The 72,089-nt window shown below is 39.3% G+C and overlaps 1 protein-coding gene across 1 annotated transcript; it reads left to right on the top strand.

Moving 5' to 3' along the window:
* The first annotated feature begins 15,644 nt into the window (after positions 1 to 15,644).
* Positions 15,645 to 55,758, top strand: LOC135220968 (aspartate--tRNA ligase, cytoplasmic-like). The gene is made up of 6 exons (XM_064258640.1): positions 15,645 to 15,924; positions 34,204 to 34,306; positions 36,965 to 37,139; positions 49,076 to 49,215; positions 49,642 to 49,749; positions 52,685 to 55,758. The coding sequence occupies exons 1-6, from the start codon at positions 15,905 to 15,907 to the stop codon at positions 53,723 to 53,725; spliced, it is 1,587 nt and encodes a 528-aa protein (XP_064114710.1). The 5' UTR covers positions 15,645 to 15,904; the 3' UTR covers positions 53,726 to 55,758.
* The last annotated feature ends 16,331 nt before the right edge of the window (positions 55,759 to 72,089 follow it).

The raw sequence follows: 72,089 nt of genomic DNA, 5'->3' as shown, positions 1-72,089 counted from the left end.
AGCACATGCTGACTTGGTCTAACCTAGCTGCTATATAGAGCCAGCCACTTTCATCCCTAGAAACTAATTCGAGCTAGCAAGTTTTCCTTTATCGCAACAATTTTCTTGAAGAAGAGAGAGCTGGATTTATTATGTATGTAGCTGTAGAGTTAGAATTTATGGTCGAGAGGGTACGCATGAATTTCTCTAAATTATTCCACGCGAACCGATTTTTTTTTAAATAGCATTCCAATTTTTACTGTCGTTCCCAAGTTTTCAAATATTTTATGACTCATGTTGCTGGATTTTGCTATGTGTTAAAACAAACGTACTACTTAACATGAATGAATTTGATGAGATGCTAAAATGACTGGGCGCGCTTCTAATTCTTGAACTGTGCTGCTGAAGCCGAATAATAAAATCCTTTTTAAAAGTTTAATTACTCGGTGTTTCCCCTTTTAATCCGCAAGCATTATCACCAAACGTGCGCATCCAGGATAACTTCCATTCTATCATGCGAAATCCGGAGTTGTTTCGTTGTTATCAAAACACCCTAAACTCATTAGCAATGTCGTTATTGCATTTTAGGACTGCTGTAGTAGTTAACAGTTAAAGAGCAATTACTCCTAAATGATGATTCTTCGGTGATGTGTCCATTAGTTTGAAATATTTCCATATCTCGCTTCGTACTCATTGGTCATTACAGCAAATCGTTTTCATTTCTTACATACGTATGAATGATAATTATTTATCATCCCTAACCTGCATTTCGCCTTGCTCTGAGCTTTGCTCCATGATGGATCTAAGAAAAAATGAAATAAAGAGAGATATAAACCAAAGTATTGTCTACTGCCGTGGTCAAGTTAATAATAACCTGCTTGGGATTTATAGATATAAAATAATATACCGGTAACTGAATTCATTGAAAGCGTTCTTGTTCAATCTTTAAGAAAAATAATGAGTTGGGCTTATGACAATAAAACAAAATCTAGAGGTTTAGATTAAAATTTCAGTTTTAATGAGCAAATAATCAATCAGTTGAATATACTTTTAAGAAACAAAATACTCTGAAGAAATGCTGGTAACAGTTCTAATGAACCATTGCTCCACTGAGAAATTGCAACAAAATGTTGCTCAATGACCAATGATTTTTCCACAATGTCTGTACAAGAGTAGCCGACGCTATGTTTCTAGACTTAGGGTAGACAGCTGTTCACTTAGCAAGTCTGTTACGGCATGGAGCCATCTTCATAGAACAGTGTTTTTTACTGGACGGGAGACGACGAAAAGCGTATGAGGAATTTCCTGAGTTTGAATCAAGGACGAGAGTAAATATAAGTATGGTCAATCTCAGCGCCTTATGCTAAGTCCACACATTCACGTATCAAGGGCATGTATGCGCACGTACGTGAAACGTGGCCATACGCGCGGTGAAATAGCCGATCAGCTGGATACGTGACACGGGACGATATGCGTAAAGCAAGCGTATTATAGTGCGTCGCAGATGTACGCGCTGTGCAAAAATGACGTGACGTTTACCGGCACTGGCCCGACAAGCGACGGTACACCTAAAAGTATTGTATGACAGAGCACGTAACACTGACGTACATATACAGTATGTGTAACGTGGTGCGTTACGGCCGTACGACAACCGCACGATGTCCTTACGTACTGGAGCTGTTAAACCTCAGCTATAAAAGGCCGAACTGCACACGTGATTGCAGTCGCTGTCATTTACTGCAACCGTGAATGCCAAGGAGCAACGCAACATGCTGAAAGAATACTTTTCATCGTCTGAAGGCTCCGTTCATTGGCAGAAGAACATGATTTAGCTTTTTCATCGTCTGAAGGCTCCGTTCATTGGCAGAAGAACATGATTTAGGTACTTTCCTGTATAGTTTGTTCATGTATTCAGTTCAAATTACAATATTATTTGTGCACTATCTTCCAGTTTTTTAGACCCTTCGTAATTTTGACTTAACATTGATTTTCTGACGTGCTAATTCTATATTTGAAAGTTTTTTCCTTCATTATTTGTTTCATTGTATTCGAATTGCTAATTTTTTTGGCAAGAGAACCAGATTTAGTTACTTTCCAGTGTTCTCCATTGTTTGCCTCACTGTATTTACTTAAATATTTGTACATGTATTACTTCGAATTGCAATATTATTTTTTAACTATTTTCCAGTTTATTTAGAACCTTCGTATATATTTACTTAACATTGATTTTCTGATATGCTAATCTAAGTTTTTAAAGTTTTCTTCTCCCCGATATTTGTTACGTTGTATTCGAATTGCTTATTTTTGTCTTCACTATTTATGCTTCTTTCCCTATATCCTACATTAAGTAGTATATACTGTGTATTTATTTATAATTCAGTAATCTGTATTGAGATAGTCTTTTTTGTTTTATTTGTCTTAGTTCATTTATGTACTTTTATGTTGCGTTAATTAAGTAAAAGAAAGTTTTCAATTATATGATATTCTTTTTTCATCAATACTTAGTAATTGGAAGAAGTAGAGAGCCCGATATGGTATTGTAAATATGTTTATTTATTCTAAAGACTTACATTCATACATGACACAAACATACAAACACAGTAAACATAAGAAATATATACATGCACACATACATGAAATATAACGTCTAAACGCAACTGACCCGCAAGGCCGCGGCTCGCCCCTTTATCCCAGAGGGGTTGCGGCTTATGCTGGGGTCACACATTCACGTATCACGACGGCGTATGCCCACGTATGTGGATCGTGGGCATCATCGCGGTGAAATGACCTTGAACAGCTGGTAAACAGGACACGGGCTGACGGACGTAAGGCCAGCACCGTAAATTGCGCCGCAAATGTACGCGCAACGCAGGCAAAGTCGGACGCCTACCTGGAACTTACGCCGATATTGTAACGTTCTATGTACGTCAACTTCACGTCGTTACCACGCCCACCGTTGTGGGGCTGTAGGGCACAGAAGGGCCGGCCTGTAAACAGAGCAGACTATAAAGTGATGGAACATGTATGAGAGAATGTAAAAACATTGCATTCTGAAAATCAAGGTTGTAAATTCACTTTGGTAGAATTCTGCATGTGCTGTAAAATATTGTATATTTTCAACAGATAAAAAAAAAAAATTAAGTCAGACATTATAATATACATACCACAGGTAGTCCCAACATCTTGGGCTTCTTCTGACGGACGATGTGGGGCTTGAGGAAGTGGAATATGTTCAATATCCACTTCTCCCGGTACGTCAGTCGTCTGCTCGCCCCTTGTCATCAAAGGCCTTCCACACCTCGGCTTTGTCCTTGTAGGCAGCCATCCCCTTGTTGTATATGAATTGGGCGTCGTGCTCGAGCCACTCACCCACCAGCCTCTCATTTTCTTCCGACGTCTTGGCTGTCCTCCGTCTCTATCAAGGGAACGTTCTGTCCGTCGTCAATGGGGGTAGCTTCATGGGAGTTTCCGTGTTGCTGTCATCACTCTATATGTCATCCAACTCCGACTCCTGTAGGTGGAAGATGACATTTCCCTCGTCCTGAGTGTCTGCAGGAGTGGCTGTAGGAGTCTTCTCCGGGCCGAAAGGTCCTGCAAGAAGATGTTTGACGTTGATGGTCCCTTCCTTGTTCGTTTTGTGAGGTTCGGCATCTTGAAGGGCGTTGTGGAGAGTACTTGGAGGGGACTGCTGGTCTCGGAGACGGAAACAACAGCTGACCTGAGGGCGCCGACCTGACATTTTATACCACGCTACAGCGTTGCCACGTCGTACAGGGCTGTAAATGTGCGAATCGGTTTCACCGTAGGCAACAGCGCAATTAGGAGGCCCACGTGCTTCGCGGCGGGAAGAAAACAGCTGCGGCGAACAATGCTGGTGACCCCAGAGCCTACCCCGCAAAAGTCACCGTGGGTCCCACGTGCAATGCCTGGAGCTACGTCAGGTGACATTTGGGGTGACCACCCACGACTTGTTTTGAACATTTCAAAACTGGAGTGGGCTACGGCGCTTCAGTGGGCGGAGCTTAGCGCCCGGACGACCCATCACCGTACGTCCACGATTTTACGTATGTTTTACGGAACATTTACGGTTTACTGACGTAAGCTGTTGCCAACTACCAATTTCCGCTCATGCGTAGACGTGCGTGCGTTGATACGTGAATGTGTGATCTTAGCATTATCCCCACCAAGAGCCGCACCTCCTGCAGGACAGGTCAGGGCGAGAAGACACTCAGCTACCGTTTCATTCAAATGTAGATCACAGGTCACTGCAGTCATCTATGCAGTGATTTAGTTTGTTTTAAATTATTCGAATACAGCCATAGTTTTGATTTTTTTTATATAATCGAAATTATTTAGATAATGCCAAATAGAAAAAGGGAGGTATCCTTTTTCCGATTCCCTCGTGATGAGGAAAACAAGACGGAAATGGGTTCATCGTTGTAAGAGAAAGTACAACTTTAACCCTACTACTCATCGCATATGATGCAGTAAGCATTTTGAAGAAAATGCATATGAAAGAGACCTGCAGCATAAATGTAACACATAAATGTAACAGGTACGCAACGTATGAATGTAAGGAAAGCAGTGCAGCTTCTTTCGGAAAAACATCTAAAGCTTTAGATTTCATGGAAGTCAGGGACTTTTGAAGAGTATGTTCTGGGAAAGTACAAGGGACTTTATAGAGCTTGCTCACTCCTGGTTTGATGTGTTCAATTCAAGGGTATCTTATGACAGATAAAAACTCTAGGCATGCTTATTGGATAAAACATGCAATGGAGAAAATGCACTCAAACCAGGCAATGGAGTATCATACGACTTGGCACGCCATATTGAAAATTGTGTATCCTTGCCTTTTAAAGTGATATTGTTTTTTTTCAGGTTTCGGATGTTTTTTAAGATGAGTGTTCTGATAGCCAAATTTTATCAAGTAGGCAAAAAAAAAAAAAAAAGGCAAAAAAAAAAAAAAGTGTTAATTAACTAAATTATGCCGTGACAATTCTACAAGATTTTTGTTTTAATTTTTGCTAAGTATCATTTCTATTATGAAGCCAGTAACTGTTTTCTGTTATCTACGTATATTTATGTTAGTTTATTAAATAATGTATTATAAATAAGCCTTTGTAAATAACTGTCAGGTCAAATACTAATCGATTTTTAAGTCCTATCAAGCATATTAATTTAAGGCTGCTATTATATATTAGAAAGCCAAACATTTTGTGTGTACATTGATCTATATGAATTCAAAAGAACACCAAACGTATACAAGATAACAGAGTGAAAAGGACATGACACTTACAGGCCTAATCTTCAGGCATATCACGGAAATACCCCACACTACCCCCGCGACCAAAGTGACTGTACCTCTCTCCCTTATTCTATATATCTTGGGCACAGCGTTGCCCCGTCGTCCTGGGTACCTGCGGAGCGGGAATGCCGCGTCTGCTTCTGCACCAAGCGGAGACACGCGGTGCGAGGCGGAAACCTTAGAGCGGCCGCGGAAAATGCATATGCTCGCCACCACTACACGACCGCCGCGCCGCCGCCGTGTTGGCACCACGCAATGCGGGTCGAGTCGAGCCAAGCTATGTGGCAGTTGGCGTGGCCACCCATGTATAGTTTTTAACACAGGCCCTGGCTATAGGTCCCGTAGGAATTTTGAGGTGGAATAGGTTTTTCTTCTGATCCCATTAGGGCACCCTTAAAGGAAAGTAAAAATCTTGGGTAGACATCTGGCAAACCGGTCATGAACTTTTTATGATCCCTTTTTTTTTTAAGTTATGTGTATTAACTCTCATTGAATTTTTGTAATATTTTATTTTCACCACATATGCAAACTGGACATGAAATTTCTTTCAATTATCAATTATTTAATTATCTGAAACCATTTTGTTTATCTATTAATGATCATAATCTTCAAAATTTTACAGTAGTAGTCATGTATACAATATAGTCTTAACTTTATAGTAGCATAGTATTGTCTAATAAGATTTGCTGATTTACATAAAAGCCAAGTTTTTACTGTAATATGAATTGTAAGCAATTCAAAACTCATATATACATTCAAATGATCATACTCTTAGTGAAAATTAAATATTCCACTTTTGCAAAAGGTGATAAGAACTTGGTTTTCCTTTGTAGTAACAACATGCTGAAATTAACAGAAATTAATCAAATTATATATTTTTTATTAGATTTGGGTATGAATATATATTCATAATGGTGTGACCATTGAATTTTTGAATTTTGATTATTTATAAAAGATAGAATGGTTTACAATGCATGTGCTGTAATATAACATTTACAAAATTTACAAGTGATCATGATTGTCACAATATATTTTGCATTTACAATATGTCGCACAAAAAGCATTATTTTTTTGGCAACTGCATCGTTGAGTATGACAGAACATGCAAGAGCAGGTAAAAATCATATCTTCAGGCATCTCACTGATGCAAGAATCAGGAATAAGAGATGAATCGGGGTCACTGACTTTCCATCCAAATTCCAATGGAGCTAATGGTTCGACTGCGTTAAGCACTGTTATACATGTGTATACGCATCACGTCAAAATTAATGATCGTCTCAGGTGACCTTGCAAAGAAGGGCTTATACAAGGCAGATTTTGTATATTTAGAACTTTGGATTGGACCATCTTTCCATGTCGGAGATCATCCAAAGCTTTGCACTTTGACCTCGGTTGCCTCAAGCTTGCCGAGGTATTCCTCGGCAAGCTTGAGGGATTGGGTAGTGGGAGGAAGATGACAAAATTTAGGCGGAAAGCTTAGTGCCTATCCTGCTTTTCACGTCTGATCCCGTAATAAATAAAATGAGCAGCCAAAAAAAAACATCTTTAGTATTACCTAACTTACCAACAATAGTATGAACTGGTATGATATCTGATGCAGATTTTCTCATCCAAAGTTCAGAGAGTCCATTATTATTAAAATGATCATAGAAATGAAAAAGAATAGCAAAAACATCTTTGTCGTTAGAAAGCCCAATAACACATTGCATCCTTTGACCATGAAAAACAAGAGGAATAATGCGCAAGTCCGCTTCGTCTACATTTACTGCAAGTGGATCATGGAGCTCCGTGATGGACCCATCCTTTATTACTGAAGCTGCTATTAGTCCACTTTCCAAATCCCTACCACTTGGGATACTTGCCCATTTTCGATTGATTCCTTCGGTTTTCATATAGACAATAAAGGCTTCTTAAATCAAACCTTTGTTGTTATGCCCAAAACCGCTTCTTCTGCACAAGAAGATTTGTAGTAATACTGATGGAAGTCAATGGTATTGGTTCCACAGATTTTGATAGGGTATTTAAGGTAACTGTCAAAAACATAATCAACACGACTAAATTTGCACACGTCATTAATATTGCTGTCAAGGTTCTTAAAAAGCTCTTCAAATGTGTTCTTACTTTTAAGTGGCAATTTACGAAACTGATTCATGGCATCTATAATTATGGTGGCATCAAAATATCTTTTATTTTCGCAATTTCTGTCTTTACGTTCGAGTTTCTTTGTCAGTTCGGACATGAGTGCAGATTTCGTAGTCTTGGTAGTTGCACCATTCTCATTAAATAGGGATGACGGTAAAATATCACGAGTAAGAATTTGTGCCATGTTAATTCCTCTCTCTTTTGCAATGCCAACTTTCCTATGAGCCAACAAATGATCTCTTGTAGTATTTTTCAGTTTGTTTTTTCTCCAATATCCTTGACTAGGGTCGAGATATAATTGAAAGTGGGAAGTTTTGCTGATGCATAGTTCCTGAAACTGGTATATTCTTGCTTAAAAGCCTTTCCTCTCGATACATGTCGAATGTCTTTTCTGCTATCGTAAAATAATTTTGTATTTTCTGCACATTTATGTCTGAATCACACTCGTTAGTTATAAAGTTGTGCAGCATTTTTTCGCCTGTTTCAACATACAAGAGTATCTGTTGGATATTGGATTCCATTTTACATCTGAGAGTCGTTATTAATTCATGATGCATTATGAGTTCATACTCTAACGGTGTAACATTGAGGAGCTCTTGAAACTTTTTCTTATGAGGAGGATCTCGTGACAAGAGAGTTCCCATTCAGCAATATATTTTTTCCTTTTTGTTTGGCCAATGATTCCTCCACTTGATTTCTGGGATCGGTTTATTGTTTGTTTAAGGGCCATGTCAGTACCTACAGCACTGAACTTTTCTTGCGCTCTTCGAACAACAAAGTGGCCTCTACTTGAATTGTTCAGGAACTTCAGGGTGATATGCCTCCAAATTAAGCATTTGTTCAAAGAACATACGCTAGAACCCCATCTCAAATAATTAACTCTGTCAAAAATTAGAAATAGTGGAAGGAAATTCTTGAAAGTTTGCAGATAAAGATCCTAGTTTCCTTCTCTGTCTGCTCGAATTAGGTTTTTCAAAAGACTTATCAGGTACAAGAATCCTTCAAGATATTTACACTGACCTAAAGTTTGAACCCGCTCTTCTATGAAAATATGTAATGATTTCAATGTTTCTTCTGATGCTATTATCATTTTATTGGAATCTGCATTGAGCATCTTCTGTGTTTGAGTTTATGCCTTTCTATCACCTCTATAAATATGAACATTCCCTTTACAGACCTCACATAGTTACTGCCTTTCAAAATACTCTCTGTTACCTTTACACCAAACACATGACGTTTTCTAGCCCACTACCAATTAGATATTGCCAAATACATGAAAGTAGTATTTTGGTCATGTGGAAGGATCCCAGTAACAGTACAAGATCAGAGAATTCATTTGTAGACAGCTGAATTTCTGCTGCTATGTGGAAAACACCCTCATCTTGTTGATTGAGATGTAAAAGGAAGCCTTGAAAGTTCTTCATGCACGAATAAACACTATCATATGCTGTCACTGGGTAAGGCAATATTAGAAGAAAACCTGCTTGCTTCATTAGAACATTTACCTTAGATATAATAGCATGAATGCCAGACCAAGTGAAAGTAGTTTGGCATGTCAAACCACCAATTGCCTACAACATGCTTACTACTGTCTCTTAGTAAACCTTTTAGTTTCTACTTTTCATATTTTTTTGCTAGGAAGTTATCTCATTTTAAAAGAAAAATTGTAAGAAATCTAAAGTCAATAGAAAATGGTGCACCTGGATTAAAAACACAAATAATACTTGGAAATTCTACGCTAACGCCTATGCATAATTTTTAGGAACAAAATATAGCCTAGAAAGCTTATGACAGGGTTGCCAGATGTCTACCCAAGATTTTTTCCTTTCTTTAAGTGTGCCCTAACATGATTTGAAGAAAAACTTAGTCCACCCAAAAAATTCCTACGGGTCCTATTGCCAGGGCCTGAACTATTTGAGCAGGTTGAAAGATCCGTGGCTCCCCACGCGCACCCTGGTGATCCGCACGTGCATGGACATGCGCGCCTTAATACGTGAATGTGTGAAGTTAGTATTACTGTCATTTATGTCTCTTAAGAAAAGTAGTGAAATTTTAACTAAACACTGCCCACTTATTATGATGCACTAAGGTAAATTAATTCTTTGAATGAATTTTTGGAGTAACTGTAGGAAGGTTGAACATATTTAATGTCTGTTACCAAGAGGGCAGTGAGATTGGAGCCAATGTAGCCCGCGTGTCTGCAACTTACTTGCAGTTACACTTCTATATGGACTGGACGTGTAATAAAGCACTGGAGGGGTACACAGGTTTCCTTCTGTTTCCCACATGGCGCAGTGAGTAGGGTACATAAAGAATAATCATGTCTACACCAGGGAGACCGTCTTCCACGGTAAGGAGGACACGACGATCCTCCAGAGGTGCCCACAGTACTCCCGTCGGAGTGGCGTCAAGATCACCAGCTCTTCAACATGTAGCTGCCAAGGGTCTCGATGCATTGCAAGCCCTTAACGACCGTTTGGCTACAATGAAGAGTGGCTTGCATCTACAGAGCGGCACCAGGCCTCCTACAGGACTTGGAAACGGTCCATGACACATTGGCTTAGGCTACATAAGCTTCAACCAGCAGACGCAGCTCAACACATTAGGTTTCATTGCACCCGAGTTGCAACGTACGCTGGATGCCAGGTATAGTGATTTACAGTGGGCTAATTTGTCTCCAGAAGGGGCTTTGGATGCTATAGGGGCCATGGTTCTGCGTGCATCAAACCAGGCTGTGCATTGGGCTGAGTTTTTTGCGTATATGCAATGGCGTGAGGAGTCTATCAGCAAATATTTTGCAAAGTGCTCTCAAAAGGCCATGGATTGTGGCTTCCAGTGCCCTAGCTGTTATATATGCTTATTAGAAAGCTTATGGTAGATCAAAGCATTGGGAATCAAAAGTGAAGATGCAGTTGAGGAGGTACCGACTGGTGAAGCAACAGAATAGTGTGCGAGGATGGTCATTGCATTGCATTGTTGCCAAGAAGTCAGGTCAGCCCAGCCGCACTGTGGAATTTCAACGCCTCAATGCCTCCTGCAGGAGAGAGACACATCACACCCCTGCTCCTTTCGACATGATCTCAGGGGTACCTTTACATTCCTTTAAGACAGTGGCAGATGCACATTGGGGCTTCCACCAGGTGGTGTTACATGAAGAAAGCCGCAGACTCACAACCTTTATTACTCCCTGGGGGTGTTATCGGTACAGAAGAACACGCATGGGACACTATTCAGCTTCAGATGCCTACACCAAGAGGTTTGATGATGCCACCAAGGACATTCCCTGAAAACACAAGTGTGTGGATGATACTCCTCTGTATGACAATAGCGTCGAAGAGGCCTTCTGTCACACATATTATTTCTTGGACACATGTGCCAAAAAGGGAATAACCCTCAAACCAGAGAAATTCAGCTTCTGCTGAAGAGAAGTGAGCTTCGTCGGATTCCAGCTGGGATGGGATTCCTATAGGCCCACAGAGGAGAGTCTAGCTGCCATACGGAGATTCCCTATGCCTGACAACCCCTCTGTCACTGACATCAGGTCATGGTTTGGCTTTGTCAACCAGTTGGCACCCTTCCTCGCCTCCGTCCCACTGATGGAGCCCTTCAGAGACCTCCCGAAAAAGTCTGCAAACATATCGACCTACGGAAGCCCTAACAGACTGGAGCAGAGATGGGATCGGGTTTGTTATCCTGCAGCAGTACTGTGCTTGTACCTCAGCTGATGTCCCATTCTGCTGCAAGGGTGGGTGGTGTATTGCCCTATGTGGGAGCCGTCACTTGTCACAAGCTGAAGCTGGGCATGCTGCTGTTGAGGGAGAGGCCTTAGCTGTCACATGGTGTCTCAAGAAGGCCACGCTACTCCTTTTGGGCTGCCCCAACTTATTGACCGTGACTGACCACCACCCACCGGTCAAGCTCCTGGGTGATGGAGAGCTGAAGGATATACTGAACCCAAGACTCTTACATCTCAAGGAGAAAACCCTGCAATATAGGTTCCCGGTTAGATACCTACCAGGGAAGAGGAATTGCGCTGCTCACTCCTTATCACGCTTCCCTGCTCTCATTGTGAACCAGATGACAAGGACTCTGAACTTGAAGAGGATATGACTGCCACCCTTATCGCTGCTTCAGCCACTGCCCTTGAGCAAGAGTTCCTCATACTTGATGAGGACAGGGTCAAAGTAGCAGCCTCTAAAGACCCTGCATACCAGTTGTTGGTAGCTAAAGTGGCAGCAAATGACTGGCGCCCACAGAAGGCACAGGTAGTTGGCCTGCCTACGTCAGTTCTACTCAGTTAGGGACAGGTTATCTATGGTAGAAGACCTGATAGTCTACACTTATGAGCAAGGATGGCCACGTCTGCTCATCCCAGAGGAACTTCGCCTTCAAGTCGTGACAGGCCTTCACGCAGGACATCAGGGGGTGGACTCCATGCTCCGCAGGGCTAGGCAATCAGTTTACTGGCCAGGCATGGAAGGTGACCTAGAGAGCCACAGGGATGGATGTGCCTCTTGTGATATACATGCTCCATCACAACCTGCTGAACCATTAGTACTCACAGCACCCCGAGAATACCCATTCCAGTCAACGGTGGTGAACATGCTACAGTTGGAGGGCCATATGTACATGGCCTATGAAGACAGGCTCATCGGGTAGCTGGAAGTCGCACACTTTCCACATGGTACAACATCATCAAGAATCATATCAATGCTGAGGACGTACTTCACAAGATGGGGAGCACCAGAGTTAATCTCGACAGATGGGGGCACAAACCTCATTACCGAAGAGACCACGTCATTCTTCAGAAAATTACCCCAGTCCAATGGAAGGGCTGAAACAGTAGTCAAAACCGCCAAGAGGATCATCAGGTCTAATATAGGCAAAGGAGGTAGTCTCGATTGCAACAAAACATCTCTGGCAATTCTTTAGTACCTCAACACCCCTCCTAAGGGGTTTGACAAGTCCCCAGCACAGCTTGCCATCGGTGGGCAGCTCAGAGATGGAGTACCAACGCCCAGACAGCATTACAAGGTGGAGAGACACTGGGACGAGATAATCCAGAAGAGGGAACTACAAATGGCAGAGTTCCAAAAGGAGACCCAACCACTTGCTGGGACCAGGGAGCTTCTGCCCCTTGTTGTAGGCTGCAAGGTAAGAGTGCAGGATCCTGTAACCAAAACCTGGGACCGATCTGGGTTGGTAGCAGAGTCCAAGGGTCACCGACAGTATCTCATTAGGCTGGATGGAAGCGGTCGAGTGTCACTCAGAAACAGGAAGCACCTGAAAGTGCTAAAACGTCAGCCTCCAATGTCGTCAGCCACTTCCCCACGCCCGGACCCCGCTCCACCTCGTCCAAAAAGGCGGACAGCACAACCCTCATGGATGGGCGTGTATGTCATGGGTGATGTTGAGTGTTAACCCATGCTCATGCTTGTGCCACTGTAAAATTATGTCTTATATTGTCCCTCATGCTTGTCTTGTCTTCTGTTTTTGATAAGACGAACTGGATACAATTAATTTTTGTAGACATTTCTTTGGGCATATTCATGTTGCTGCCATGCCTGTCCCTTTATGCTGTGATACCTGTGCATTAACCATTGCTTTTTTCCTATAAGGATTTATTTTTCTTTCTTGCATATTTTCTTTGTGTGCGTATATGTATTTAATACATATTTGCTTATTGCCATCAGTAATTATTTCCATTTAATATTATGCCATTCTGCCATGCCATGATCTTAGGGGGTTGGGATGTAGGTATGGCTGAACATATGTAATATGGGCAACGCGATTGGCGCCAATGTAGCCTGCGTGTCTGCAACTCACTTCCAGTCACACCTCTGTATGGACTGTATGTGTAATGAAGCACTGGAGTGGTACACGGGTTTCTTTCTGAATCTTACAGTAACCTGTATTGACTGCTTTATGTTTTTCATACAAGGAAGTTGCTATATATATATATATATATATATATATATATATATATATATATATATATATATATGCAACTTCCTTGTATGAAAAACATAAAGCAGTTTATAGTAAAGATTTATTGTTTAAATCAATATCCAACTAGCACACACGAAACACTGACAGGTGAAAAGAACACACACACACACACACACACACACCATATATATATATATATATATATATATATATATATATATATTATATATATATATATATATATATATATATATATATATCTATGTGTGTGTGTTCTTTTCACCTGTCAGTGTTTCCGTGTGTGCTAGTTGGATATTGATTTAAACAACAAATCTTTACTATAAACTCTGCACATCCGTTTATTAGATCATCTTCTTTAGATGATTACTTTAGAGAGATTTCGGGATTAATTTGAAGAAATGATGCCATGGAAACCAACCTCACTCCCTTTTAAGTTAAGATTTTTGCTGGTTTTAACGTTTCATTACTAATGATATATTTGAATATATATCAGTTACTCATATACAAGCAGAACGAATTGGAATGATTGGGCCTACATTAAAATATTAAATTTCATATTTCAGAGCACTCGTAGCGAACTAAAAATCAATGGTCAAGTTCTAACTTACAATCTGTACACTTGGTAAAAACCACATTTATCACGCTAATAAGTAATGATGAATAATTATCAATATTAAGTAAAAACACAGCGGAGTTCCCAGATGTTTGCTTAGATCTAACCGTGGTGTGTAGCCAACCGTAGTATATTACCAGCTTAATATGACTATAACAATATCAACCAAGAATACAGTATGAATATATGGAAACACCAAGGGCGAAATCCAACACATTACTAAACGAAGGCGGCATATATAGAAACAAAGAATATGATTTTATTTAGATAAAAACAAGAATAATTATAGTGACATAAAATAGCCTAGAAGAGTATCTCAATAAAAATACTGTTGTTTTTAAGACAGCGGTGTTGCCATGGTATGTGAGAAAGCAAGATCCAGTGGTAGCACAAATCACTCCCAACATGCTTACGCCACGAGTACTAACAACAAAGTCTGCATTGGCTGAATTATAATATCTGCACTGTCTTAGAAGTGGCCAAACTATGTACGTATTGTCATTATGTGAGTCGCATGTTTAAAAGCTAAGCAGCATGTAGCAAACACAGTACCAAATTAATGTTCTGGTCAACAGAAATATGAGAAAACGGAACACACAGTTCATCTATGACAGTAAAGCACGTACCTTTTCTCCTACACATAATTTTATCCATAAATTTATATATCACCCAATAACATTTTGCTTTGCTTCTAGGAGATAATTGTGTTTTGAATTTTGATCAACACGAAGGGTCGTGTGGAGCTTTATTCCCTTTGTCAACAGTCAACAACTCGAGAAAGCCACAGTGTAGGGCCTACCATTCACATTTTTTTTCCAAATCTCTCTTTCAAGATAAGATTCCATAATTTTTCGCAGCAGTTCTATAAACTGTCATAGATATCACTTGGCAAAGGAAAACTTTAACCCACGACAGAAAACTCTCCATAAGCTTTTTATGTATTCTCCAGGAACAAGAACCTGTGGCGAAATGTCTTTTTTAATCTATAACAACAATTACAGCATAGAGAACTATTGAAAAGAAAACAAAAAATGAGAAATGACCAAAAGAAAGTTTTTCACGAGTTCTCGTAATGCAGACAGGGCATCTAAATATGTCACAGCTTAATGGAGCAATGTTATAATATTGTATTCTGCATAGACATTTGCACGATTGTGACCTATTTGACCTATATTTTCTACAACAGAGTTTTATTCTGCAGGAATTAGAGGTGTACTGATCAAACCTGTTATTGAATATATACTGTTGTAATAAAAATGTCTAAAAACTAAAGCAAAATAACAGGCCTGTTGAAATAGCACAAACAAATTGTTATCTAATAAAAATATACATTCAATATTTTAATTTTCATTGGTTATTGATAATAATGACATTTCTATGTAACCAAGGCATCAGTGGAAAGATTTGATTTCGTTCATGAACTTATATTACAGAAGGTAAATGTGCCCTATATTTCGCTAGCTAATGGCATTATTACACGTTACCACGCAGCTGTTAAGTGATAATAATGATGAAACGTGCAAGATAGATTACACTAGATTAACCTGCTCAGGAATCTGAAAGGAAATATGAAGATGAAGTCAGTCGTGTATTATATCCAGGTTGCTCTACAGATTTGATCATGATACTGTAATCCCTATTATTAACTATAGTTGGTTTATTAAATAATTAAAGGCTGTCTGAGCTTAGAATAAAAGGCATTATGAATTAAATTTGTGTAATCTTGCACCATTATGTAATACGCTATCGCCGATAAAGCGAGAATTCAGACTGCAGGTAACCGGCAAGGCGAGGAATGTAAACATATCGCTCCCTTCAGCTGCCTTCTTGTCCTGTCAAGAATAGACGTCGCAGACACCACATTTTAAAGCAAATCGAGACCATTTCAAGGCACCATGACAGACGATAATGAAAAGTGAGAATTGCATTGAGGTTGTGTTTCGTTTAGGTGATTTTTTTTATAGATTTAGGCTAACTGCATATGTTGGTTAATCATATCGTAGAACTAGCTACTAGAGTAGGTAGTTGCTACAGGCTATACCCAGACAGTAGTATTTGGGCGACGGGGTTAGCTACTACTAGGCTACTACTATCTACTAGGTAGCTACTAGTACCTAGGTATGGGCTAGGTTACTTACCGGTCTAGGGGGTCTAGGTAATGCTGCATGCCTGGCTACCTATTTACAAGCTTAAGTTCCTGCTCTGTGGGTTTAGCTAAGGTAGCTACTGTGGCCAAAAGTTGAAACTGGTAAATCCCTATCTGCATTAGGCTATCCTAATGAACAGTTAAACCTCCTTAAACCACCATAGACAGAATTCTTGGGGATTTCTATAGTATACAGGTCAGTATGCTACACAGCAGTGGTTGGGTAGAATGCAGGGGTGAAACCCCTCCCTGGCATGGTTAGGACATGGGGTCCAAGGTTAGGTCAGGTAAAGGTTAGTCTGGTTAGGTCTTATCCCCTCTGAAATGCCTAGGCATTAAGCCGACAGTAGCCCAAACCCCTTACTGTGTATTTGCGCCCTCACTGTTCCTGTAGTAGTATTTAGTATATAGGGCAAATGATTGAATGGCCTCCTGGCAACTACCTTCCCAATAAATAACTTTAACACTATCTGTAACCCAGGATAGACATCAGCCACAAGCCAGCGCCCATGGAAGAAACACCTTGAGATCTAGCTACTTTCTTCTCGAAGCAAGTGTTAGTTATTTTTTGGGAAGGTGGTCGCCAGGAGGCCATTCCACATTTACTCTAGTTACATTTACTCCAATTGCCTTCTTTCCCAAAAGTAAGAAAAGAATTCTGGGGAGGAAAAGTACCATATTTGCCAGTGTATAACACGCACCCTCGCATAAAAAGGATATTTTATGGAAAAAAAATGTTAGTATGTTTCATCATACATTCATTGAATTATATTTAAAGTGATTTTGTAGGAAAATTATATGATTCTGTGCATGAATACAATATTGTGAGAGTAGCTTTACAGGAATAAAGTGTGGGCTCTGTATGAAATTTACTATAATTAAACAACTGGTGGCGCTGTGATTTTGTTTACGTCCACTCATTGTAAATGGTGGACAGGCTAACTGCTGATGTATTGTGAGCAATTTTTCATAAGTTTGTGATAACAGATGGATAATTTTGTTTGTTTTCAATATTTTATTATTAGTAAATATTTATTGTAATAATTAGGCTTATTTTTCAGTGATTTTTATTAGCAACAGGTTTTGTGCCAACCCAGTGTCCTTGCTGTAGGAAAGGCCTAGCCGAGTCTACAGCGCTCAATCTCCCATCTGTAATATAGCTGCATTGGGCTTAGGGCACTTTTTGGATACAATTTAAAATAAAAAAGTGTCTAATATGCTGGCAAGTACGGTAATTTTCCGAGTCAGGTGGTATCAATAATAAAGGACTGCAAGGATAAAATCTCATTGACAAGGTCAGTTGAGCTCAATTTGAAATATACAAAGGTGCAATTTCTAATTCTTTGACTGGAATTGTGCCTTTGTATATATCAGAGGTAACCAAACCCTTTATTTTAGTCTACATGCCAAACAAATGCCATTCTCACTTTGGCATAAAGTCTGGAGTCTTTGTGAGGTATACAGTTACCTTGACTGCCTCTCTAAGACACCAGTCTTTGATCCTTAAGTGAGAATGGTGCTTGGCATGTATGCTCTAAGGTAAGGGTTTTTTCCTTTTCATCCAATGATATTCTCTAAGGTTTAAAAATTAAAGGACTTCTCTAACCATTCAGTCATGTACAGACAGACATAGGAAAAGAAAGAATTTGAACTTTGCCTATGTTAAAGAACATCAAGACCTCTGTAAGAAGGAATGTGCATATGTTAGAGAATATATAGCCCTCTGTAAGAAGGGCCATTCAAAAGGTATAATTCTTCAAAATTGTCAACTCGTATGGAACTTCTTGGAGAATTGTTTTTTGATAACAAGAAACAGTGGTATTTGACTCATATAATAAATTACATTAGACCTGTGTAAGAGGACTAGCTCCAAAGAATACTGTACAGTATTTGATTATTCTTGGATGCCAGCCATAATATCCCTAATTCCTCAAGATTGTAAATGCACTGTACTAAACTTCTTGGTAGGTTAGCTAGCAGGGGCTCAAGAACGCAAGGTTTATTGTTTTGTACATGAACTTCCCCCTGACAGATATATACTTAGCTATAGTCTCCGACGTTCCCGACAGAATTTCAAATCTCGCGGCACACGCGACAGGTAGGTCAGGTGGTCTACCTTACCCGCCGCTGGGTGGCGGATGTACGAACCACTCCCGTAAGCTTGTCAGATTTTTCTCTGTCGCGGGAACGATAACAACTGTTGTCGGTTCCTCTCGATAGTTTTTCGATTTCTCGCTTGCCTGGAGTTAATTTGGACTTCTTTTGGTGACGTATTCGCTTTGTTTGGCTTGGCATACGCTGATTGTGGACCGGCTTTGATTTTGAGTTTGATTTTCTTTAACGATGTCTGATCTAGAATCGGTAAGTTAAAACTTCGGTTTTGTTTAGGGTTTGCGTGAATGAAGGATGTAAGGTGAGGTTGCCGTAAGCTTCGGTAGACCCCCCCCACACGGTTTGCATGAAATGCAGGGGAATGAATGTGCTTTTGCTAACCCTTGTAATGAATGTAAGGGATTGAATGAAGAAGAATATAAGGCCTCTCTCTTCTTATGTTAGGAAGTTGGAACGTGATAGAGTGCGTAAGGCTTCCTCTAGAAGTTCTAGCAGGATCTAGAATGAGTGAGTTGGATGTGGATCCTAATAGTACTAACGTAGAATTAGAACCTTCTTCCCAAGTTGCAGCCCCGGCTCCCCGCACCGAAGCCGAAGATTTCGCCTTCGGAGGCGGCAGCTCTGAAAGCCAAAGAATCGTTCTATGGATCAGAAGATTCGTCAGTTGGAAGGTAAGGAGAGTGTTAGTGATCAGTGCAGTGGTACCCCAGTGTGTTGGAGGGTGCGTCTGACCGGCTCCTTAGTGCCTCTAGGCCTAGATCCTCTTTCCAGACTCCCAGTTCCAGTGGAGTAGGAAAGTCGAAAAGCCGCAGGAGGGCTAGGGAGAGCCCCCACCGGTCAGGCGTCCCCTCGGCAGATCCTGAAGTACGCTCCAGGCTGCCTCGGATCGCTACAAGAAGGAGCTCCTACGCCAATGCTTCTCCTCTTCGTCGTCTCCCTCTCCGAAGAGAGGTTGGAACTCCCCGGGATGCGTCGCGCCCGCCGTTGAAGAGGGCTTGGAAGGCTCCCTGCAGTCCTTTGGCTTCTAGTCCGGAGGTGGTTTTCCCGGAAGAATCGTCGGTGGAGGCGAAGAAACCCAAGAAATCCTGTGATCGTTCTTTCTTTCTCGCGCTTCCGCGCTCGGCGCCTGCTTCCGAGGAAGAACAAGAAGATTCTCCTACGAGAGTACTCGCGGGACTTCAAGCTCAGATCACGGCGCTAGCAGACTCTCTAGCTTAGATCACGTAGGAAGAAGGACGTTTCTCTTCCGATCAAGAGATCTAGGCGCCGCTCTTCAGAGGATCGTTCTCCTTCATATGGGGAGGTTTCGTATGAAGGTGGGGGCTCGCGTGAGCGCCCTCGCTCGAGTGAGCGCCCTCCGCTCGCGTGAGCGCCCTCGCTCGCGCCTGGCTCTCTCTCGATTTCAAGACGCCAAACATCGGTAGGACGCTCTATGGAGAAAGAAGTTTTTTCTTCAGATTGGATTCCCGCTTCCGGTAACGCACTGCACCTGCTCATCACGCGATTTCTTCAACTCCCTCGCGTGAAACTTCTCCTAGCAGCCTCAAGATTCTAGAAGGCGCCCTTATACAAGTAGGCGTTCTTCTTCCAGATGTCACTCTCCTCGAGTCGGATCGTGACTTCTCTCCTGACAGGCATCTAGAGTCTGGTAGGAGTCGTGTGCATGATAGACTGGCCTACTGTTAGCCGCTCCCGCAAGGTAGGCGCCAAGAGCCTACTGCACATAGATCTCCTAGTAGCGCTCGTCTCTTTTAAGGCGTCATACTCCTGATTATTCTCCTAGGGGCAGACAACAAGAGTCTTTCAAGCGCCCTTCTCCGTGTAGGCGCTCTCGCCGCTTCTAGGCGCACTTCTCCTGACCGTTTGTCTCTTGGTAGGCACCAGGAATCCCGGAAGCCGCCCTTCTCCAGTAGGCGCTCGTTAGTTTTGAAGCGCCTTCTCCTGAAATGTTACCCCTCTTGTTAGACGTCAGAGTCTCGCAAGCAGCCTTCTCCTAGTAGGCGCATTTCGCCTTCCAGTCGGACTTTCCGTTGATCGTACGCAACTGGACAGGTATGGAGAGCTGCGCGCGCTCTGCTCTCGATAGGCGCTCTTCTCCTGGCAGCCGCTCGCCTCAGGTAGGCGCATAGAGTATAGTAGGGCGCTCGCCTCCTCGTAAGCGCCCTGTGGATGTTTTTCCGAGGATTCTCGGAGTAGGAGCCCTACCTCTCCTTCGGCTGAGATTCCGTATACCTCGAAGAGGGAGTCTCATCGTAGACTTCCAGATCTTCTCATCGTTCTCCAGTGGATGTGAACTCTTCTAAGAGAGGGCGTTCTCCAACCTCTCGCTCAACTCCTGCTAGGATCCCTTCGTCACATAAGGATCTTCCGCGCGTCACGCAGCCTCGAGAAGACGTCCTAGAAGGTTCGGATGAGGAACCCCGAACACTTCTGCTGCTGTCTCTTCTTACAAGAAGCTTACAGAGCTACTTTTACAAGTTTTTTTGGGGATTCCCTTACGCCTACGGCTCCTCCTCCTCCTCCTCCTCCTTCTCACTACTTTTTTCAAACGGCGAAGACAGCGAGAGTTCTTCTTGTGTGAGGATGAAGCCAACTCTTCTATGAAGAAGGCACTGAGGAGTTTTGGTTCCTGGATGGCTTCCAAGAAGCGGGGAAGAAAACGATGTTCGCTTTTCCTCCTTCGAAGTTATCAGGACGCGCTGGTTTCTGGTACGAAACAGGAGAGCCCTTAGGATTGGGGTCTACCGTCTTCGGCTGATTCGGATTTTTCGGCACTGGTAGATTCGACAAGGAGAACTGCCCTTAACTCTGCTAAGACGACTTGGGCAATGAATGAATTGGATCATTTGCTCAAAGGTATGTTTAGAGTGCTAGAAGTATTTAACTTCCTTGATTGGTCGTTGGGAGTCCTAGCCAAGAAATTGAAGTGCCAGAGTCAATTTCGCCAGAAGATCTTATGTGTTTTGTATTGTATGGACAAGTCGGTAAGAGACGGAGCGAGTGGAAATCGCCTCCCTTTATGGGGCCGGGATCGTGAAGAAGAGGTCGGTTTATTGTTCCTTCTTAACGAAGTCGGTCTCCCATGCTCAGAGGTCTTCTTTGCTGTTTGCTCCTCTGTCTACTCAGTTGTTCCCGAAACATCGAGTGCAGGACATTTCGAGGGTCACTTTCGCCAAAGCCACCCAGGACCTTTTGGCACAGTCGGCAAGAAAACCTCGCCCTTTCCTTCCCTACCAAGGCTAAGAAGGAAAAGGCAAGTGTTCGAGGAACCCTTTCGAGGGGCATCTTCATCAAGAACCTCTACGTTTAGAGGTCGTAGACCTTCAAGAAGGGGTAAGACTTTCGCCAAGTCTGTTAAAGAAAGCCCCCAAATAACTTGCAAGTCCTTCAATCAACGGTGGGCGCCAGACTCTTAGAGTTTGCAGAAGTCTGGGCCCAAAAACGGGCGGATCCTTGGACCCTTTCTATTTTGAGGAGAGGTTACCTCATCCCTTTCGTCGAAAGACCTCCCTTGACGGCCATCCCAAGGAACTGACGGCCAGGTACAGAGACCCCATCATGAATCAACTCTCCATCTAGCAGTAGTCAGATGCTGGAGAAGGGGGCTATCGAACTAGTGACAGACCATCATTCATCGGCTTCTACAACCGCCTTTTTCCTAGTTCCGAAGTCCTCAGGGGGATGGAGACGGTGTTGGATGTAAGCGCCCTGAACTTGCTTCGTAGAAAAGAAGAAGTTCACGATGGAAACGCCTTCATCAGTGCTGGCAGCACTTCGTCCAGGGGACTGGATGGTTTCCTTGGATTTACAGGACGCTTACTTCCACGTACCGATCCATCCTTCCTCGAGGAAGTTTTCTCAGATTCATGATGGGGGGGAAAATTTTTCAGTTCAGGGTCTGTGTTTCGGCCTCTCGACGGCCCCTCAAGTGTTCACGGGGATTTTGAGGAATGTGGCTCAATGGCTTCATTTGAAAGGGGTGAGGATATCCATGTACCTCGACGATTGGCTAATAAGGGCCAATTCAGAAGATCGTTGTTTGAAGGACTTACAAGTAACTTTAGAATTGACGAAGGCTTTGGACTTCTCGTCAATTTCAAGAAGTCATCACTAATTCCCGAGCAAGTGTGTGTGTATCTCGGGATACAGATGACTCTCTGAGTTTTCGGGCTTTTCCCTCGCAGGAAAGGATAGCCCGAGGATTCGAGAGAGTAACAACCTTCTTAGGGAAAGAAGTATGCACAGTGAGGGAGTGGATGAGTCTGCTGGGGACGCTCTCCTCTCTGGAGCAATTCGTTTCCCTAGGAAGGTTGCACCTGAGACCACTCCAATTCTTTCTTCATCGGAATTGGAGTCGTCGTTCTCAGGATTTGACGTTCTCCCTGTCGTTATCCCAGGACATCAAGAAACATCTCTTATGGTGGACAGATCCCAACCTCTTTGCGAAGGGACTGTCTCTTCAATCACAGACCCCCAACCTGGTGTTGTCTCCGACGCGTCGGACATGGGGTGGGGTGCAACTCTGGGAACCAGCGAAGTGTCAGGTACCTGGGTGGGGGACCAGGTAGCCTGGCACATCAACAGAAAGGAGTTGATGGCTGTGTGGTTGGCTCTGAAGGCTTTCGAGCCCAAAGTCAGAAGATCGGTAGTGCAGGTCAACGCGGACAACACTACAGCTCTGGCATACATCAGGAAACAGGGGGGGACGCATTCCTTCTCCTGTACGAGACAGCAAGAGACCTTCTTCTGTGGGCAGAAGAAAGAGGAATCAAGCTTCTCACCAGGTTCGTTGCAGGGAGAAAGGAATGTAAGAGCAGATCTCCTCAGCAGGAAAGATCAGGTCCTTCCCACAGAGTGGACCCTTCATCTGGATGTATGCCAGAGCCTGTGGAAGTTATGGGGCAGGCCACACATAGACCTCTTTGCCACGTCAAAGAACAAGAGGCTGGATCCTTACTGCTCTCCGATATCAGATCCAGAGGCAGTAGCAATAGATGCTCTTCTTTCTAGACTGGAACGGACTCGACGTCTACGCGTTTTCCCCCCTTCAAGATCCTGGGGCTAACCATCAAGAAGTTCGTAGAGTCCGATTCAACGAGAATGACCTTAATCGCTCCCTTTTGGCCGGCCCAAGAATGGTTCACAGAGGTACTGGAATGGTTGGTGGACCTTCCAAGATCGCTCCCGCTAAGGAGCGATCTACTCAGACAACCCCACTTCGACAGGTACCCACAAAAATCTCCTCGCTCTCAGTCTGACTGGTTTCAGACTGTCCAAAGTTTGGTCAGAGCGAAAGGCTTTTCAGCAACAGCTGCTAAAGCAATCGCAAGAGCGAGGAGACCTTCCACCTTGCGTGTATACCAGTCAAAGTGGGATGTCTTCAGACGTTGGTGCAAGAGGAAGAACATTTCCTCTTCCAGTACCTCTGTGACCCAAATTGCGGATTTCCTTATTTTCCTCAAAGAAGAATGTCATCTGGTTGTGTCAACTATTAAGGGATACCGCAGTATGTTGGCGGCGGTATTTCGGCATAGAGGCTTAAATATATCCGATGATAAGGACCTGCATGATCTTATTAGATCATTTGAAACCATTAAGCGTCCTCATGTAGTACCGAACTGGAATCTAGACGTAGTCCTACAATTCCTTGGATCGTCTAGATTCGAACCTCCTGGCTTAGCCTCTTTCAAGGATTTGACGAAGAAGGCTATCTTCCTTTTGGCCCTAGCTACAGCTAAGAGAGTGAGTGAGCTCCAAGCTATTGAGGGCAATGTAGGGTTTAAGGAAGATTCTATGGTGTGTTCATTTCTTCCAAGTTTCCTGCAAAGAATGAAAACCCATCACGCCCTTGGCCCAGGAGCTTTGAAGTTCGTAGTTTATCTTTTCTAGTAGGGGAAGAGCCTGAAAGAACTCTTTGCCCTATGAGAATTATGAAGTATTTCCTTAAGAGGAAGGAACAACTTAAGGCTAATCAAGATGTGCTTTGTGCTCCGTAAAGGACCCCACTCGGCCCATGTCGAAGAATGCTCTTTCCTTTTTTCTGAGAAGCCTTATTACAGAGGCACATGTTGCCTGTAAGGAAGATCATTTTAGACTACTGAAAGTGAAAGCTCACGAGGTGAGAGCCATCGCAACTTCGCTTGCATTCAGAAAAAATTATGTCTGTGCGGTGGAACTTGATGGAGGCGACTTTTTGGAGATGCAATCGGTTTTCGCAAAACCACTACCTACGTGATGTAAAAATCACATATGATAAATGCTTCGCCTTGGGTCCTTTTCGTATCGGCGGATTCGGTGCTGGGGCAGGGAGCTGACAAACTTATCCTGTGTAAATTTTTTTTTTTATATGTTACCCTATATTTTATATTGTTTGGTTTTTTTTGTTGTCTGAAAGAGGTTGCAGGAGGGCACCTCTTTTTTTTGTCGTAATATTAACCCTTTGTATTTTGGTTAGGTGGTCTGGTGGGTTTTGGCTCCTTGCAGAGGTAGTGGTAAGGATCTGTTAGGTAAGCGGACAAGGTGACCCTCTAACAGCATCCGACTTTGGATTCTACCACAATAGGGGATCACATATCCCAGTGGTAGATCCGAGAGTCTTTCAGCATCAGGTCACGTCCTAGCTGTAGCTCTCCAGGCAATGCAGACTCAGAGATAGTATCTATGAAGTCTTCATCCTGAAAAGGTGAGAACCAAGGTTTTTTTATATCCTACAACATTAGTTGTTTCCCGTCTTACCTGTATTATTGAGCTGTCTCTTACCCTCCACCAAGGGTGCCAATCAGCTAAGTATATATCTGTTCAGGGAAGTTCATGTACAAAAATGATATTGTTAAACTACAATAAAGTTTTGTACATACTTACCTGGCAGATATATACGATTAATGGCCCACCCAGCCTCCCCTCAGGAGACAGGTGGAAGAGAAAAATCTGACAAGCTTACGGGAGTGGTTCGTACATCCGCCACCCAGCGGCGGGTAAGGTAGACCACCTGACCTACCTGTCGCGTGTGCCGCGATTTTTTTTTGATTTGAAATTCTGTCGGGAACGTCGGAGACTATAGCTAAGTATATATCTGCCAGGTAAGTATGTACAAAACTTTATTGTAGTTTAACAATATCATTATTTTATTTTGTAGTGTACGTATTAATATTTTATTGGTTTAAACTATCATTATTAGAGGTAAAGGTTTTTTTCTATTAAGGTAGCCATTAATAGCTGATTGGAAACATTGCATTATTGATCAATTTCTTGTCAGGCCATATAGACCTCCAGAATTTTTATATTAAGAAAACTACGTGCAACACTGAAATAAGCAGAGCATTCATTATAGTTGTATAAATTGTGATAGATGGCCCATTCTTTGTATGAGTTCTTGCTTCTTGCTTATGATGAAATGTTAATTTGTTCCGATATGCATACAAACTCTCGGTCCTTTAAGGGGGCCGGCCGGAACGCCTATATATGGAGGTATAGGGCGAAAAATGCAAAGTCATGAAAAAATTCATGGAGCTTCATATGGCAATTGAGAATATGGTATACGAAATATTCGTCAAAATTCCTCTTACTTTCGTAGTTACAGGGTAATTAGTTAACGTAACTCAATAAGCCTAAAACATTGATCCGTACAAGAAAAATGCAATATTTCCTCTATTATCGTAAATTTTTGATAATTATTGTCAAGAAATTGGGAGAAATGGCATCTGTAGACATTCCCCGAGTCGAGAAGGAGACTTCAGGCCAAGTCCAGTGACAGTCCTGATAATGATTTAGTGCGATCACAGACTTCGAGTAGTCTACACGTTCCATTTCACCTCTGACATACGCCTGCGTTTACGTATGTTTATGTATGTTTCGGCAAGAATTTCATCATGCCAATGAGGAAAAGACAAGGAAAACATCTCGCTAACATACAGACGAAGAAAAATCGCTCAAGTATTATTACAGAATATCATAATATATGCGTTGTTAGTGAAGAGAGAGGGGAGGGTTGCTTAGTAACGACCCCGTCTTGCTTGACAGCACACGTCACACTGTGCCCAAGGCTACGACGATCTTTGAGCAAAGAGATCTTCATTTATGATAAATAACAAAGTTTTGGTTTTTTAAAACCCAAAATGGAATATGAATTCATAATAATCATGATTTATTAAATTGTCTTTGTAAAAAAAGAGTACGCCTTCGAGTTTCACCTCTTGACATTCTCTTGCATTTACGTTTGTTTATCTTTGTTTCGGGCAAGAATTTCATCATGCCAAAAAGGAAATACAAGGAAAACATCTCGCTAACATACAGAAGAAGAAAATTCGCTGTAATAAGCCGAGTTAGCGAAGGGAGAGAGAGAATTGCGTAGGAAGGAGTGCCCCATCTTGCCTCAAGCAGTGCCCCAGGCTGTGATATATGAGCAAAGGGATCATCATTTATGATTAAATTATGATAAATAAAATAGTTTTGGTTTATTAATACACAAAAAAGAAATATACATTCATAATAATCGTTATTTATTAACATTCTCTTTATAGAAATACGAAGGAAAACTTTGAACTGTCTTTATAGAAATACGAAGGAAAACTTTGAACGCCCGTATCTCAAAACTATACTTATTGACCTTCAAAATCTATCTTTTCACTTAGTTTTAAAGCTATAACATTGAAATTTGGTATATAACTCAGAAAGACATCATAGAACAATCAAATAGAGCCCTTTTTTCCAATTTTTGTTTCGTATTTTTGTTATAAATTTTTTTCTCCTGATTTATAGAGGGTTTATTTTTTTACCATATTGAAAAATTCATATCTTGCAAAAAAATGACTTTTAGAAAAAAAACTCTCCATTCGATTGGAGGTCTACATCAGGTCTATATATGGTAGTAATCCCAGGTCTTAATATTAAATATCAAGGGAGGAGATAGAATTTGAAAAATGGTTATTTTCGGGATAAATCACCCTGGCGTCACAAAACCGAAGGTCAGAGGCGAAAATCATATGCAGTTTGGAGATGTCCCAAGTCACCTTATTAAGTCGTATGAATATCAAAGTCCTGTCCTTAAAAAAGGGCATTAGCCGGCCGGCCCCCTTAACAATAGGAAGGTAACTTAGCGGCAGTTGAACCAGTCGTAAGCTTCGAACAAGGGGGTTCGGTAGTTAACTACTTGTCCGGCAGTTGGCGGTCAGTGCGACTGCGAGGAGAGGAGTCACTTTGCTTTCGGCCGCGCTGTTGGATGGATGTATTGCTTCGCCTCTCTGCCCACTGTTTCGTCGTATGCTTGGTTTGCTTTATATCGTAAAGATATTTTGCCTTTTTCGCTATCTAGTATGCTTGTGCAAAACAAACGTGAGTACTTGGTTGTGTTTTGTATTTTCATACTGTGTTATTGTTGGAATTATGGATTCCCGAGAACCGGAAAGACCCCCCTCGCCCCCCCATCAACCAGAGACTGTGCCCTTGTGTGGAGGGCCATAAGTGTGGGCCCTTTCGGTCCATTGTCGAGGTAGACCCTCATGAATTGTGCGCTCGGTTCCAAGGGCGCGAATGCTCTCGCGCCGAGCCCTGTGATCTTTGTGTTGTTTGGTCGGAGGAGCAGTGGGAGCACTATGAAGGGAGGAAGAAACCGCGTAAGCCGGCCAGGGAGTCATCGGAAGGTTCGCCTGTTACTCCCTTGGTTACGGACACGTCTTCTTCATTTCTCCCTCCATCTCAGCTCCCGTGTATGGCTCCTTCCCCTTCGGGGTGGGTATCTCACTCCTTCTCTTCCCTCGATCAGTCGAGTGTGGAGGAGGGGGCGAGGTACCCCGATGTGCAGTTGTATTCGGGGTCGTCCGTTCGCTCGGGGTGGGAACTGTCCCCCCCTGGGCGAGGGGAAACCCCCCATTAACCCGACAACTTTTCCTTCCTCAGAATTGCCTGCCACGGGGAACGATCTCGGCTGGGTCTGGTACTCGCTGGGGCTCCAGGGGACACAGAGTGTTCAGGGGCTGCTCAGTTATTTTTCGAGAGGGACCAGGCCGGTAACTCATGGCCTGATCACGACGACAACCACGACAGTATCCACGCCAGGCTACGCTGTTCCCCCGCACCTGGTCTATAACCAACATGTGGCAATGGTTACCCCGACAGCTGCTGTTTAGGCGCCGCTGCCAGATGTTAAGAGGATGATCATGACGCTGCTGCCTGGTTTTGCCGCTCTTGCTCCAGCCCCTGACTTCCGGTGTCCCAAGAGCTCTCCCTTAGATCTGCCGCCGGTCCAGAGGATGCCGCTGGTTCCTGCCCCACCTCCTGTTCCTGTGATCGGCGCTCCAGTACCAGTTCATGCCGCTGTTGTTCCTGCCCATGGTGTTGCTGCCCCCACCCCAGGTCCTTCCGGACAGGTGCAGCTGGGCCCTGTTGCTTCGGCAACTGCCCCGGCTCCATCCTGGATGGAAGACCTGATGATGGTCCTGAGGAAGCTGACGAAGAAGAAGAAGAAGAGGAAGGTGTCGTCGTCGTCGTCTGCTGCCGTCGCTTTCCCTTCGACTTCTAAGGCCCCACAGCCTAAGAGGAAGAAGGTAGCCTCCTCCCCCCTAAGAAGTCTCGCTCTGAGACCTCTAAGGGTCTCTCCCACCCCGGTGGGACGGATGGGGCTTCCGTTGGTCCTCCTGTTCCTTCGGGAACGGGGCCCGTCTCTCCTTCCGCAAGGAAGAAGAAGACGGGAACTGGAGGAGTGCCGGCTAACACCGGTACCTCCTCGCCTGGCGCCAGAGGTTCTGCCCCGACGTCAGGTACCGTTTCAGTGAGAGGTACCGAGTGTACAGTCGCCCGCAGATGACCATGCAGCCAAGACCCGGGCATCCGAGTTCGCTCAATGCCAGGATCCAGGCACGGAGAGGAAGACTGGCGGGAGTCGCCCAGGTGACTCCCACCAGACCAGCGATCGCTCTCGTGGCGAGCTGCCGGTACCCAGGGTTGATGCGACGGTCCCAGACCGGCCGAGGGCTGAGGCGAGGAAGCGGTCCCCTTGGTCGCCTGGACAAGCGGCGTGATGAACCGTGAGGGCAGGCCTCGCTCCCACCGCGACAGCGGACTCCTCCGGATAGGGGGACCAGCAGCAGCTCTTCTGACGCTCGGGACCATCGCCGCTGTTCTCGGTCCAGCCGTTGACCCGGCCTGCAGCCCGATCGCCACCACGGGTTGGCGAGCATCTGCAGCCCCCCCCCCCAGCGCGCCGGTTCTGCCGGTGCGTGAGGGGGGAGCGTCAGGTCTACCTCTCCTATCCCTTCAACTTCCTCGGGTTACACTGGGAAGAGCGAGTTGATCAGGAGTGATCATGAGGATCCCGCCGTGACGCCCTACGAAACTGGCACGGTCCTAGGACCGACCAGATCATATGCGCAAGCGGTAGGAGGAGACCGTGAGGGGTCTGTTGTGGAAGGAGGAGGGTCTCGGGAGGCGTTCTCGCTGGATGGGCTGGACGGTCTGTCTCCGCAGGATGCAGTCACTCCTGAGATCCAGAGGTCGTTCGCTGAGGTTGTTGCGCTGATTCGTCAGCACAACGACCTCGGGGAAGGATCGCCGCTCCCACCTTCCGAGCTTACATCTAGGTTGGAGTCATTCTGGGGACCCAAAAAGGAACCCAGGACAACGGTGGGTCTGCCGCAATCAGCCTTGGCCGACAGTGTGCTGAACCAGGTGGACACTCTTGTCTCCGGACAGGAGGGTTCGCTCCGATCCGGCAGGTCGTCCAAGCTCCTGCCCCCACCTCTACTACGACAGAGGTGCTTCTATGTGCCAACTGAGGACCCTCTGCTGCCGAAGCAGGTTAACCCGGAGCTAGCTAGGCTAACTCCAGGGGTGTCTCTTCAGCACCTGCTGTCAGAGAATCCACTGCCATGGCAGTATTCCAAGCAGTCTCCTGGATAGACCTGTGGTCCCTCACAGTGTCTAAGGTCGCGGCCTCTTCGGGAGGTATCACTCCTGAAGGGGACCCGGCCTTCATGAGACTGTGCCAGTCTGGAGGTAGGGCCATCTCTTACCTGGCCCACCAGACGGCTAACCTGGTTCTGAGGCGTAGGGATGCTGTCCTCACTCGACTAACCAGGTCAGCAGGGCGCAAGGCGGCCTTGGGTCTTCGCAATGGACCGGTGCGGAGTTCCTCCTCTCTCTTCCCTAGAGAGATGTTGGACTCTGCGGTGGAACAATGGCGCACTGATGACAGTAACCATCTGGTCCACCAGGCAGCCTCGAATGACTGCGGCTAAACCTAAGAGTTCAGCTAGCACTTCCTCGGCGGCTAAAACGATTGCTTCGTTGAAGGCGAGAGGAAAGACTGCCCTCGACTTCATCTTTAAGGAGCAACCATAACCAGCCCTCCTTCTCTCGAGGAGGAGCCAGGAAGAAGAAGTCGAAGAGAGGAGTGAAACGCTAGGGACGGTGTTCCCCCTCACCTGCTGCTGGAAGTGGGGGGGTGCCTGGTGAGCCACTGGGCAACTTGGCAGTGCTATGGAGCAGAGACCTGGATAGTAAATGTTCTTTGGGAGGGATATCTACTACCCTTTGAGTCTCGGCCACCCCTCACCTCCAACCCGGTACATCTACAAACGTACGTTCCTTGTTCGGCCAAGGACGTGGCGCTTTGGCAGGAAGTAGAAGCTATACTGAGCAAACGAGCTGTGGAGATCGTATGGGATCAGTCACCAAGCTTCTACAGCCGACTTTTTTTGGTGGAGAAGTCCTCTGGGGGCTGGCGCCCGGTGATAGATCTCTCTCCCTTGAACCGATTCGTTCGCCAGACTCGGTTCACGATGGAAACGACACGCTCAGTGCTTGAGTCCATCAGGGAGAATGACTTCATGCTTTCTGTGGATCTGAAGGACGCGTATTTCCAGATACCCATCCATCAGTCCCCCAGGAAGTACCTCCGTTTCATCCTCGACGGGACGGTGTACCAGTTCAGGGCACTTTGTTTTGGTCTCTCAACCGCTTGACAGGTGTTCAAGCGAGTGTTCACGCTGGTGTCAGCTTGGGCCCATTCGGTAGGGATATGTCTTCTGAGGTATCTTGACGATTGGTTGATCCTGGCGAGCTCCCACTCGCAGTTGCTACAGGATAGAGATCGACTCCTCGAGTTCTGCCGCGATCTGGGGATCGTAGTGAATTACGAGAAGTCAGATCTCAAGCCCAAGCAGAGGATGAAGTACCTGGGCATGCTGATCGATATGGTAGAAGGGCTAGTCTTCCCTGCAGACTCGCGGATCAGCAGGTTCAGGGAGGCAGCCAGACAGTTCCTGTCCCTTCAGGAGCAGCCAGCTCATCAGTGGTAAGTCATGATCGGTCACCTGTCGTCTCTCAGTAGAGCTGTCAGTCTGCTACATTCCAGGCAAGAGGAATGTAGTAGCAAACAAGCTCAGCCACCAGGAACAGGTGATAGGAACCGAGTGGTCCCTTCACCCAGACGTGGCGGAAAGGCTCTTCAACCTGTGGGGGCGTCCAGTCGTGGACCTGTTCGCCACCCGGCACAACAGAAAACTCCAGGTTTTCTATGCAGTTGTGCTGGACCTATGGGCAGCTGCAGAGGACGCTCTTCAACACCCATGGGACAACCTCTACATGTATGCCTTTCCCCCGTTCTGTCTGATTCGCAAGGTGATCAGCCAAGTGCTGGTCACCCCGAATCTTCGGATGATTCTTGTGGCACCCAAATGGCCTCAGGCCATTTGGTACCTGGACCTGCTGGCTCTGCTCGCCGAAGCACCGAGAGTCTCCCCCCGGCACAACCTCCTGTGCCAGCCACACGTAGAACGATGGTACCACCGGTCGGTTCGGTCCGTGTGTCTTCACAGCTGGCTGTTATCCACCATCTCATGCGAGTGAGAGGCTTTGCTCGCCGAGCAGCAACAGAGTTGGCTGGGTACCTCAGACAGTCCTCTGCAGCTGTATACCAGGGAAAGTGGGCCGTCTTCTGTGGTTGGTGTCGTGGACGGGGTCTCTCTCCTCTCAGAGCCACTCTTCAGCAGGTAGCGGATTTCCTCGTTTTCCTTCGCGGAGAGAAGCTCCTCTCTGTCTCCGCAGTTAAAGGATACAGCCGCCCTGGCCCTAGTTCTTAAACTGCGAGGAGTGGATATCTCCTCCTCCTTCGAGATCTCCCTCCTTATGAAAAGCTTCGAGAGGTCTTGCCCACCCAGGGAACTCAGGCCCCCGGGATGGGATGTGACTCTTGTCCTTAGGAGTTTGACTCGAAGACCCTTCGAGTCACTCCAAGAGTCGTCAAACAGGGATCTGACCCTCAAGACCCTCTTCCTGCTGGCCCTGGCATCGGTGAAGAGAGTAGGGGAACTTCATGGTCTTTCCTTTGACGTTAAGCTTTCCAGGGGATGGGGATCTGTGACGCTCGATTTCGTCCCGGACTTCGTAGCGAAGACTCAGAATCCTTTGGCCCCTGACGACCGGTTCGAGTCTTTCACGATCCCCTCCCTGAAGGACTTCACTGATAACGATGCGGATGAGATGCTGCTTTGTCCTGTGAGGGCGCTACGGCGCTATCTAAAGAGAACTCAGCACCTCAGGCCTGAGTGTCGACGCCTCTTCGTTAGCAACGGGGTTACCAAGAAAGAGGTTTCCAAGAACACACTTTCTTTCTGGCTGTGAAAGGTGATCAGGAGGGCGTACGACGCGGATGGTAGTGACGACACCCGTACCCTTCGTCTGAGAGCTCACGAAGTCAGAGGTATTGATCCAACCCTTGCGTTCTGCAAGAACTCCGTGGCGCAGGTTCTGAAGGCAGGGGTTTGGGCCAACCAAACCACCTTTACTTCCTTCTACCTTTGGGATATTGCCCACAGGTCCTTGGACACCTTTTCCTTGGGACCCATGGTGGCTGCTCAACAAGTTGTGTAGCTTACTCAGCACCCGAGCGGACAGAACAGCATCGCATCCTTGTGTGACTGCTTTAATGGATGAGTGAAAGAGAGTGTGACTGGCTTCTCTTACTCCTCTTTTCTTCCTCCTCTACCTGTGGGCAGAGGGCCGCGGTCGTCACTACGCTGAACAGGAAGCAGATGCAGGTAAGCTACACGACCGAGCTCTATCCTATCCCTTTCAGTAGGGATAGGAGTGTTTATCCATCACTCCCCTACAAGGGGGGAGTGGAAGCCAACCAGAGACAAACCCATGACTTCATATTGGCTCTTGAAGTAGGACTAGTTCTTGTTTATTTGCTATTTATAAGAGGTACGCTTGCCTCCCTCTTACAAATTTGGTCCAGAGTCTGGCCACTGATCCTGCAGTGCACACCCTGATCAGCTGGGCAGAGGCTAGGATCCCTCCCTTTGCTCTTGCGACCAGGGAGGGAACCAAGGTCGGACAAACACCAGTCTGTTCATAAGACTCAGATTCCACCCACCAAGAAGTGAGTCATCCTATTGTTAAAGGGTTGAGGGTTTGTATACGTATCAGAACAAATCACAATTTGTCGAAAATTGTATTTTTCCTAACTATACAAACCTGAGGTCCTTTACACATGGTCCCACCTCATGCCACCCCCCACTCTGCGTTTCCTGGGCCTAAAGCAGAGTGACTCCTCTCCTCACAGTCGCGCTGACCACCAACTGCTTGACAAGTAGTTAACTACCGAACCCCCTTGTTCGAAGCTTACGACCGGTCCAGCTGCCACTAAGTTACCTTCCTATTGTTAAAGTACCTCAGGTTTGTATAGTTAGGAAAAATACAATTTTTGACAAATTGTGATGTTTTTGTCAAATGCTGCTTACTAGTTTCTGATGAAATGTAGTTGTAATTTTATCAATCACTACTTTTAATTTGCCAAACATTTGTCCAAGCTGCTACGTTTCTTTGGGTGTCTGAAGGGTGTATAAATTAATGTTAAAATTCATGGTCACTTAGTAGTACTGTCCTGGTTTTGAAAAGCAAAATCTGTTTCATAATGTTTTTCCTTTTTGATCATTGCAGGGGAGGAGATGGTCCCAGCAAGAAAGCTTTGAAGAAAGCACAGAAAGCAGCAGAAAAAGCTGCCAAGAAGGCGGAACATAAGGCTCAAAATGCTTCTCAGTCAGTAAGTTTTAGGGATATTGGTTCATATTATGTGCTAAACATAAGACAGTAAAACAGTCATAGTCAAGTATATAGTTGGTAGGTCATTCCTTGTTACTGGATTTGTTATTATGATAGTAAAGCATTTTATTTATGAAAAAAATAAATTCTACACCACACGGGAAAAATTTTTAGTATGGGGATCCTTTGTGAGGTGGAGGTTTTATCTTTTTGGTACTTTTGCAATAATGGTGAGATTATAGGCAGACCCAACTTTCCTGCAGCATCGGTTAACAGCGATCCAGTTTTACAGCACGTATCAAGTGACTCTGTTAACTAGATTTTCGGTGCCAGCAAACAGTTTATCAGCATTGGTAAGCAGGTTATTGGCACTGATCTCTAGTTAGATGCCCCAATATCTAGTTAATGGCACTGTTAAGCGGATTATCAGTGGTATTATCGCTGATTTTGGGTTAGCAGCGATCAGCCAGGAACGGAACCCCTGCTGTTTACTGGGGACGCTCTGACATATTATGTTTATACATTTTTGGTATTTATCTTCGGTATAGTATAGTGCAAAGAGCACTTGAAACACAAGTTCAGCAAGAAAGACCAGGTTTTGTCATTTCTGCCATAAACATTTTTTCTTTACCCTGGGCATCAGCTTCGGCGGGGACATATCCCCCTCTTTTTATTCAGGGGTGGACAATATATCAATTGTCCCCAACTCTTTTCCTCTGAGTTTTGTTTAACAGATGCTGGAAATGAGGCTATTGATAATGTTTTGATTATATTGAATATATAATCAAAACAAGCAAGTATAAAATATTAAGATAATAAAGAAATAGAATATGTATGTAATTTTTCATTAGGTTCTTGATCAGATTAATTGTTCATTTAAATTTTGACTGACATATTTCCATTGTTTACATATGAAGTCGGCAATCGCCAACTCTTGCAGCAGACGCTTGTTAGTTTATTATTATTCTTCATGCATCTAAGCAAAAATGATTTAATCCTGGAAGGGTTGTCCACGGACGAATTACCTCCATGCATCTCTATCCTCCACCACCACTCCTCTTCTCATTCAACTGTTATTGTTTGTAAAATTGTCATGTCATACATTCAACAATCATTTCACTCAGTATTGTCCCCTTCTATACTTTATCTTGCTTTTCCACTAGTAGTACTGTCATAAGTAATACATTCTTGTGATTCAATTATTTACTACCACTTTTACTACCATCCCTAACCTTAGATATTAAAACCCAAATTGGAGTAAAAGGCTTTTATTGTTACTAGACGCTATTTTTCTAGACTCTCAGTGGAGTCCTATAAATCCTATAATATACTGCACCATTAATACTAAGTATTTTTATCCTTACTACTTAGCCTATACCTTAAAATTTTGTAATATTAAATACTGACCATAGTCTCTATAGAGTTGGGTGAAATGGTATATTGAGGATGTCACAGAAGACTTGTACCATATTTTAGCCAATCTGTAAATTGTGGACTTATATACTTGTTGACCTACTAATATTGGTAAAGCAGACATCCTTTCCCCTTAGTATCATCTATATATTCATATATAATTTCATTAAATTACACCAAATCATTTTCATGAGTTGCATAGGCCTGCTTTGCTTGCCAATATAACTATAATCCTCAGAATGTCCCCCCTCCTATTTTAGAGAAAGGATGATGGCCAAATTCCTTACATTTAATGCATTTTTATACTATGTTTAATTCATTTTTATATCTAGCTTGATGGTTTTGAGAGCAGTTTTATAAGTCCTTGTGAAATGTTTAGGTATCTACTTTGCCATATGTTATGTAGAAGTCAGTATTTTCATGCAGCCTGAGAAAAGCTGTTGTTAGGCTCAGTGGTCTGGATAAACTAATCCTTTATAATAATAATCATGTTAGAATTATCTTGATAATTCTTATTTTTAAGATACTTGTGAGATTCAAAGAAAAAATAGCTTTTCATTCCTCACATTCTTGCATTTATTTTAAAGTGGAAGGATTTTGTTGTTTAAACTTGTGAGTGGCTTAGACATAAACATAAAACGTCCAGAGACGTGTAGGAATGCATTTTTTTTTTCCTATTACTAACTTATGAAATGGCTGTCAAGTGTCCTTATTACAGTCTTCTATGGGGGTTGTATTACCTAAGAGTATTGAAGATATTCATCATCACTGAAAAAGTCAAACTTTTAGCAATAAGCATTCAATTATTTTTTTACTGTTCTATATGTAGTAATTATTCATTTTAACCAGACTGTAGAAAATTACTTTTATAAGATGCAGCCCAGTCTTTGTGGAAAAGGGCAAAAGAATTAAAAATGTTTGCAAGAGACTACTACAAAATAATCTTATGTGTAGTAATCTAACTATAACAATTTAATACCAGATAGGTAACAAAATGATCGACTAAGCATCTTATTGAGAAATTTAAGCCCAAACATGTGTAAATTCTTGAAATCTGGTATTTTATAAACATTAATGTATGTACAGTGGAATTTTTCTCTTTATGTGATGCTCAGATTTTTTCAAGTAGTTTACTATATATAAATTGTCTCATTTGATCAGTATTTTATTTTGTTTAGTCATAGCATATTAAGTTGCCTTTAAAAAGAACAGGAATTGAATGGTCATGTGTCAACTATAATTACAGGATGCACAGGAAGCATCAGAGGAGGATTGTGCTGTTGGTCATTATGGGAATTTGGTCATGAATCGTAGCCAAGAAAAGAAGCCTGTCACTCACATGGAAATAAAAGAGCTTGGCAAAAATTTGGCCAGTGAATCTGTGTTATTGAGAGCACGGCTTCATACAAGTCGTGGAAAAGGTACAGTGTATGTTGTGTGTGTTAAAAATAGAGTTACTTTCTCCCTGTTTCCCCTAAACTTTCTTTGATGAAAATTACTAGGACATATTTATATCATACTGTAATTTCAAGAAATTAGAATCTAGCTCTTTGAGCTTGAAATTATTTTAGAAATATAATAAGCATTCCAATGTAAGAATTTGTAATGAGAAGATGTGTACTGTAATAGATTTAGGAGATTATGGGTAAACTGGATTTTTACTTTCTACTTCCTTGTATTTAAAAGGTTGCCAAGGGGTTCTTGATGCTATGCATATGAGTTAATTAAGTACTTACTGGATATTCAAGAGTACAGAACCTGCTTATGTTTACATTGGTTTACCTGTGTTAATTGAGAATGTACCCAGTACACTGGAAGAGCTTAACTGTAATTTGCTGGTATTTATATGGGTAACCTCTTTTCTAATGTGATGATATTCCTCACTCTTTTAGGTCACTGAATGAATGTGTTGAAGTATTATTTGGGATTAGTGGAGTTTTTTCTTATTACCTGTGCGATAACTTTATCAGAGCTGGATTATTCTGGGCTTTACAGTTATCTTAGGCTTGGTTGCCTTACATGATGAAGTCCTTAAAAAAGTTGAAAAAAGCAGTACTCCAGCAATTTTTCCTGATCATGCTAGAATTAATTGTTAAAATTTAATGATTCTGAATTGCCAGCTCACTGGCTGTCAGTTTCAGAAAACAATTCAATTAAGAAATGAATTTCTTGTTTGTAAATGGTGGGTAAAAATTTTAGCATAATAAAATTGGACAGCTAGGTAAGAAGAGAGGAAAGGGAATGGGCGGGCGGCAATAGAAGGTAAAAGGTAAACAGCAATGTGGATGGGGTTGTAGGGAAGCTGCAAAGTCAGTACCAACTACAGTGTTTCACACCTGGCACTCTGTAAGCTGCTATAAGGTGGAAGTATCCAAGAAAAGTATTACTCAGTGTATTTAGAAAGGTGTTTGTGTGCAGTTTTGAATATCTTTAAATCTGTTTCTTTCCAGTTATGCATTCATCAAGGATTAAATCATTTGGTATCCAAACTAGTGCTCAAAGATTCGAAATAAAGGAGTAAAAGATTAATTCTACAGCCTCCTATTTCTCAAAAAGTTGTAATCTTGTAGAAGTGTTTTCTGTTTTGTGATAAAGTTATTATCTTAGTGTTTTACCTCTTTTCTTCTTCCATGTTTGGAGTACGTACTACTGTTCTCTAGTGCGGTCTTCCAGTGCTGACTCATATCTCAAACTCTTTGATAGAGTTATGTACTATATTCTATTTTGCCAACTCTTAATGTTGACTTATGGCATATATGCAAAGTGAGGTTATGTTCGTTGCAAAATGTACTAGAATGCCAAACATCCTCTGCACTCCTCTGTACTTTTAAGATTACTGGTGGAATAAGCTTACAAAGTATTTTGTTGCTATTGTTGGGGGGGGATAGGAAAGCTCTATGGAAGAGCATAAAAAGGTCTGAAAAAGGTGTTTTGCATTGAGTTAAAGATACAGGAGTTTTAGGATAGGTCTTTTATGGTTTATTCATCAGAATGAAGAAATAAAAATTAAATAATGTGCATGTTAAACAGTACAGAAAAATTATATCTTTTAAAATATAGGGTATTTATTTCAATTTTCATTGGTGAAACAAGGCTCTATTTGACTGTAGATTTTAGTATGTTTTAATTTACGTCAAAAGTTAGGAATATAATGTTTGCAACTTATGTGTGAGGGGAAAATATTGCACGTCCCCAGTAAGCTGGAGGTCAGATCATGCTTTGTTATATAAGTATCTTACCATGTAATTACATAGCTATCAGTTTCATTTATTATCAGCAGTTTAGATTCAAATTTCACGGTAGCAAAACCAATATTCTGTGTTCTGTGTAGGCAACACCAGTTTCTCCCCTAACTAGAGGGTTAGGAACAACTCGGCAGACAATACTAATTCTGTTTCTGCGACTCCTGGTGATAGCACTGGGTGTCGGCCACCGTTGTTCATTTTATGCCGGTTATTTACCGGACTTCGGTATCCAAACTGAAAGTTGAGCAGTAGCTTCAGCTGAAAGCTTCAGGTTGAGTCTTTCCTTGTTTTGTTTTTTTCTTAATGGAGTAGTGCAGTGGACCCTTGCTTATTTGTGGTTCAGCAATCGCGGATTCAATTACAGGCAGTCCATAGTTATCGGCGGACTTGGTTAATGGCAATCTGGTTATGGTGGTTAATGGCAATCTGGTTATGGTGCCTGCCTACCGCCTTAAAATTGGAGATTTATGGCGCCATAATGCACCGAGTTCCAGTTTTGGCGCCATAGGGTGGCAATAGCATACCTAAAGGAGGCACCATTAACCGAATACAGTAACACCCCGAGCTTACGCGAGGTTAGATTCCAGACCCCCTCGCGCAAGGGGAAGTTTCGAGTAAGTTTGGCACAGTCTCTGAAATTGCTAATAAATGCTTACTTCTAGAGTTTGAACACTAAAGATGACCCTAATCATGCTCCCCAAGTATTAGGCTAACTTTTAAATGAAATTAAAGTAACTGTAATTTTATTTAATTAAAAGTTAGTTTATTACATTACCCTAAAAAAAGGAATAACTGGTCGGCATAAAAATAGTTACGGTAACTACTATGTACATACGTATCCACTTTCGTACTTATACTAATGTTACCCCTGATTCATGGGATGCCATTTTCTTTTTCTGTCAAAGTAAAAGTATTCTTTGCATCACTATGTAAACTGCATAAGTCAGTCATAACAAAGTCATACAATTAAATAAAATGAAGAAGACGTGTATGTACATAAGTAATGTTTGCAGAGGGTGAAGGTAAAATTAAATCAATTTAAAATCATGAACTAGTGTGAATATCTTTAAATCTGTTTCTTTCCAGTTATGCATTCATCAAGGATTAAATCATTTGGTATCCAAACTAGTGCTCAAAGATTCGAAATAAAGGAGTAAAAGATTAATTCTACAGCCTCCTATTTCTCAAAAAGTTGTAATCTTGTAGAAGTGTTTTCTGTTTTGTGATAAAGTTATTATCTTAGTGTTTTACCTCTTTTCTTCTTCCATGTTTGGAGTACGTACTACTGTTCTCTAGTGCGGTCTTCCAGTGCTGACTCATATCTCAAACTCTTTGATAGAGTTATGTACTATATTCTATTTTGCCAACTCTTAATGTTGACTTATGGCATATATGCAAAGTGAGGTTATGTTCGTTGCAAAATGTACTAGAATGCCAAACATCCTCTGCACTCCTCTGTACTTTTAAGATTACTGGTGGAATAAGCTTACAAAGTATTTTGTTGCTATTGTTGGGGGCGGATAGGAAAGCTCTATGGAAGAGCATAAAAAGGTCTGAAAAAGGTGTTTTGCATTGAGTTAAAGATACAGGAGTTTTAGGATAGGTTTTTTATGGTTTATTCATCAGAATGAAGAAATAAAAATTAAATAATGTGCATGTTAAACAGTACAGAAAAATTATATCTTTTAAAATATAGGGTATTTATTTCAATTTTCATTGGTGAAACAAGGCTCTATTTGACTGTAGATTTTAGTATGTTTTAATTTACGTCAAAAGTTAGGAATATAATGTTTGCAACTTATGTGTGAGGGGAAAATATTGCACGTCCCCAGTAAGCTGGAGGTCAGATCATGCTTTGTTATATAAGTATCTTACCATGTAATTACATAGCTATCAGTTTCATTTATTATCAGCAGTTTAGATTCAAATTTCACGGTAGCAACACCAATATTCTGTGTTCTGTGTAGGCAACACCAGTTTCTCCCCCTAACTAGAGGGTTAGGAACAACTCGGCAGACAATACTAATTCTGTTTCTGCGACTCCTGGTGATAGCACTGGGTGTCGGCCACCGTTGTTCATTTTATGCCGGTTATTTACCGGACTTCGGTATCCAAACTGAAAGTTGAGCAGTAGCTTCAGCTGAAAGCTTCAGGTTGAGTCTTTCCTTGTTTTGTTTTTTTCTTAATGGAGTAGTGCAGTGGACCCTTGCTTATTTGTGGTTCAGCAATCGCGGATTCAATTACAGGCAGTCCATAGTTATCGGCGGACTTGGTTAATGGCAATCTGGTTATGGTGGTTAATGGCAATCTGGTTATGGTGCCTGCCTACCGCCTTAAAATTGGAGATTTATGGCGCCATAATGCACCGAGTTCCAGTTTTGGCGCCATAGGGTGGCAATAGCATACCTAAAGGAGGCACCATTAACCGAATACAGTAACACCCCGAGCTTACGCGAGGTTAGATTCCAGACCCCCTCGCGCAAGGGGAAGTTTCGAGTAAGTTTGGCACAGTCTCTGAAATTGCTAATAAATGCTTACTTCTAGAGTTTGAACACTAAAGATGACCCTAATCATGCTCCCCAAGTATTAGGCTAACTTTTAAATGAAATTAAAGTAACTGTAATTTTATTTAATTAAAAGTTAGTTTATTACATTACCCTAAAAAAAGGAATAACTGGTCGGCATAAAAATAGTTACGGTAACTACTATGTACATACGTATCCACTTTCGTACTTATACTAATGTTACCCCTGATTCATGGGATGCCATTTTCTTTTTCTGTCAAAGTAAAAGTATTCTTTGCATCACTATGTAAACTGCATAAGTCAGTCATAACAAAGTCATACAATTAAATAAAATGAAGAAGACGTGTATGTACATAAGTAATGTTTGCAGAGGGTGAAGGTAAAATTAAATCAATTTAAAATCATGAACTAGTGTGAGAGCTAACTACAAACGAGAGAAACCTTACCTTACAGACCTTACATCTTGTTTGGGTTGCCCCAGTTCCCTTAGTGTGAGGGACCTCTAATGTCTACCAGAGAATTGCTAATGCATCTTCCAGTATATTTTGCATCGTCCAGTCTTGGATGGTCTGGGATGTGCTTCCTCAGATGAGCTGGCAACGCATTGAATAGACACTGCATTGTTGATGGTGGTGCCTTGTAGATTAATGTCCTGTGTGCTTTCCTTAGTTTTCCTGATATAGTTTTGGTCACTATTAATCTACCTCTGCTTGCTCTTTCTGATATTTTTAGCTCTATAATGTTTTCAGCAATTCCTTCTATCTGTTTTACATACCTGTATTATCATTTAGCGTTCTCTTCTCCTTTCTAGACTATATAATTTTAAAAATTGTAGTCTTTCCCAGTAGTCAAGATCCTTAACTTCTTCTATTCTAGCTGTAAAGGACCTTTGTACACTTTCTATTTGTGCCAATATCCTTTTGGTAGAGTGGGTACCGTATCATGTTGCAGTATTCAAGTGGACTACAAACATACGTTTTATAAAGCATAATCACGTGTTCAGCTTTTCTTGTTTTGAAGTACCATAACATTCCCATTTTTGCTTTGCATTCTGCCAATAGAATTGCTATTTGATCATTGCATAACAGGTTCCTATTCAACATCACAACAAGGTCTTTAACTGCTTCCTTATTAGTGATTGTCTCGTTATTAGGTCCCCTATATGCATATAGCTTTCCTTCTATATCTCCATAATTTATTGATTCATATTTCAGAGTTAAATACCATCCTATTTACCTCTGCCCATTCATATACTTTGTTAAGGTCTTTTTGTAGGGAGTTCCTCTCTTCATCACAAGTAATTTCTCTACTTATTCTTGTGTCATTGGCAAAACCGCTCACTACCAAGTCCCTAACATACTGTCTATGTCTGCAATCATAATAACATACAGCAATGCAGCTAACACCGTACCTTGTGGCACACTGGATATTACCTTAGCTTCATCCAATTTCTCATCGTTTGCAATAACTTATATGTTTTCTGTTGTGTAAATATTTTTTTATACATCTTCCTACTTTGTCCACTATATTGTTTTCTAATTTTCTTCGCTAATATATTATGGTCTACCTTGTCAAAAGCTTTTGCAAAGTCTAGATAAACCACATCTGTTTCTTTTCCGTCTATCATATTTTTATATATGTTCTCACGGTGGACTAACAGTTGGGTTTGTGTACTTTTTCCGGGTACAAAACCATGTTGTCATATATTAAACTAATTATTTTTTATTAAATGTTTCATATTTTTCTTCATTACCCTTTCATACACTTTCATAATATGTGATGTTAGACTCACAGGCCTATAATTACATGCCTCTTGTCTTGATCCAATTTTGAAAGTAGGGGTAATATATGCTAATTTGTGCTCATCATAAATCTTGCCTGTATCTACACTTTGCCTTAATAATATTGCAAGCAGCTTTGTGATAGAATGAACTACTTTCTTTAACAAAATAGCAGGGACACCATCTGGCCCAGCTGCTGATCCATTTTTAACTTCATTAATAGCCTGCACAATATCAACTTCATTAATATCTATGTCTGATAAATATTCACTATTTTCATCCCTTATTTCTGTATCATTATCTTCATTATCAATCCTAGGGGTCAAATTCTCTCTTATATCTTTCTGCTAGTATGTTGCATATTTCCTTTTTTTCATTTATTAATCTCCCTTTATTTCTTAGAGGGCCTACTTCTATTCTTATTTTATTCATCTTTTTCGCATATGAGTACAATAGTTAGGGGTTTTGCGTGATATTTACTAGGGTTTTTTTCTTCCAAGTCCCATTTTTCATTATCTTTGATTGTATAATCTTTTGTTCTGCATTTTCTATCTTACTTTTTAGTTCCATCACTTTCCATGCATTCTTTTCTTTTGCAAGACCTTTTATCCACCTTCTGATTTTCTAGAACAAGATCCTTCTGTCTCATGGTATGCATGATTGATGTTTACTTCTCTTCTTCAGTATATATTTATCCACTATTGTCTCTAATATTTTATATAATATCATCACTTACGAATATGTTATCCCAATCTTTGTTTAATTCTTCATTTATTTCTGACCATTTTATATTCTTAATGTAGACATTGTATTTTCCATATCCTCCCCACTTTTTTCTTTGCTTTCATTTGCTTATCTCGGTTTTCACATGCTTTGGAATGGACTGTTAATTCTATGACATTATGGTCTGAAACGCTCACATTATATACTATTATTTCTTTAACATAATTCACCTGTTCACAAATACTAGGTCTAAAGTATTTTCCTTTCTTGTTGGCGGGTGATTTATTTGTTGAATGTAGTGTTCTAGTAGCGTATCTAATAGCATTTCGAATTGCCTCTTATCTTGTATACTACTATTACTCTTTTTTTTTATATGTATAAATACAACCACAATCTTCTATTCATTCTTTCCATTCTACGAAAGGAAAGTTAAAGTCTCCAGATAGGAGAATAGTCCAGTCTTTGTGATTTTTACATATATCTTCCAATTTTTCTATTATTGTGTCAAACTCTTTATTATTAGGGGTCTATATATTACTATGTTAATTAATTTTTCAGATTGAAATTCTACCACATTCTGAGTTATTGTATTTCTCATATAGTTTTCCTTGTTTTATGGCTCTCCCATATACTATTGCGGTTCCCCCTTGATTCCTATTTTTTCTATCTGATCTATAAATTTGGAACCCCCTTAATTTGATCATCATTACCAGTCTCTTGGGAATACCAGGTTTCACTTATATTCATTATATCTATTTTTTTTCAGTGTGGGTTAGTTCTTCTAAGAAATCTATTTTTCTTTTTGAGTTACCTGTAACTAAACCCTATGCATTCATCACTATGATGGTTTGCGTGTTATCCCCTTCATTTAATATGGGTAATAAGGATTTTCCAGAAATTCTGACATTAAAAAATCCAACTTTTCCAATATATTTGATCTTCCTCCTTCATAATTATTCATTTTGTGTATGAATCTGGAATTTTCTCCGTATCTGCACCATCCCCTGGCATCGTATATACAGTGCTTGTTCCTTGCACTGTATCTTGGAGCTGATGCTTGCATTCTTGATGCTGACATTCCATAGCGCAGTGATGGGTTCTTTTTTTCCTTCACCTCATTTTCTTTGTTCCTTTCCTTATTTGTCTCTTTTTTATTTTGGATTTTATTATTTAATTGATTTTTATTCATAGCTACAGTGTGCGTATATGTACATTTTTTGTTGAACCTACATCCTTTTCCTTTTTTTGAGTTTTTGCATATTTTTGGATGTAGATCTGCATTCAACCTCATAGCCATCTAGGTATGCACATTTGCCATAAATCTCATAATTGTGACATATGTTGGGATGTTTGTAGTAACATCTTTCACCGAATCTGCAATTCCCTCTTTTCAAAAAGGTGCAGACTGTCTTTCTTTTCTTTTTTTTCTTGCTCTTTTCCATCAGTATGCAGGTCTGGGTAAAGCCTCTTCGGGATTTTATTTTGTGTTGTCACGTCGTAATTTATTTCATCGTATGTATGCTGTTGTATTGCCTTATATGTAGTAGTATCTATGAGTATCTCTGCATCCATACTCTGTTTTCCTTATTTTTTCTCTATCTTTTCAGTTTTATTTTCTTCTTTTCCATTTTCCTCTTCTTCCTCTTCCTCATCTTCTTCATCCTCTACTATTTGCACATTAAGTCTCAATTTAATAACATTATCTATCCATGATAGACATGTTGAGCAAAATACTCTTGTATCCTTACATGTACTATTTTGCTGGACTTCTGTGCATTGAGGATGTGTGGGTATGTTGCATGCATAGCATTTCCTGATCAGGTTTTGTGGATTTACAATGCTATACCACCTTACACAGTTTGCATGCTTTAGGCATTCTTTTTCCTATTGCATCAATTAGTATATTCACAATGTTCACCTTATTAATTTTCTTTGTTGGAATGTGTTGATTGATGTAAATTTTCTTAATAAGTCTCTTGACCACTTGAATTTTATTTGGTACTCCTTCAATTATTTTCATAATATTTTCTGCTGACTTGTTCCAGTTTGAAGGATCATATCCTTCCAATATGTATATGAATACTTTTGCATCTTTTTGGTTAGGGCTGTTATTTATCTCATAGATGGGAAATGCCAGCTCCCTTCCTGCTAACTCATCATATTGCATATCTGCAATGCAAGTGAGATTTTGCCATTGCTTTCCACAGTTGGAGCTTAATGAGAGAAATACATACATCAATTAGGTAAAACTCTGGAGGGGTATCATCTTTAATAGTCCAAATTGGATCACATCTTCAGAAAGTACATTAACTGTATGTGCTGTAATTACATAACATACTACATACAGATTGTACCAGCACTTTTCTCCAAGGTTAAGACAGTAATTTTCACAGAACGACAACGCGGATGTTTTACTAGTTGATCATGGAGTTCTTTTATAGTGACTAACACTGAATTACCTACTGCCTTTGTATTATTTTTAGAAATATAAATAGCATACACAAAATCTCCGTACTGATTTTACATTTAAAAGCATGAAAACTTATACTAATTGTAGTATATTAGTACGTACTTCAGAAATTAAACAAAGTTTCTGAAGGGATATCATCTTTGAAAAGTGCAGTAACTTTGTGAGTGGGCATCACATCTTATAAAAGTATATGTATATGCACTAACTGCCTATTTATGCATGTACAAAAAAAATAATACATTTTTAATCAATATTTTTACAGAAAAGCTTTAAAATTTAAAAATTAGCATAATAAATTAAACAAACATTTTGCAGGGTTTTGCAGTGCTTCTGGAGGGTTCGCAAATGTTTGCGCTATTGTGAAGAGCTCATGTTTGGTAATTAGTTAGGTTCCGATGAAAAGTTCGCGCTATTGTGAATTCGCGCAAATTGCATCGCGTAAGTTTTGGGTATCACTGTATCAGCGCCATAAACACCATAAATCACCAAATTTCAGTTAAAAGGCAGTTTTGCTTATCACCACCCTGCTGAGAACAGAACCCCTGCCGATAACTGGGGGCTGCCTGTATTTGCAAATTTTCCTGTGATGCACTTTTTCAATAAATCATTCAAGGACTTTTCGTCAAAAATACTTAACTGATTTTTGTATTTTCATCTTATTTTTTTGGCTAAATACATTTTTATCATAAGAAATGTATTTAGTCACAAAAATACATAAAAATAGGCAGTTTTAAGCATTTTTATGTGCTGCTCCAGCTATTAAAATACAGTTATAAACATTTTTACAGGGGTTCCAATATATCGCAGATTTTCAGTAATCGCGGCTGGTTTAGATACCTAATGCCCGCGAATACATGGGTCCACTGACTTTGATAGTTCACTTTTACAGTGAAATTGGAGTTAATTGATTAAGTACCTTTGCTTAGTGGAGGCCTGTAATATATGTATAGCATAAATGTAAACATTGCATTTGCTACCATCTTCATCAAGTAATAGCGTAATATTGTAAGCATTGCATTCGTTACCAAAATGATTTTGGCATTGGATTTTATTTCTGCAAGGCACTTGTTGCAGGATTAGTATTTTTATTTGTTAAAAAAGTTCTGATTTAAGTTTTTCACCCCCATTTGCTTAATAGCGGATTTGCAGTAAATTTAAATGCTTATCAACCTTTCCTTTCCAGAATTGTTTTAGTGAAAGGGTATAATGTAGCAGAAGAGAATTTTTAGCTGTGATGGGTTTTCGGAGGACGGTCTAGCCGAGATGAGTACATAAGTGTTTCTTTAGCGGTGCCTACCTTAATTTGGGATTGACACAGGTTAGCTACTAGCTAGCCAGACAACATCATATGTTACACACAAATAGTAGCCCCCTCAGTTGAACCTGTTGCTGGTCCCAGGTATCCACAGACAGCCAAAGGAAAGGTGTCATACAAAATGTGTAGTGGAGGATGTAGCTATCTGGCCCTATTGGTTCCCCTAACCCCAGTCCCTGTCAGACAACCCTAAACCTTGGAGGAGGCATACTGTTGGTCTATGGGGTCCATAGAGGTTTGCATCCCAGATAGTTACTGTCTCCCAGTAGAGTCGGAACTCACAGTGGATCCTGAGCACCCACTGGGAACTAAGAGCCTAGTGGCAACTGAAAACACAGTAGTATCCAAGCACCCAGTGGCTCCCAAGCACCCAGTGGGAGCAAAGCGCCCATTGGTGCATGAGCACCCAGTGGATTCTAAACATCCAATGGGAACCAAGCACCCAGTGGGAACTGAGAGCCCAATGTAGCTGCTTGAGAAGTTTCTTGCATATGGAAGCATTTTGATTTTGTCCACCATTGTCTATGGAAGGTCTGTGAACTACTGTGAACACAGGACTGATTGCAATTAGAATCTTTTTCATAGTCCTTAACGCTGAGAGCATGTTTATGATCTGCTTGGTAAGTCTGAATGTCAGGAAGTGGTACATTTACTATGTCATGCCAAGGTTGCATCATTGTGTCAGTCTTCTTTGCTGCTTGATCTAGGTGGGCTGGGCAGTAAATTGAAAATTTGTGGTTCAAGCTTGCTGTGAACAGATCCATCAACATACCCTACAGGCATCAAGGAGCCTTGCAGGCTCCCTGATTCAGTGCCTACCTGATAGTAAGATCTGCTTCCTCTTACTGCTAACATTTGCCTTCCCTAAAGCAACTGTTAAGGTATGCTAATACTGGCTGTTTCAACCCATATGAAGATGTCTACTGCCAGCTGGCATTGTGTTTGATCTTGTGCTGTCCCAGTTCCTCAAGTAATCGCTTTTTCAAGCTATTGGTCATCACACCTGTGACGTGTTATGCTAATAGCTGGGTGAGAGTGAATTCTTGGAAGCCAAAGAAACCTAACATTCGTGTTCTTGTTAAATGCTCTTGGTTTGACAGCCAGGAATTGATAAATCTGCCATGTATGCATCGCACTTGCCTATGGCAAAAAGCTCTTCTTATGGAAATAATTTCTGACAAGTATAATTTGTGTCCAAAAAATTAATATTGCTTACAAAATAATCCAATTTGATTAGGCAAAATGGCAATGTAGAGTTGTCCTTGGATTATTAATTAACTGTAGAACTTTCTTTTCAGGTAAACAGGCTTTCTTTGTGCTAAGAAGCAGACAGCACACTGTTCAGTGTGTTATTGCTGTTGGAGAGAAGGTGTCCAAGCAGATGATTAAATTTGTTTGTAATATAACCAAGGAAAGTCTCATTGATGTTCAAGGGAAGGTAGGTACAGGTCTTTGCATTTTTACATCATTATTCAATTACTTATTCATGGCTTCTTTTCAGCTTTTTGTTTTTTCCTTTTTTTCTGTTGCCGTTGTTTCTTTTCACATGGGAGTAATATTAGCAAAGAGATGTTGGTTTCACACGCAGCTACATATTTCCTTTCCACCATTAGTGCATTTGCTACTGCAAAGTTATGATTTGTATTCAAGTTCAAAGATGAAGTTTTAAACATGAAAACTAATTTCATTGCATACAAGATAGACCATTTGTGTGAGTTCTCATAGAAATGTGATTCAGTGGTAGTGTTGAAGTAATTTATAATAGTAATACATAATGATTGATTTTAGTTTTTCAAGTTTAAATTCGTAATGTTTGGTGCCATATGCAGAAACAAAGTTTAGCCTGTTGTAATTTCTTTTGTAGGTTGCTGTAGCTGAACAGAAAGTTGAAGCATGCACAGTACAAGATGTGGAAGTCCATGTTACAGATGTGTTTGTTGTCTCTGCTGCCTTACCTAGACTTCCACTACAGGTAAGGGATACTAAAGAAATAATATATTACTTTGATTTTATTATCATTAGTTTGATTTTTTGGATTTAGTTTTGAGAGTTGTATTAGTACTGTAGAAGAAAATAGTAATACACATTGCTGAAGGTGTACGTACTTTCTTTTTACAAAGACAATGTTAATAAATCATGATTATTATGAATTTCATATTCCTTTTTGGGTATAAATAAACCAAAACTATGTTATTTGTCATAAATGAAGATCCCTTTGCTCAAAGATCGTAGCCTGGGATACAGTGTGACGTGTGCGTCATAGAAGATGGGGCCGTTACTTACTATGCAACCCTCCCTCTCTCTCTTCACTAACTATGCTAATATTGCGTATATTATGATATTCTGTACTCATATGTGAGCGATTTTTCTTCGTCTGTATGTTAGCGAGATGTTTTGCTTGTCTTTTCCTCATTGGCATGATGAAATTCTTGCTAAAACAAAGGTAAACATACGTAAAAGCAATCGAATTTCAGAGGTGAAACTCGAACGTATAGACTACCCAAGGTTTGTGCTCATACTGAGTCGTGTTGGTACTTGGTAGCTGACTGACTTCCTTTCTGCTGCCTCATGGAATCTCTACAGATACCATTGATCATAATTTCCTTGACAATAATTATCAAAATTGACGATAACAGAAGAAATATTGCATTTTCTTGTACGGATCAATGTTTTTTACTTATGTTTTAGTTATGTTTATTAATTACCCTGTAACTACGAAAGCAAGAGGAATTTTGACAAAATATTTCGTATACGTATTCTCAATTGCCATATGAAGCTCCATGAATTTTTTCATGACTTTGCATTTTTCGCCCTATACCCCTGTATGTAAGGGTTCCGGCCGGCCCCCTTAAGGCCCATTGCCTCATCCAAGTAATCCACAACCCTTTTAATTTATAATCCTTCATCAGTGTTCCACTGTTGCATTTTCTAATCCAGTTATGTAGAGGTGCTACTTATTACTACTAGAGTAGCAAGAAATATGTTAGGCTAAGGTACTGTTTGCAATATGTACATATTTCACTTGTTGGATTTGGCTACCATGAATTCAGCACATGATGTTGCTACTATGCCTTTTTCTGTATGGGTAGCACTGTTTACTTCCTTTCATAATAGTGGGCGTGCACCATATGTAATATGGAAATTATAATTTTTGTTTTTGTATACATAATTTTTTTGCCACATTGGTCATGTTCACCTTGACAACTCTTTTGAACTGCCTGACCTTGGCTCTTCTGCAGTCAGTTTTCTGCTAGTTGTTAGTTTCAGGATGTTTTTTTATTCAAATGTTGGGTTTGGTTGATGACTGTTGCTTAAAGATTCTTTGATCTAGGTAAAACAGCTTTTACCCTAATATCCAGATGATCATTATGCCTAAAAGTATGTTATTTCCAAGACTGAGTACTATTTGTTCTTCTTGAACACTTTACTTTGGTAAGTGCTTTAATATGTCAGTGTTGCATTATTATTCTATTTGCTGAAAAGAAACATTTAGGGAAATCAAGTAATCTTAATACACTTTGAGAGGACATCCTCACAAAAAGAAAGATCAAAAGAGGTGATCCTAACAAGGCTCCGTATAGGACACACAAGATTCTCGCATGGTCACTTGATGTCAACACCACATGCTGACCCAATAAAGTGTAATAGATGTCAAACACCCATGACAGTGCAGCTTTTACTTATTGAATGCCCAAATTGGACCCAACAAAGATCAATTTATCTACTTAATTAAAAAATGAAAAGTATTCTTGCTAAAAGCAAAGGTTTTTCAATTAACAACTTCATAAATTTTTTAAATAAGACAGGTTTCTTAAATAAAGTCTAATTGTTTTTCTTTTTTTGTTTTCCTTCTCAGGATTAATACCTGAGAACCAGCCCGAGAAGAGTCTACTTGAGACTCAGAGGTCTGGAAAAAACTAAGCCCTATTAATAATAATAATACACTTCGAAGCTCCTTGTGATTTAAATATATTTAATGCTTCCGCTACCAATAATTTGATATTATTGATAATAACAACGAATTATTATCCTAAAAATAATTATATTAATTATCTTGTGGAAAAATAATGGTTGATGGTAGAATAAAAAAAAAAAAAAGGTGAATCACAGAATAGGTGAGGTAAGAAAAATAGTAAAGTGTGTGCAGGTCATTGGGAAGAGAGTTGTATTGTCCATGGTAGGAATATATGAAGGGATCATTGAGCCAATTCTCTTTTGTGGGAGTTATGTAAATGTTGAATGCAAATAAAAAGATAAGAAGCTTGAAGCTGATGAGATGAACTGTTTTGTACATGAGGAATAAGAAGAAATTAATAGGTTGAGGAATATGGAGATTCACAGGAATAGTGGTAAAAGCTCTAGATTTTGTGGAGGGATGGAGAACATTGTTGGTGAAAAGATGGCTAACATTATAAGAGTTATGAGGGAAGGGAGATTTAGAAAGTTCTGGATAGATCATGTAAAAAATACTTTGGGAAGGAAGGGCATTAATATCCAGGAAGCATAAGGGGGTATTCAGTAAGAGGTCAGTGGCACACTGTATGTACTGAACTCTTATCATGTTTACTGTGCTGCTGGTTAACTTTCTATGTAGGTGTGTCAAGTGACTGATTTTTTTTTCTCTGGAGCCACTACTTGTTTTGGGACTTGTTTTGGGAGAAGGTTTGATTTGAAAAAATTAAATAGTTATTGACATTAATGATTATTTATTCTTAGATCCATTTACAGTAGAATATCTCTTGATATTTTTATTCTTTATGAGACTTACCATGTAACCTTAGGGAATGTTGTTTTAAAACTAAAGTAACTTGTCCTTTAATACATGCTGGTCCTTTAAAACATGCTGGGCCCTTTATTGTGCAAAGTTTGTGTTCTCTTGTTAGTTGCTTGATGATTTATGCCAACAGATTGAGGATGCCATGCGTCCAGATACAGATGACCCTGAAGGCCTCCATGTCAAAGTAAATCAAGATACTAGATTAGACAACCGTATCTTGGACTTGCGCACACCCACAAACCAGGCAATCTTCAGATTACAGGCAGGTGTATGTCACCAGTTTAGAGAAGCCTTAAGAGCCAGAGGTTTCATTGAAATTATGTGTCCCAAGTTAATATCAGCAGCATCTGAGGGTGGAGCAAATGTGTTTGGAATGAAGTACTTTGAGAAGGAAGCATTTCTGGCACAAAGTCCACAGTTGTACAAGCAGATGGCCATTGCATCTGATTTTGGAAAAGTATTTACAATTGGTCCTGTTTTTAGAGCTGAAAATTCAAACACTCACAGACATCTTACAGAGTTTGTTGGCTTGGATTTAGAGATGGCTTTTACGCATCATTACCATGAAGCTATGTATGCCATTGGAGATATGTTCACAAGTATTTTTAGAGGTCTTCGAGATGATCACGCTGTAGATATTGCCACAGTTAACAAGCAGTTCCCTTCAGAACCATTTAAATTCCTGGATCCACCTTTGTGTCTAACATTCCGAGAAGGTGTTCAGATGTTGCGAGAAGCTGGAATAGAGATGGATGAGACAGAGGACCTGAGTACACCAAATGAAAAGTTACTTGGAAGGTTAGTGAAAGCCAAGTATGACACTGACTTCTATATTTTAGACAAATTCCCCTTGGCAGTTCGACCATTCTACACAATGCCAGACCCAGATGATCCCAAATGGAGCAATTCTTATGATATGTTTATGCGTGGAGAAGAGATTTTATCAGGAGCACAACGAATTCATGATCCAGATTTTTTGGTGGAGAGAGCAAATGCACATGGTATTCCAATTGATACTATTCAGTCATACATAGATTCTTTCAAATTTGGATGCCCTCCCCATGCTGGAGGAGGAATTGGATTAGAACGAGTAACAATGCTTTACCTTGGCCTAGATAATATCCGGAAAACTTCACTGTTCCCACGTGATCCTAAAAGGCTTACTCCTTAGAGTGTTTGTGTGCCTAATATTGCAATGTCTCTTGCTCAACTAGTTGTGAAAGCAGAGATAGATTTCAATTTCATGGTTTGGGTTTTTATTACTTCATCTGTTGCACACTTTTAGTCACAAATTTATTTGGTATAAAACAGAATACTAAAGCAAAGTATTGGTGTGTGGATGTTATCAACATTTTTAATTTTTGGTTGGTCATATATCAATGGAAATGAGGGTAATTACAAATACATATACTATATACCATATGTATTAAGAGTCTTGGAAGAAATCTATACAGTATTAAGGGGAGCGCTGATGCCATAAGGCCCTATTATAAAGTAAATCACTATTTCTACCTTATGAATGAAGGGATTTGCTTAAAATTTTTACCACTTATTCTACAACTAATAATGAAAATTCTCTTATGGGGAAATATAGAAATTCGACCTCTTAGCTCATTTCTTTTGCAGCTGAAAAATTAATATGCAAAATTAAAAATTGCACATACTAATAGGGATTTTCCCAATGACAAAATAATTAAATTCAATTTAATTTGGTTCAGTCTTCTTAGAGAAATAAGCATTTAGTTTTAAAAATGTAAGTTTTGAGAAAACAGGAAAACAAAGATTGTGTGGACCCAAAATCCTTAGAGAATCTGGACATTTTGAGCAATTGATCCTATATATCATTATAACCCATTTTCTCCGTCATGCCCCCTAGAGAGAATGGGATATTTTAGTTGGTGACAATTAATTTTGAATAAATATTGTTCAAGCTTGTTTTACATACTTTTTTCAGAATTTGCCATTCACAGTGCCCAACAAGCGATGAAAAAAAATGCCCATGAATCAATCTAAAAAAAATTTTTTTAGTAATACATTTCAGTACTGTTCATTTACATGTAAAACAGTCCAAAATAGTGTATAACTCAAACTTGCAATTTACAATTTGTCGTTCACAGTGCCATACAAGCAATGAACAATATTGTCCGTGAACCAATCCGTAAGATTTTTTTTTAGCAATGATGTTTCTAGATATGTTTATTTACACATAAAACACTCCAAAACAGTATATAACTTACTTGATCCTATCTTGAATTATTCATACACATATTTTACAAGGTATTTTTACAATATGTGGTTCAGTGTGTCATAAGCGATGAACAAAATTGTCAATAAACCAATCTAAAAAGACATTTTTTTTTTTACCATAATCACTTCAGGATGTTTATTTAGACAAAAAAGTTGAAAAATGTTAATAACTAATATTCGATAATTCCTCATAATTCGGTGGTTGGCGCGCCCCTTAAACGATTTATCTTTTTGCTAGTTATTACATTTTTGCAGAATGGATTTCCTATAAAGTACATATGTAACTACAAGAAAAAGATTCACCATTATTTTGTCTTATTACAGGAATTTTTATTATCTTGGGTAAATGTATGCCAGAAGAACGCAAGGGGAAGGAAAAGAGAAGTTTAGATTTGGAAATTTATGTTTGCAGGGATAATGCCATCCAGTTCTTTAAATTTTTTGACATTACAGATAGTATTTTTAGAATAATTGTCCTCTGAATATCTTGGTTACAGCAAATTTTGAGATTTAGTAGATGACACAAGAAATTACAGTATTAAGGATATATTCTTTTTTGATGTTGAAAGTACACGTATTTGTTATTTTTTTGTATTATTTTATAGATGAATATAATTCTAAACGTATTGTAGAAAGTTTTTACTTGAATATTAGCATGTTATCATTTTCAACAATTCTTGCAAGAAGATTTTGAAAACAAAAATCCTCCATCTCCTCAGGGACAAGTATGTACCTGTTACAAACTATTAATTTCAATAGTTGTCGTATATGACTATAAACCCAGAGTATTACATAGTAATTATGATATTGCCACATTTTATATGGCACGCCACGTAAGTAATTTTGGTGAAAAAATTTTAATTGTTACGCATCAATACAATTTGGTTTGTCACAGTATATGTATGGTACAACATGATTGTTTTTAATACACAAGAAGTAATAAATGATTTTTAATGTTGTGAGATTTTACTTCATTCCTCCATATCATTCATAAATTGGATATTTTTTTCCATTGAGAAAAAAATTCATAGTTTGTGTGCTGATCATTAAACCCACATTTTACAATTTTTATTGGTTTTCAAAAGAACTTTGAGGCCAGTCTTAAGACTGTTGACTCAATAATCTTGTTATATACATCATGTGCATTTGTGTTGCCTTTCACTATAACTTCTTACTTTCTCACTTTTTGTACTCTCTTTACTTTTTTAATTTCTGTAAAGAACTTTGCACATTAAATACAATGTTTATAAAGGAAGTGGTTATCCACATTAAACTACTGTATGGCCCAAGGTTTAGGTCTGCATACTTCAGATGTGGTGTGTGTTTTGTTTCTTATGTCAACGTTCTTAGTTTACCTACTTTATTAAAATTAATTATTATACTTCCTGCATTTCTCTGCTATATCCCTTCTAAAAATCTTCTTTTATTTACAATCTTTACTTGGGAAGGAGAGCGTAATGCAACTACTCTCCAAGGCAGTCAAAGAAAACTGATGCATCATGAGGTCCCAAGCTTGGTTGGTGACCAGCTTCCACCTTACAGACATATGGGTTGCCAGATGCCACAGATTTCTTATTTAAATCACTTTAAATCTCTGATTGTTTTTAACAAGTCTCCAGCTATAAAAATGCAAATTGATTCAAAATTTACCATTTTATATTTCTTTATATATTACAGTATTTGTGTTCTTTTATTTTCCCCTTTTTTAACCCGTTTAACTTATTTAATAGTAAGTTATTTAGTACTGATTACTAAATTTGGCTTGCCATTGTACAGATGTTTGGTAGTTCTTATTAATTCATATAAGTGGTAGTTCCAGCTACTTCTATTATGTTTACTTTATTCTTAGGCAAAGTTTACTACCGCTCTGTTTTGGTTGTTATTGCTTCTGTGTTAGTTGTATTTTTGTTATCTTCTATGTCATTTTACACTACAAAATCTACCATTCTCTATTATAAACAGTGACCATTATTGTTAAGTGTCATGACAAAAGTTAAGTATATCTTAATTTTACCAGACCACTGAGCTGATTAACAGCTCTCCTAGGGCTAGCCCGAAGGATTAGATATTTTTACGTGGCTAGGAACCAATTGGTCACCTAGCAACGGGACCTACAGCTTATTGAGGGATAACTTTTTATCCTTATGGAAGTGATTACAGGTTTGTTAATAATTCGGTTACTTCAGTTCTTATTGGAACTTTTAATGAAAATATTTTGATTACATTATCTATAGAACTATAAGGATAAGAAGTCGTAGTAGAAATAAGAAGTTTTGGTATTTTAAGGAACTCTTACAAGAATAAATAACAGTTGTAAATATAAAATTTCATCGGATTTGTTATAGGTAAAATTCTGAATTAGACAATGAAATTTGACCCTAGTCTTCTGCTGGATTTAATGATTAATGTACTTGAGTATGAACTAAATAACTAAAATTTAACTGAAGACAATGGTATTATGTTTATTTTAAATTTTTATGAAAAAATTTATTGATTCTCTGATTATAACCACAATTTGTATTTAAGGTTTAATTTAAAACTTACTTTTAAAAATATATCCTACAATTTAACTTAATCTCAAGCACAGCGCAACACTACATTTAGTTCAACTAAAACTGCTAAGAACTTTGATTACTAGAGATGTGCAGTCACCAAGCAGTTTTATTTCAGGGTCAACTTGTATGTCACTCACAATCTCGTTTTTGGTGTTTATCGCTAGGTCAGTGGTATGGTTCAATAATGACGACGGTTTTCTCACAACATTTACAAGGTTGCGATTTCAAGTAACTATAAACTCTTCAACATAATTGTCATCGTTATCATCTATATGTGGGTTGAAGTCACTACAAATCAGTGTAGTATTTTTGTTGTTAGCTAACAAGTCGTCTAGGAACGATCTCTTGTGCTTAGTGGTTTTAAACTGTTATGATTTGTATATGTTTGTTTAAGTGTATAATTTTTGTTGATGTATTCAGGTATACAGAACACATTTTGATTCATTATAGATACTTGTATTCTTTATGACAAAGATTCCCACTCCAACACCATTTTTGTTTTATGTCAGTACATGGTAAAAGTTGTTGGACCTTGGCGTCATTTCGTTTATTTTAGAATAATTACTTACATTGTTGCTTAGCCAAGTCTTCGTTAGCATGCATGTATCTAGAGTGTGATAATTTATAAGATTTCTAGTAGTCTTGTTATTTCCTACAGACTGTATGTTTATTATTGCACAGAAGATTATAAGTCAAAGCCATGATCTGTAATATTTTTCACCTTTGACACATTCTTTATATACTGTGCACTTATTGCTATCATATGTTTTAAGTTTAGTATCACCATGGCCTTTCTTTACACAGTTTTTACACTTTTAAGGTGGTATAGTTCATTCGTTTGATTTGTGATTTTCACCACATTCAGGGCAAACTTTATCATTTTTACAATTTGTCGGGCTATGACCAAATTCCAGACATTTATAGCATCGATAGGGCATGTAACAGTTGTACACACTGCAACGGCTATTCAGCATATACAACTTGTCACCTATATCAGATAGCCTTTCTTATTTGTGGTGTGCATTCAGTGGCGGATTTAAAGGGGGCCCACCTAGTCATGTGGCCGGCCCCCATATAAGAATAGAATATTGTTTTCTTTCAATAAATCATTATTAGTAGCAAAAATTTGCTTAGTTAATGATTATTTCAACAACAACAACTACTACTACTGTGTATATATGTTTGTGTACATACACATAGATATTGATATATACTATGTATCGTATGTGTTCATGTTTCACACACACACACACACACACACACAGCACACACACACACACACACACATATATATATATATATAATATATATATATATATATATATATATATATATATATATATAATATATGTATATGTATATGTTATATATATTATATATATATATATATATATATATATATATATATATATATATATATATATATATATATATATATATATATATATATATACATATATATATAATTAATATTTATTATTTATATATATATATATATATATATATATATTATATATATTATATATATATATATATATATATATATATATATATATATACAGTGGTACCTCGAGATACGAAATTAATCCGTTCCGAGGCGGCCTTCGTATAATGAGTTTTTCGTATCTTGGGAACACATTTTATATGTAAAATGGCTAATCCGTTCCAAGCCCTCCAAAAACACCCCATTAAATTTCATAATAAAGCTAAATTGACCTATAAACAATGAAATACTACAACAATTTGGACCATTCAATACCTAAATTAAGAATAAAAATCCAAAACCTGTAAATAAAGTGTAAAAGTATATTTGTGTACAAGAAATATTATTACTGTAACGTAAAATGTGGAAGCTTACCTTTCGAGTGAGGCTATCTCCGATAGTGGCGGCAGAGGAGGAGGAGGACAAACGGCAGATAACGTACGTACGTATGTACACTTAACTTTACGAAAATACATACAAAATTTAAGGAAAACTATAAAACTAAAATTTACGAAACACCTTAACAAAATTATAACACTTAACTTACAAAAATCTAGAAATTACGTAAAAAAAAATTTTTATTTTTTTTTATTTTCAACTTTTTTTTTTTTTTACTTTTACGTAGGCTTTTTTTTTTTTTTTTTTTTTTTTTTTTTTTTTTTTTTTTTTTTTTTTTTACAGAATTTCAACTTCATCACCACTTTCAACGTTCTGTTTTTCATCACTTGGTTCTTCCTTTTTGCTTTCAACTTTCTGTTTTTTATCACTTGGTTCTTCCTTTTTGCTTTCAACTTTCTGTTTTTTATCACTTGGTTCTTCCTTTTTGCTTACTCCTGCTAATGCTGAAGGCCTCTTTAAAAAATAACGATCCAAGGAAGATTGCTTCTGCACCTACTTTTCACAATGTTCCTGAAACGACTCAGGCAAACGTCATCGAACTGCGCAAGCATACGACCTGTGTGAGCCTTTTCGGGGAGTCTTTTTTCGATAAACGATTGCACTTTATGAAAAGCACCTAGAATATCCTTAATTTCTACCGTTGTCATAGGCTCCTCCTCCTCTTCCTCGCCGCTGCTAGAGAACTCCTCTTGAACGACGTTAAGTTGCATGGCCTCCAACTCCTTCAGGTCATCCGTCGTAAGCTCCTCTTGGTGCTCCTCGAGAAGGTCGTTGATGTCGTCCTCGTCGACGACCAGCCCCATGGACTTGCCGAGTGCAACAGATCTCGTCAAGATCTGGTTCCAAAACAGTTTCGGGATCGTCAACTGTTTCTGGGACTCTGCAGCACCAGCTTCGCCCACGTCGAATCCCTCGAAGTCTCTGGCGGATACGGCATCAGGCCAGAGTTTCCTCCACGAGGAATTCAAGGTTCGCCTCGAAACCTCCTGCCAAGCATAGGTCAATGAGTCGGGTGCAAATGACGATGTCGAAATGCTCCTTCCAAAATTGACGCAAGGTTAGGTTTGTGGTATCGGTGATGTCGAAACATCTCTTGAAAAGATGTTTCGTGTACAGCTTCTTAAAGTTCGCTATCACTTGCTGGTCCATGGGCTGGAGGAGAGGGGTGGTGTTGGGCGGAAGAAAAAGAATCTTAACGAAGGAATACTCCGCTAGGATATCTTCCTCGAGGCCAGGAGGGTGGGGAGGGGCATTGTCCAACACCAGCAGACATTTCAGGGGGAGGCGCTTCTCTTGCAAAAAACTCTCACAGTCGGGCCGAAACACAGATTTACCCACTCGGTGAACAACAAAAGCCTCGTTACCCAGGCTTTTTGCATTAGCCCTCCACATCACTGGAAGCTTCTCCTTCAACACTTTGTGGGCCTTGAAGGCTCGAGGAGTCTCGGAGTGATACACCAGTAGGGGCTTCAACCTTGCAATCCCCACTGGCGTTCGAACAAGTGCGAGCGTAAGCCTGTCTTTCATAGGCATTATTGCCCGGAGTAGCTTGCTTCTCTTCCTCCGTGATGTACGTCCGACGAGGCATTTTTTTCCAAAAAAAGGCCAGTCTCATCACAGTTGAAAACCTGCTGAGAACTGTAGCCTTCCTTGATCATCATCTCGTCGAAAGTCTTCTTAAATGCTTCGGCCGCTTTCGTGTCCGAGCTGGCAGCCTCCCCATGACGCACCACTGAATGGATGCCAGTCCGTTTACGGAATTTCTCGAACCAGCCATGCGAAGCCTTGAACTCTGGGGTTGGCGTTGAAGTCCCTTCCCCTCCCTCGTCTTCCGCTTTGATGGCATCCTTCTGTTTAAGGATGGTGCCTATTCCTTTGCGATCACACTCAATCGCATACCAGCTTCGTACTTCTTTATGATCTCCATCTTTGTCTCCAGGGACAGCATGCGCTTCTTTCCGTGAATTTCAACTTTCTTGGGACCCATGACTACGTTAATTTACGTAAAGTTACACAAATACGTAATAATACAGTCTTCACACAACACGATAATATGTACTGCAACGAAATCACTAACAAATTTACGTTACTAAACGAAATCGTTGGAGCGAACGAATGCCGAATGCGTACTGGTAAAGTTCGGGTGCGAATGTGGCCGAGCTAAGCACGCCAACACGTAGTACGTATGTATAGAAGATGCATGATGGGAGGGAGATGCTGTCCAATCAGAGAGAAGGATCTCATGGCTTGGCTAGCATCAGGAACCAATGGGGAGAGCAGGAGGATGGTGGCGAGTCTACGATAACTAAGATGGCGGCGGCGGCTGCGAGTTTCAAAATTGTTATGGGCGAATCTCGGACTTTCAGAAACCTTTCGTATCTTGAAAACTTTTCGTATGTAGAGCAGTAAATTTTTCGTCTTTGCTTTCGTACTTGGATTTTTCGTAAGTTGAGCCTTTCGTATCTCGAGGTACTACTGTATATACTATAATATATATATAATATATATTATATAAATATATATATATATATATATATATATATATCTATGTGTGTGTGTATATGTTATATATATAATATATATATATATATATATATATATATATATATATATATATATACACATGTATATATAATCGTAAGTGGCCCCCATGAAAGGTCTGCCAATGTGTGCATTTGATGATGTAGTGCTTATATTTGTCATTTTTGGCTTTAATTTCCTTTACAATATTCAGGTCGTCATTTTCAGATATTAGAGTACCTACCTATTTATGGATTTTTCTACAATCTTCGTCCTGTAGAACATATACTACTCTCACTTTAGGTTAAGTTTCCCCTTCTCAGTTACTGACATATTGCTGATTCTCTGAAGCTCCATTTTTGCCTTTTCTAAATTTTTCCTATCAGGAAATCGTACAAATAAATGTCCATCTCTTGTTGTTTTAACTTGTTGAACTGGCGCCGTTATTTTACTCATAATTTGATTTTTTCAAAAGCACCTTTTTTTGTTTTGAATTTCATCTATGTTGAGCATTACATCGCTAGTTCTCTGAGCCGAATCCGGGATCAACAATGTTAAGATTTCTGTGTTTACTTTTATTTCTTCAAGTTCATCTTCAATTAGTTTTGTGTGTGTGTGTGTTCTTTGTTCAGGCCTCTTGCAATTGTTACAGATGAGCAGTATGTTGTCACTCAAAAGTATGGGCATATGTGTTTCCTCAATTCCCAAACATTTCTAGTGGAACTATGTAGGCTATCACACATTTCACAGCAAATTCCTTTGTTATAAACTTCATCAGAACAATGTCCGCAAGTTGCCGACTCTCAATTTCGGTTGACTAATCTTCCTCCAGTAATTTGTTTAGTGCCCCATCTTTATGTCTTGCTCTGATAATTTCATGATAAAGTACATATGATAGTTTAAGCTTTCCATTTCTTGTTTTAAATTCTGCAATATTTGTTTTCTCTTTTTCACTTCTCTTTCTCGTGTTCACTTTGAACATCGCACTAACCTTGCACTTTACGCAGAGCACTTCTCAGGCACATCCTACCCGCACGATTTACGTACCCTTTTGAACATAATTCTAAGGTGGGCCTCTCACAGTTGATCTGGTCATACGATGAGAACTGAGTGGGAGGAGACTCCAAAAAAATGACTGCTAACTCACGTTACTGCCCGCTCTGAACAAAGTAGTCAGTCTAAGGCACTGTCCACACGGCCGAGCTCTGCTCGACGAACTTTGTTCGATGTGACGTCAGAAGCGGAGAAACTGCGGCAAGGTTCTGACTTTTCTCGCTGTTTCTCTGCTTCTGACGTCACATCGGACAAAGTTCGTCGACCAAAGCTCAACCGAATGGACGGGGCCTTAAGTTGGCAGCCATACTGTACGGAAGTGGCGGAGGGAATATCTGATAATGAACTATATATGCTCAGACTGTGCCGTTGCACCCAGTATAACAATGAAGTAAAAAAGCCACGAAAAAGAATATTGGGTCAATGATTGGTTGTTGAAGAGAGCAAAACTCACATTTATTGCTTTTAAAGGCAATACAGGTAGCTCCCTGGTATTGCTATGATAAACGTAAGGGTGGATGAGGCAACATTCAATTTTATAGAAAGATTATAACGGTTGGGCAAAAGTACACATGCATGACGAATCCACAACCCATATGAAAGGCCAAGTGCCACATTAGGCTACTTAGCGACTGACTGTTCTTGTCGGATATAAAACTGAGTGTGGCCATATTGCCCAAAGCTCTTGGAAGAGTCATGCTGGAGACATGTTAAGCTATTTGGACAACACTCTGCAAAGACTACATAATATAAAGATAAATAAAACTCATGTATCTATACATATTTGTATCTTTGATAAAAAATAAACTAGCTTTTAGAAACTCAAAAAAATTGACTCTTCTACAACTATACCAAATAGTTCATTGTGTATAAAATTAGTGTGGGAAATTATAAAAGTAAAAAGATAATAAATCTTTGTGTAACCAGTCATTGCGCCACACTACTTCGCAATCAGCACCAAGTACCTACAGGAAAATTATAACGGTGTGGGGGAGTTTTCATTACCTCCCATTATGATTATACCATTGCATTGTCTCCAGTTCTCCTTTAAATCATATTATAATTTATGAGCTCTTTAGCATAATTCTTATTTCGTTAAGAAATATCCCCAGTTTATTTTCTTATTTTCCTTTTACTTTGGAATATAACTGATTAAACGGCCTGAGCAAGGCACCAGTTTTGTTTTTTGTTTTGAGAGATTACTTGAGGTATTGTATAGCATACATTAATATATATATATATATATATATATATATATATATATATATATATATATATATATATATATATATATATAAGCGAAATACCACGGGAAATTGATAGTCAGGAATCCAAGCGCTTTCGTCTTTATTCAGACATCGTCAAGGAGCTCCTTGTGACGATGTCTGGAATAAAGACAAAAGCGCTTGGATTCCTGACCGACCATCAATTTCCGTGGTATTCGCTTATTTATGAAGTCACGTGCATCTACTGTGATTTTTTAAGCATATAGTATATATATATATATATATATATATATATATATATATATATATATATATATATGAATAACTTGATCACGAAGTATATAAAACGTGATGCTTGTATAAATAAAGGTTTTTTGCCACGAAGGAAAAAATGAAAAAGCGAGATAGCCGAGTACTGTTTGCTGAAGGCAAACTGATTTTACAGAGAACAACATAGTCAAAAGAAGGCTTAATATCCAAACTGACACTACAAGATTAGCAATAAGGGCGATTTTCACTCTACAGAAAGGAGGAGCAGCCTGAGGGTAGCCACACTTGAAGGATACACGCAGTAAACAAGTGATTCTTCCAGAAAAACAGTGCATTTTGAAAAAAACACGGGAGCATATACAATTTAATATCGTGAATTTTACACAAATTTTCCCAAAAAATTATTATTAATGAAAAGATGAAAGAAAATATAAATATATATATATCGAACGAGAGAGAGAGAGAGAGGGATAAAGAGAAAGAGACACACACACACAGAGAGAGAGAGAGGGATAAAGAGAAAGAGAGAGAGAGAAAGAAATAATAACTATATACATGTGGGACTAATTTATTAGTTGTTCATTTATTTTAAGGTCCTTCATAAACATCTTACAAATATATGGGTCCAAATGGTACATTCCCAAACTAAGATTTAGGTTGTTTTTATTAGTGATTTGTATAATTGCTGATTCCAGTAAATTTCTTGGAACATAATCATTAGATCTAGCAATTACCGAGGTATCACCCCAATTAATACAATGAGATTTTTCACTGAGATGAATAAACAGTGCATTTGAAGTCTGGGCTGTGATAACTGAATACATATGCTGCTTAATACGTACACATAAATTTTTACTTGACTGACCAATGTAAAACAATGGCCAATCCTTACAAGGAATTTTGTAAATGATGTTGTTATTTGTTACGGGACTATTCTTAATTAGCATATCTTTAATGGTATTGTTATAAGAGAACACTACATTAACATTAAACGATTTAAATATTGAGTTAATGTTTTCAAAACCACGAAAGTAAGGTAAGCTAAGTACATTTTTAGGCATTTCTTTTTCATTAATAGCAACACTAAAACTTTTTGTGAGCTTTTTGATAACAAATCAATTAAATGAGGTGGGTAGCAGATATCGTTTCCTATCTTTTTTATGTATTCTATTTCTTAGTCCAGATATTGTGGACTCGTGATACGCAAAGCGCGTAGGAACATAGAAGAAAAATTGAAATTTTAATATTAAGATGGTGGCCAGAATAAAAATGTACATATGTTAAATTATTTGTGGGTTTTCTATAAATACTGAATTTACATTGGAAAGATTCTCTATGTATTAATACATCTAGGAAAGGGATGACATTGTTATTTGCAATTTCAACAGTGAATTTTATGGATGGCACTAAATTATTCAATTTAGACAGTAAATCATTTACATCGATACCAACAGGTAAGACTACTAAGATATCGTCGACATATTGGTACCATTTTAAGGGGATAAGTGTGATATTCGGGAGGTGTTGTCTCTCAAAAAATTCCATATATAAGTTTGAAAGGAGAGGTGATAAAGGGTTACCCATGGCCATACCAAATATTTGTTGGTAATATTCTCCATTAAAAATAAATCTGCAATCACAAATACATAACCTAATCAAGGAAATTATGTGACTAACGGACATAGGCAATTCATGCAGTACAAGTTCATTACTTAAATATTCTAGCACAGAGTCAATAGGGACTTTAGTAAACAAAGAACATACATCAAAACTGACAAAAATATCGCTAGGGTTTAGTACAATGTTATTTAATTTTTCCACAAGATCAAGAGAATTCCGGATGTGTGAATTAGATACAGTTCCTAGTAGCGGGGATAACAGTTTAGTAAGATATTTAGATAGTTTATAAGCAATTGATCCTACAGTACTAATAATTGGGCGCATAGGTTTGTTTTCCTTATGAGTTTTGACTAGGCCATATAAATAAGGTAATGAGGGACACTTTACAGTTAACTTACACAAAAGTTCTTTTTTATCTTTAAGAATTTGTTTGATATTGATATTAAAGTTTTTTATTACTTGGTCCAACGGATTTTTGCGAGTTTTTTTGTAAGTTATTTCATCCTCTAGTAAAGTATGCATGCGTGATATGTAGTCAGTTTTGTCAAGAACCACTAAACTATTGGATTTATCAGCCTTGGTAATGTGTAAGCTATTATCATTCTTCAATTCTTTTAAACTTTTTCTGTAGCGAGCGGGGAAGTTATTTTCATGATAGGCATGCGTAGCACTATATATCATGCCTTTGATAATGTCTAAATGATTTTGTGGTAGGTCACAGTATTTTTCAAACTTATATAGAGATGTCGCTATTGATAAAGCTGAGGGTTTGTTACAAATGAAGAAAGACAACCCAAAGCCTAATGCACGCACTGCATTATCACTTATTTGTTTGCTCGATAAATTCACCACACAATCACTTCTAGCATTATTGGTCCAATCACTGTCGTTGATAAGGTTGTTTAATTTTCTGTCCAGTTTTCTAATCAAAGTGTCTGTAGTTCTACGAAGTTTTCCATATATTTCTTGCCTTAATGCGTGTTTCCAATCAGCGGGAATCGAGTAGTTGAAGTTACGTCGAGCTTTTACCAGTTCTTTAAATTTCTCCTTTTCCTCCATTTTCGCGGCAGCAATGTGACGTTTTAATATAATTGAAGAAAATTCGTTAATGCACTGTTTATTCATCTGAGTGAAAAACCTCATTGTATTAATTGGGGTGATACCTCGGTAATTGCTAGATCTAATGATATGTTTCAAGAAATTTACTGGAATCGGCAATTATACAAATCACTAATAAAAACAACCTAAATCTTAGTCTGGGAATGTACCATTTGGACCCATATATTTGTAAGATGTTTATGAAGGACCTTAAAATAAATGAACTACTAATAAATTAGTCCCACATGTATATAGTTATTATTTCTTTCTCTCTCTCTCTCTCTCTCTCTCTCTCTCTCTCTCTCTCTCTCTCTCTCTGGTTCGATATTCTCTCTCCCTCTTTCTCTTGCTCGATATATATATATTTATATTTTCTTTCATCTTTTCATTAATAATAATTTTTTGGGGAAAATTTGTGTAAAATTCATGATATTAAATTGTATATGCTCCTGTGTTTTTTCAAAATGTACTGTTTTTCTGGAAGAATCACTTGTTTACTGCGTGTATCCTTCAAGGTGTGGCTACCCTCAGGCTGCTCCTCCTTTCTGTAGAGTGAAAATCGCCCTTATTGCTAATCTTGTAGTGTCAGTTTGGATATTAAGCCTTCTTTTGACTATGTTGTTCTCTGTAAAATCAGTTTGCCTTCAGTAAAGGGTCCGAACAGGACCGAAAGTACTCGGCTATCTTGCTTTATCATTTTTTCCTTCGTGGCAAAAAACCTTTATATATATATATATATATATATATATATATATATAATATATATACATACACATCATACATACATACATACATACATACATACATACATACATACTATATATATAAATATATATATAATATATATATACTATATATATTATAATATATATACTATTATATAAATATATATTATATATATATAATATATATACATACAGACTATATATATATATATATATATATATATATATATATATAATATATATATCTATATATATATATATAATATATATATATATATATATATATATATATATATATATATATATATTATAGATATATATATATATATATATAGTATAGTATGATGATATATATATAGATATATATATACTATATATATATATATATATATATATATATATATATATATATATATATATGTATATATATATGTATGTAGTATATGATATGTATGTATATATATATATATATATATATATAGATATATATATATATATATATATATAATATATATATATATATATATATATATATATATATATATATATATTAATAATTTGGTACTTTGAAACCTTGTCATTACTCTAGGATCTAGAAACGCTACATCCTTCGGTCTCCAACATCACAGTGGTGAATGAAAGTTTAATGTAATTTTATTTTGTTTACACTCATAAGGTCAATTGCAATTGTATAAAATCTTACAAAATTCAGTGTGTAAAGAAATTAGAAAAATATGTAAATATATCATGTCTAAGGGACGGAACGTCTTATGCACCACTTCCTGATTTCTTAGATGCTCTACTTTCCTTTCTTTCCGATATGAAGGTCTTATATTTATTATTTATTTATCTTCTTGTTCACCGCCTCTTTCATTGCACCAGGACACTTTTTCTTTAGTTTCACAAATATCGATTGATAAGCTGCATTTCTTTTGTGTTTGTCTCAATATTCTTTACTTTTTATATTCCACAAACATTGCTACGACTTATAAATCTCGGAAGAACCCCATCCAGAACTCTTTATCTATTGAAAGTCTTACATGTTGAACGATATCCTCTTCTGTGCCGTTTCTTGGTAAATGAACCTCCTAGTTCATCAAGCCTCGTCGAGACACCACTCACGGTCAAACTATCAGTTCTGAACGACTTAATCTGAAAACCCCCTATTTGACTGTCGTGTCGGACCGTGAGTTGCTCATTCAAACCTCAACTGTCAGGTTTGACTGCCCCGCTTGATCAGATCTGACTTGACTAAAAACACCTTACTCACATTCAAACTTGCTTAAACCCCTCCCATTTCGATCGGGCATGACAAATCCCATCTGACGTGAGTGGCCGGCCTAAGCCCTCTGAGGAATAGGTTGCACCCGACCATGATCTTTACGGAGACATCGTGGTAGCTTAGGAAATTAATATAAGTAACAGCGAAAGTGAATTTCCTGTATAGTGTGAAAGCATATCTGTTCTGTTCTCTTATAATTAGTACATTTAGGAAGGAAATTTTCTATCTACTTCCCATTTGAAAAATTCCAAAGTAACTGTCTGTACGAAAGGAAGATGCTGGAATTTGCTATCGTCAATCAAACCAACAATATGAACCTGTTAAGAGACATTAATTGGAAATCAGATGACATCGACGAGATAATCCTGAGGTGTCTTCTCAAGCAGGTGTTCCAGAAAATACGACCACCGGATTGTCGGAAGTTAATGATGCCAGAAAACAGAAAACACTAGGGAATAGAAAGTTTTCCTATGACGTCACAGCTGACGAGCGCCTGATAAGCCGCCGGCATCTTTTAGGTCAAACATTGTAAATGAAGGAAATGTCCAATTTCGTTGTCATTCTAAGGAAATATGAACCATATCACGAAAAATGGCAAGTAAGGACAATTCATAAACAGAAGATTGATTACACCGAGTCTCTGGAGCCTGCAGTACGTGAAAGATATATAATAATAAACTAACTTGTCAATAATAAAGGAATAGTTGCCTTTGTTACCCTCTGAGATGCGATTTAACAAATATCCCTCCATAGATTTAAGTGGTGGTTGTGATTTTGGACATATGAAATATTGCAGCTCATGTGAATGTCGATATTGAAGATATCGAAAAGGCAAAATATTGCACAAATAAGTTTTTTTTTTGTGAGCACACGGTGACACTTTTAGAGATTGATGTCATGGGATTTTTTGCATGGATTTTTTTTACTCATTTCTTGCCCATATGTGGAATTGGGACCTCGTTGGCGATTGTTTTAAACTTGATTTCCGTGTAAATTGTACGTTGAATTTATACATAGTTTAATTTCCGGCCAAATCATCATAAGTCGCACCCCATCCAGGGACATACTATAAATGCTACTTAGTCGTGGGGAAATTTTCCACAACAGTAGCCATTTTTTGCACTTTTGATATTTAATACCAACTTTAACAAATACTTAATTCACTATCCACTACTTCAAGTTTTAAAGATTTGAACAAAATAACTTCCAAACGACTATAAATCATCTATCATTTGACAGAGAGCACACTGGCAGTTAATTAATTACTCTATGAAATATATGCCCTAGCTAGGCTTCTTTAATTATTCAACATTATCATTAATTACACTAACAGTTAATAGTACTCGTCACTCTTAATGTGATCTGAGCAGATTTTCGTGTCTTGACGGCTGAAACATTTCCCCGTTTATCCTGGAAATCCACAGTGCTCTCCTTTCACTAATCTTTTGAGTTTCTCACAACAGCAGGGACTGAGTAATGCAAATTGCCGTCTCTGTTTCACCTATTGAGGCACTCAAACACACTGCAAGTGTTTACCATAGTACTACAATATCATTGCAAATATCCGAAAAATTGTTCTTATCATGGCTGACTTCCGTGTTTACATCCGGGTTTCATTCTGGATCGAAAACTATTTATAGTTAATTTATTTCCATCCTATCTGGGTCAATGGTCACCTGCATACCAACCGAGACTGCCACACCTGCATCTGCTTATATATATATATATATATAATATATATATATATATATATATATATATATATATATATATATATATATATATATATATATAATTATCACAATCATCACCGTGATTCATATAGATCATTCGAGCTACAATTGTCCTTTAATATCTAATTCGCTCTACTTCGGAATTGATATATTTTCATATATGTACCGAAGGGGAATTTTTAGTTGATAATAATTTCGTCCTCAAAATCATGGGATCGAACCACCGTCCAGTGGATGGGAACGAAATCAGGACGTCCTTGTGATGTTATCAAGTCGGCCAACAGAAAGGCCGACTTGATAACGTCCGAAGTAGAACGAATTAGATATTAAAGGACATTTGTAGCTCGAATGAGATATATATATATATACATATATATATATATATATATATATATATATATATATATGAATAATTATCACATCGAACCGTGATCCATTATATATCAATTCAAGCTACAAATGTCCTTTAATATCTAAATTCACTTTACCTCCCAAATGATATATTTTCATATATTTACCAAAGGGGAATTTTTTAGTTGATAATAATTTCGTCCCCCCATGGGATCGAACCACCGTCCAAGTGGACGGGGACGAAATCAGGACAGTCAGTGACGCTATCCAATCAGCCAACAGCGTCTCTGTTGCTGATTGGATAGCGTCACTGACTGTCCTGATTTCGTCCCGCCACTTGGACGGTGGTTCGATCCCATGGGGGGACGAAATTATTATCAACTAAAAAATTCCCCTTCGGTAAATATATGAAAATATATCATTTGGGAGGTAAAAGTGAATGTAGTATTAAAGGACATTTGTAGCTTGAATTGATATATATAACCTATATATTAATTATATATATATATAAATATAATATTATATATATTATATATTATATAAATTATATATCTTATATAATCTTAGTCTATACCCTTGTGAGACATCAACTGTCCATATTTTACCAGTGAACAGGGACACAGAAGGAAGTGCTTGAAATATATGGTTGCAAGTTTAAATGGTGTTTTATGGGCCTTTTAGCCTATCTTCATATTACACTGTTGTATTATACAGTAAGATATTCCTATTTACATACATATATACACACATTATGGTACAGGAATTTAAAGAACAATTACCGTCCATTTTTACCAACTTAAAATCAACATTGAAGGGGGTAACCGCCCCCACGCGGGCCTTTTTCATCAATAACAGTCAGTAACAATGTTCATGATGATAGACTCAGTAACCCTTACGATAATATTGATCTGAGCAATGAGACAAATTACAGCCAAGCATCGCACAATGTCAAGACTTTATTACTAATCTAGAC

The sequence above is a fragment of the Macrobrachium nipponense genome, chromosome 2, assembly GCF_015104395.2.
Source record: "Macrobrachium nipponense isolate FS-2020 chromosome 2, ASM1510439v2, whole genome shotgun sequence".
NCBI classification, from domain to species: Eukaryota; Metazoa; Arthropoda; class Malacostraca; order Decapoda; family Palaemonidae; genus Macrobrachium; species Macrobrachium nipponense.
Note: the sequence above shows the minus strand (reverse complement) of the source record. Positions and strands in the feature narration are given on the sequence as shown.

What these genes read in the sequence shown, in the direction of transcription:
- LOC135220968 (XM_064258640.1), top strand. Translation starts at nt 15,905, where the DNA reads ATGACAGACGATAATGAAAA. An exon ending in TCATACAAGTCGTGGAAAAG is followed by an intron (nt 37,140 to 49,075) that starts GTACAGTGTATG and finishes CTTTCTTTTCAG; the next exon opens with GTAAACAGGCTTTCTTTGTG. An exon ending in TACCTAGACTTCCACTACAG is followed by an intron (nt 49,750 to 52,684) that starts GTAAGGGATACT and finishes TTATGCCAACAG; the next exon opens with ATTGAGGATGCCATGCGTCC.